Consider the following 60948-nt stretch of genomic DNA (forward strand, 5'->3'; position numbering starts at 1 on the left):
GTGTGAGGTTGTAATCTTCCTGGCCCAGTACACTGCATGAATTTGAACTCCCTCCCTTGTGTGTAACTCCTAGCTGATGCATCAGATGGCGTGTACGCCTCCATCCCTGGATTTCCGCATGACCAGCCAAGCAACTTAGAGAAAACTGAGGAGTACCAGGCTCTGTATGACTATATGGCTCAGGTTAGAAATATTTCTCTGTCTGCTTATTCCCAATATAACCTACAGCATATGAAAGGGGATTGATTGCAAAATGACAACAGATTATGAAGTGTTATGTAGTATACAAATGTCATGCATATTCCCCATCACAAGCTACAGTAAGCCCACATCCATCTCAATTTTTAGGGTGACGATGAGCTCACACTCTCTGCAGGGGAGACAGTAATGGTTCTGGACCAGGGTGTTGATGGCTGGTGGACAGTGAAGAGGAATGACCAGTCTGGATTCGTGCCTGGGTCCTACCTGGCCAGACACTGAACACATGACTGAAATGCGTAGCACCATGCTCTCTACTTACTGTCCAACCTCTCGCTATTATTTGGTTTGTCCATGCTCCTGCTTATTAATGCCTCATAGTTACTTCGGATTTCATCCTACTGTTTATGCTTAGCAATCTGGAATACTTTTAACAAAGCTTTATCTAAGGATAGACACATTCATTATTTATTTTTGAGGAAAAAGGCATGCACTTCACTTTCCCTTCAAGTCTAAGTTAGGCACTACATGTTTGTATGGAGGGATCATTGAAGATGCTGAATAAAATAGTTTCACACATGGCTCTTGAGACTATTCAAGTGCAGTAATATTGAATTACCTTGTTTGCTCAAGCTACTCATGAATACAAACTGTAACTTTTAGTTTTGAATTTGCTTGATGAAGTAAAACAACTATTCAATTTATGATTAATTGTGTTACCTACTTACTGTAGAATATCTCCAAGGGGTACACTGTAGTAACCTCAGAACGAGACAGCTGTCTCCACACACAGTAGTTGATCTCTGTGCACAGTAAGCAGTCACCTAATTGTTTGGAAGGGTAGACTGATCTATTCAGGTCCTGCCAGAGTATGTGGTTACACTGCAGCAGAAAATGGTGCCATCCAGTAGCCCAACCTAATGAATGGAAATGTGTTGCACTAAATTATTATACAGTAGTGTGTGTAATATATAATACTGTAATATCTGAGTGTGTAATACATATAACTTAATCTGACCTTCCACTTCTCTCCTTGGAAAGTCAAACTTTAACACACACAGCAGCTTGACCCTGACAAAAGCACTTGGACAGCAATTGTTTGAGCGTAAACATACAGTTTGTGTCAAAGACCATACAAACAAAATAGTAATTGCTACACTCCTCGGTGTCTGCATAGTGCAAAAAATGACAATACACCATAAGTACTGTATGAAAGACTTTGAAACATTTCTCCAGTCTATTCACATTATTAAGCAATGTTTGCCTCTTCAAAATGTACATGTTGAAATGTCTAAATTCTTAACAGGCTAATAACTTTAGACTGATGTTTCTTACACTGTTTCTTAATAGGGACATTGCTAGTTAAGGGTATGGATATAAATAAGTTTGGGAAGTGTATGGCAACTTTTCACACAGAATCTATAACTACAGAATACAGATAGGTTTTAAGTATAAATAACTGCAAAGCCATAGATATATTACATACATGATAAATCCAAGAATACCATCATGATCAGCCCCCCCCCCCAGCAACTTATAAAGCATGTTAATACATGATCAAGTTTTCACCCACCATTAGTGTAACAATGGCTTCTTACACAATATGAGCTGTGTAAGCAGCTTCTCAATATATAATGAAAGCATGTTACAGTAGATAACATGCTGCCTCTCCCAACAAGGTTTGGAGTTGCAGCTTGGTATATGAAGAAAACAAGATGTGTCATTTCTATGCATAGGTCCCCCCCGTAATGAGCAGTTCATAGACGGGATCATGGCCCCTACGACACAGGACCACACACGAACAGAGCATCCCCAGCATCTAGGATAGGAGAACATCAAAGGGAACAAACCATGAATATGCAGGGGTCACCACATCGCAGGTGAATCATCAAAAGTACACCTGGGCATCTAAAAAGCTGCCTTCCTGCAGAAATCTGCTAGGCACTCTCACTGTTTTGGTCTGAACACAGAGCAATGACAACATGGAAATGATAATGAATAGTACAGTTTCCAAGTTTCAAATGTTCTGTTAACAGAATTACTACAAACTAGCTATTACAATCCAGACTGGTGCTTCAGCATGACCAAATATACCAAAATGACACAGCAATTTAATATACTAATGTCTTCATACAGCAGTGACACAGATCTTTTTATTATTATGTAAAATAACACTGGATAGAGATTAAAGAGGATTAAATATGATAGTACCTGAATGGCAGCAAACATCAATGCAGCCAAGATGACATACATCATGATCTCCTTCAATTTGTCCGTAACCAAGGCTTCACATCCCTGCAGAAACAAGATAAACACAACGTTGATCGCAGTTGTGTGAGAAAACATCTTCTATGTCATGCAGAAGAGCATATGCCAGTATTAGATCAGGTGGAACCTCCTGGTAAAGATCCCCGGGATGTGTGAGGGAGCCTGTGCAGTTCTTGATGTTAGGTTGACAGCAGCTCACTGGCACACTGTTGTTTCTGGACTCATTGAACCAGCGTGTATCCCTCCAATCTGAGTAACTGTGAATCCCACAGCAGTGGAGCTGAAATGCCCCCACACACCCCCAAACATAACATTTGTTACAACAAAGGTATGTTTACAAGACAAGGGTGGGAAATTTGCCTGCCACCCAACGCTTTTTGCAGTACCGTATTTCTTCAAATAAACGCTGTGGCGTTTATTAAATAACGTAAATTTTTGGTGCGGCGTTTATTCGAGGGCGGCGTTTAATTAGTAAGGGTGATCTCGTGAATTGTAGCTGCAGTGCAGCCATAGACAACTTTGTTGCTGGCATTGTGACAAATGAATCATGCTGCTAAAAACGCAGGTTTCATTTACTACCGCTGACCTCCTTGTCTATTCTTTGTTTGTCTATGAGTGCGGCAACTCCCTTTCTCATTGGCTATCAATCAGGTGTGCGTTGGTAGTACAACTGTCTCAAATACAGGTGTTCTACATTGTGTAGAAATCTGAAGCAGCATGCCTAAATGTTCATACACGTTAGCTTTCAAACTGAAAGTTATGTACATGTGTAATAAATACTGGGGTTGAATTTAACCAAATAAATAAACGTTTTCAGATTTTTTTGGTGCTGCATTTATTCGAGGGCGGCGTTTATTCGAAGACATACGGTATCTTACTTGTTTGTTGAAGTGAATTAATACATGTTTTAAAAGTTTTTAAGTTACAATGAATCACTTAAACACTGTAAAACGGTTAGACAACTGTGCCAGTGGTGTAATTAAGAAAAACAAATTAAGAAATTTAAAATGCTTAAAATGTATACAAAATTGGTAGAAAACGACAATTTGTCCTAATTCTCCACATTCCTCCTACCTGTCTTTGCACATAGTCAATTGCACGACTTGGGGCATCAGAGTTTGTACCATTGTATTCACTATATACCTTCTTGATGGAGGTATTGACTTCATCTTCAACCTGGAATGAAGAGTGCAGTGTTAAATCTAAGTCAAACTTTAATTTCACATTTTTTTTCTTCTTCCTCATAGTAAATACACATTTTAGTAGGTCAAGTGGGCCTGTGTTTGATTGGCTCACCTTTGCTCTGTAAATATAACCAAGCACCACCACAGCCACTTCTGTCACAAACACCAACATGAGAATGATGACAAACTGTGGAATAAAACTAAATCATTAATAATCTGGAAGAAAATTGGATACAAAAGTCAATCAAGTTGTCAAACCCTGTTCTTATCAATTGCGAGCCTTGGTGAAAATGAAGTATTTTCTTTCTTTTGAGGACTTCAAAATGGTGATCCATGCCTGTACTTTCACCATGCTTGACTACTGTAACTCTGTACCTGGGGGTTAGCCATACTTGAGCTCGCCTTCAGATGGTTCAGAATGTGGCTGCTAGAGTTTTAACAGGGACCTGAAAGTGTGAGCATATCACCCGTCCTACAGTATCTACACTGACTCCTAGGTCGCTATAGATTTTTTTTGAAGTGCTCTTACTGGTTTTTGAATCACAAAACCGCTTAGCACCATCATACCTCTCTGACCTGCTGATAGAGCACCACCCCATGAGAGCTCTTAAATCTGCCGATCAAAGCCCTTTAGATGTTCCTAAGTCTAGGGAGTCTAGGGGTGATTGGGTTTTTGCAGGTGCTCCTAAAATCTGGAACAGCCTGCCTATCCAAATTAGAACTGCCCTCACACTACCCATTTTAAACTAAGCTAAAACATTTCTATTTGATCTGGCCTACAATATGTGATGTACAGTTAGGTCCATAAGTATTTGGACATTGACACAATTTTCATCATTTTGGCTCTGTATACCACCACAATGGATTTGAAATGAAACAATCAAGATGTGCTTTAAGTGCAGACTTTCAGCTTTAATTTCAGGGTATTTACATCCAAATCAGGTGAACGGTGTAGGAATTACAACACATTTTATATGTGCCACCCCCCTTTTTAACCCTCGTGCTGCCTTCGGGTCACATGACCCAAAGGTTCATAACGAACCATCGTTGTGTTTACCCAATTTTACCCAATACAAAAACAAATAAAAATAATTTTATTTTAACCTTCGCAATGTGGGGGGTCTGAGACAGCCCAACGGTTAAAAGAAAATGCTTCACTTTGTTTTTGTATGCGGTAAAGTTGTCGCAATACGACGGTGGGTCACAATGACTGATGGGTCAGAACGACCCGAAGATAACACAAGGGTTAAGGGACCAAAAATAATTGGACAAACTAACATAATCATAAATCTAATTGTCACTTTTAATACTTGGTTGCAAATCCTTTGCAGTCAATGACAGCCTGAAGTCTGGAACCCATAGACATCACCAGACGCTGGGTTTCGTCCCTGGTGATGCTCTGCCAGGCCTCTACTGCAACTGTCTTCAGTTCCTGCTTGTTCTTGGGGCATTTTCCCTTCAGTTTTGTCTTTAGCAAGTGAAATGCATGCTCAATTGGATTTAGGTCAGGTGATTGACTTGGCCATTGCAGAACATTCCACTTCTTTGCCTTAAAAAACTCTTTGGTTGCTTTCGCAGTATGCTTCGGGTCATTGTCCATCTGCACTGTGAAGCGCCGTCCTATGAGTTCTGAAGCATTTGGCTGAATCTGAGCAGATAATATTGCCTGAAACACTTCAGAATTCATCCTACTGCTTTTGTCAGCAGTCACATCATCGATAAATACAAGGGAACCAGTTCCATTGGCAGCCATACATGCCCACGCCATAACACTACCTCCACCATGCTTCACTGATGAGGTGGTATGCTTTGGATCATGAGCAGTTCCTTCCCTTCTCCATACTCTTCTCTTCCCATCATTCTGGTACAAGTTGATCTTGGTCTCATCTGTCCATAGGATGTTGTTCCAGAACTGTACAGGCTCTTTTAGATGTTTTTTGGCAAACTCTAATCTGGTCTTCCTGTTTTTGAGACTCACCAATGGTTTACATCTTGTGGTGAACCCTTTGTATTTACTCTGGTGAAGTCTTCTCTTAATTTTTGACTTTGACACAGATACGCCTACCTCCTGGAGAGTGTTCTTGATCTGGCCAACTGTTGTGAAGGGGTTTTTCTTCACCAGGGAAAGAATTCTTCTGTCATCCACCACAGTTGTTTTCCGTGGTCTTCCGGGTCTTTTGGTGTTGCTGAGCTCACTAGTGCGTTCTTTTTAAGAATGTACCAAACAGTTGATTTGGCCACACCTAATGTTTTTGCTATCTCTCTGATAGGTTTGTTTTGATTTTTCAGCCTAACGATGGCTTGCTTCACTGATGGTGACAGCTCTTTGGACTTCATATTGAGAGTTGACAGCAACAGATTCCAAACACAAATACCATACTTGAAATGAACTCTAGACCTTTTATCTGCTCCTTGTCAATGAAATAACGAACTCCCATGAGGGAATAACATACACCTGACCATGGAACAGCTGAGCAGCCAATTGTCCAATTACTTTTGGTCCCTTAAAAAGGGGGGGGCCACATATAAAATGTATTGTAATTCCTACACCGTTCACCTGATTTGGATGTAAATACCCTGAAATTAAAGCTGAAAGTCTGCACTTAAAGCACATCTTGATTGTTTCATTTCAAATCCATTGTGGTGGTATACAGAGCCAAAATGATGAAAATTGTGTCAATGTCCAAATACTTATGGACCTAACTGTATATGTTTTCTCATGTGTCACCTGTGCTTGTCTATGTGCATTTGATGACAACCGATGTTTTAACCCTTGTGCTGCCTTCGGGTCACAATGACCCGAAGATTCACAACGACCCATCGTTGTGCTGCGACAACTTTACCCAATACAAAAACAAATAAAAAGCATTTTCTTTTAACCTTCACGCTGTGGGGGGTGTGAGACAGCCCGACGGTTAAAAGAAAATGCCTCACTTTATTTTTGTATGAGGTAAAATTGTCGCAACACGTGGGGGGGTCACAATGACTGAAGGGTCACAATGACCCGAAGATACCGCACATTGGTCAATTATAGTTGTTTTTAATAATGCTCTATAAATAAGACATTTGTTGATTGATTGAAGGTGTTCAGTAGGGAAAAGTCGAGCATTCCCTGCACAAATCCAAGCAATAGTCTTTTTTTCTAGAAGGATTCAAATTGTTCATTTCAAATCAACCTAATTAGTATTTTCCATCAAGAAGGGCTAGAGTATTGAAGATGAATTTATAGTACATAACGTGGGGCAATAATCTACTGACCGTAGCTAGCCCACAGCGACTCTCTCGTACGGTGGCACAGCAACCTATAAGGCCGATGATGAAAAGGAGAGCTCCAACTGCAATTATAACCACAGCCGGAATAAGGGTATACACGTCCTCGAAGAAATGGTCGTAGTCATCGTATGTGATAAACACATAGGCCCCAATATAGCACAGGATTCCAGCAGCAGCCTATGGGGAGAAATGAAACAGCAGTGTTGGAACATAAAGCACATTCTGAAAAATGAAATTTACCACTGCACATTTGATTAAAGAGTTGGTGGACACATAACTACACAATAATAATAACAATGTATTTAAATATGGTTAAGATCACGAACTGGCAAATACTACAACCACCCAATTAAAGTGAACTACCCTGAATTGAATCTCGTTTACTTTTTTAGTCAAGGCAATGTGATATATTTAGATATAGGTCATGCCATGGCTTACTGGAAGATCTTCGGACAGCATTCTTAAGACCAGGCTCAAATGTGACAAAGCATGGGTTATAGTGAGGTTTGAGTTTAAATAGATCAAATCGTTCCCCAGGAGCTCAACATTTTCTAATCTGTTTGCTTTGACGTTTATAAACTAAACCGCGATACGGTCAACAGTGCAACTGCAAGGTGGCCTTAAATCTCAGGGGATCTCTTTCATTAACCTAACTCAACCCCACTCAGCTCAAGTAACTGAACTTATTTATCAATTTATACAACACCAATACTATGATGTGGAATGTAGCTAGCATAATACAGTATGTTGAGTTGCGGTTAGGGTTAAAAACGATACGACATAGAGAGCTAGCTAGCTAGCTAGCGTACATCTGGTGCGATTCATGACATGACGTGGGAACTCGTATAGCCTGCCTAGCCTTCATAGTCCACTCGGCCCAGTTGCGCACTCGGCAGAGATCCCTTTTAAGCTTACCCAAAATATAAGATTGAGAAAGACCAGCACCGTCTTCGATGAGGTGATTCCACACTGTCCCATGATTAAGACAGATATTATTTCGAATCAGTAATATGTGATTTGGTAAATGTCCGGCTATAGTCTACCTGTCGTAACCCATGCCTCACTGTTGTTGAAACGCCACCGCAACATCACAGCAGCAACAGAGCCGGAGAAAGTCAGGTGACCTGGTTTTGAGCGCATCGTCCCCTGCGCACCAACTAAAATATTTTTTTTGTTTTGTTTTTTTATTGCATAAAGGCAGAAATACAATCAATTAGAGAGTATACAAACACACATAAGAATGCAGCTTTGACAGCTTTGACAGCTTTCTCATTAAAGGAGTACAATATGGTTTGAATGTATAACTCAAATTCTTTGTAAAAGATCAGAAAGAGAGGTTTTCTATCAGTAGCCTATATTTGCATCGATTAATGTGATATTTGGCCATCAATAACACAAAATTAACAAGATAAATTTGTTTTTCCTTATTTTTATAAGCATGGAAACCAAACAACACATTCTCCCATAACAATACAAAATGAGCAAGAATATGGTCCACCACAAATCTGCAAGTATCTTGCCAACATTTCTTTACACTTCAGTACCAAAACAAATGTGAGACAGTTTCTGGATGCTCACCACAGAAGCTACAGTTGGAATCGATGTCCTTTTTATATTTCTTTACATTGAATCACTTGAAGTTAAGCATTCAACAGATATTAAAGATGCTGTAAAGCAAATTCCATGATTTCTTTCTCAGTAGCCTACATAATATGTGTGAAATTAGTTCCTGAAAGCATGTGCAAAGAAGAAGAAAAAACTTTGCCGCACTGAAATGTGGAGTAACGGTGCGTTAGACTGTTTAACAGTTTATCTTCCGTTTTCAGCTCAGGTTTTGTATAGGCGGAGCCAAAACCCGACCGATCAACATCACAGCGACCGATCTACGTCAGATCACAGACGGTTACAAAAGGGGCGTTCAACATGGACTGACTTCATGCAGCGCTGCAGCCGGCTGCAGGCGGCTGACTTAACAGTGAATTCTGGTTAGACTTTTTGTCCGACTTGAGATGGCGCCGAGGCTAGGTCACTGTGATGTAGCCATCAAAGTACCGTGAGATCGATTCGAGAACTGCCAGCTGTGTAGCCGAGCGCATAGATATATATAAAGGGTAGATGTCTCGTCCGCGTTGCCGGACAACGGAGTCGAACGTCCGCACATGGCGGCCATTTTGCTACAGTCAACTCGCTCACCCATAACATTAGGTGCGTTCGACATGAACTGACTTCATGCAGCGCTGCAGCCGGCTGACTTGAAACAGTGAATTCTGGTTAGACTTTTTGTCCGACTTGAGACGGCGCCGAGGCTAGGTCACTGTGACGTAGCCATCAAAGGACCGTGAGATCGATTCGAGAACTGCCGGCTGTGTAGCCGAGCGCATTTTCTCAAGAGCAACTGCAAGGGTTCTAATGACGACACAGCTATTTCATGATTGGCCAGACTCACACACGACAACTGTAATTATAGCCTTTAATAAATGATATCGTGGCATGTTAAGGCGTCAATATAGATTGTTGACGTCTTCTGGAGCAAAGACGAAGATGAATAAATCATGTCTGATAAACACAATATTGTTATGGTCTATGTAACGTTATGCCAGTTAAAACCACAATGATGGCATTAACAATAACTGTAAGCTAGTAATAGTAAAGCAACACTCATCATCATTATAATAGTAACATTGGCTTATTCAATTTAGCTAGCTTTGCCGATCGAGCTAGAACAACGACTAAAAATGACTTGCGCTCCACAATGAGCCAGGAGAGGCTCAATCACCATTGAGTGTGAAATGGCTAAACAAATTGACTTCAAATACTTTATAAAAGACTTTGCATCCAGAAAGACAAGGAAGATGGCTGTATAATAGGCAAAGATGAAGGCAGGTAAATTGCATTTTATACTAGAAAATGTGGTGTGAGTGTAGCAGATCTCAGTGTGTCAAATTGTCTTTCCGTTAGTGAAGAGGCGGACTAAAACCCTTTCTTCAACACATTTTTAATTCAATTAAACTGTTTGGTCCGGATTTGAGCGTTGGCAAAACTGACGGTGTCAGAATAATTACAAAACACGTGTCAAAGTTGTCGTGTGTGAGTCTGGCCAATCATGAAATAGCTGTGTCGTCATTAGAACCCTTGCAGTTGCTCTTGAGAAAATGCGCTCGGCTACACAGCCGGCAGTTCTCAAATCGATCTCACGGTACTTTGATGGCTACGTCACAGTGACCTAGTCTCGGCGCCGTCTCAAGTCGGACAAAAAGTATAACCAGAATTCACTGTTTCAAGTCAGCCGGCTGCAGCGCTGCATGAAGTCAGTCCATGTCAAACACACCTAATAACGTTCATTCCAAAATGGTTACATCTGCTTTAAAATACCGTAAATAATGTTTTTGATGATGTACAGCATCTATATTGACTTAAAAAAAATGTATAAAAGAATTTGTAAGAAAATATATTTTTATTTAGTTGGTAACAAGTAATACTTAGAACATTTTGAAATAATGCATTATTTACAGTCGTTACATTAATACATTACATTTGGAACAATATTTACTTGAGTTTTTTCTGAGTTTCCCTTCCTGGGAGTATGGCTGTCCCAAACAATTTGTCCCAATGGCTGAAGAAAGGTGCAAAGTTACTGTTTGGCTTTTGGTGATGCATGTCATGAGCAGGTGCACCTCCGAACAAACCAAATGGCACCAGGTGGTGAAGGCTCCATGGTAAGTCATAACCTATGTGGTCTTCCACTGACAACCAGATGCTGAAGACAGTGACAATCCAGCTGGTAAGAGGGTGGCATTTAAGCAGGATTGGGTCTAGGTTGCTCCAGAATCCGACAGCCATCAGTTCGGCAGCACTAAGCTGCTGAGTGGACCAGGCGAAGGGGGCCATATACTCATGGTGGATGGCATGAACCCAGCGATACAGGTGAGGATTCTTATGATGTACGACATGCCAGATGAAGTACTGTGTGTCAAACAAAAGAAGTGCACCAAGTCCATCAACGAAGAGCTCCAATACAGTTGGAGCATCAATTGGCAGCAGGGGTGGAGGCATAATGCATTGGTTAATCAGCACCGCAGGGAGGACAAACACCAGGTGGTTGTACACACACCTCAGGAGGCTCTTAGCCATCATTCTCGTTGTTGGAGTTCGCTCTTGCTGGATCTTGTAGCTGTGAAAAAAGGGTACCTTTTCTCCAAGGAGGTCCAGCATAGCAAATGGAACACTGAAGAAGAGGTAGCTGGAGAAGGCAATCATGACCACAAAGAAAGGAGAGGAGATGACAGGAAAGTGATGGAGGAGTAAGTAGTCCCAAACAGGCTGCAGAAGCCTGTCTGTGGACCTAAAGGTAGGAAACTGTAGTGGCATCTCACTGCTGTTCCTCATCTTGTTGGTTCTGGATGCATCTGAATGCCGTGGTTAAAAGTCCTTCCCTTATATAGTGCTGAGTAAAGGACTTTGGTCAAACAGAGCAATGAGACAGCCGTAGTGTTTTCCTCAGCCAGACCTACTTTCAACAATAAGTCTTTTCTAAAAGATTAACCAAATCCATACAAGTATACACCCAAAAGATTTATCAAACAGCCCCAATAGGCTCCGGTCGCACAGTCCCCATACTTGGCCAGAGTAAGTACTAGGTGATTAGTAGACAAATGAAATACAATGTGTACAGAGAAACAAAGTAGATGAAAAAAAGAAATTGGGTGAGGTCAAATCTGGTTGTCTCAGCTACCTATATATATTGCATCCTGTCTGTGGAGATGATCACTTTTCATCATTCATTTATGCACTTTCAAAAGTTTTTCTCAATTTCATTACCATGTTTCTGTAGGAAGTGCATGCTCACAAAACAGAGACTTCTGCTTTGTGTATTTATCTTAACAATCATACTTGCTCAATAACATAATGTCTGTGTAAACTGATTTGAGAGCATGAGTTTTGGAATAAAGGAATGTGCAACATTTTATGTTTTTCTGAAAACTTTTGTGAGCCCCACCGCCTTTAGGACCTACTGTTAGGGTGGAGTACTGTACATTCTTATCATTGAACTTCTGGCCAACCAGGGCAATTGCTAGTCCTGCAAGAGGACTGAATGTGTATATGTTAATTAACTCCTCCCTCACCACTGGTACTGTACCCCCCACTCTCAAACTGGCTGCCATCACACCCATCCTGAAAAAACCTGGCGCTGACCCAGCTGTCCTTAACCATTACCGGCCCATCTCCAACCTTCCCTTCATTTCCAAAACACTTGAAAGAGTGGTTGCCGCACAATTACAGTCCCACCTTGACACAAACAACCTCCATGAACCCTTCCAATCCGGCTTCCGTCCAAAACATAGCACTGAAACAGCCCTGGTCAAAATCACCAACGACCTCCTCCGTGCAGCTGACTCCGGACTCCTTACCATTCTCATCGTCCTCGACCTCAGCGCAGCATTTGATACCATCTCGCACCTCTCTTCCTGGACCGCCTGGCTGGCATTGGAATCACTGGTGCTGCACTCTCCTGGTTCACATCATACCTCACTGACCGCCAACAATTCGTGCAACTAAGGAACCACAAGTCTGGGTGTTCGGGTGTTTCACTGGGAGTGCCCCAGGGGTCAGTCTTGGGTCCCCTTCTTTTCACCATTTACCTCCTCCCCCTGGGTACACTCCTCCGTCACCATGGGGTCCATTTTCATTGCTACGCCGACGAGGTCTACATCTCCTCTAAACCGACCGCTGCCATCCCTCCTTCTTCCCTCATCACCTGCCTTGATGACATCCAGAGCTGGATGAGCAGGAACTTCCAAAAGCTAAACGGCAATAAAACTGAGGCCCTACTCATCGGCTCCAAATCCATCATCACCAAATCGCAACACACCCCAGCTCCACCCATCATCGTCGACGGATTCCCTGTACCCTTCTCCGCCCAAATCAAGAGCCTCGGCGTCATTCTGGACAGCACCCTTTCATTTGCACCCCATATTCAAAACATCACCCGGACTGCATTCTTCCACCTCCGCAACATCTCCAGACTGCGCCCATCACTGACCCAGTCCAACACCGAAATCCTGGTCCACTCATTTGTCACATCCTGCATCGACTACTGCAATGCCCTCCTCACCGGACTCCCCACCAAACTCATCAACAGACTGCAAATCATTCAGAACTCGGCCGCCCGGATCATCACCTGTACCAAATCATCGGACCACATTACTCCTGTACTCATCCAACTTCACTGGCTCCCTGTACAATACCGCATTGACTACAAAAACCTTCTCCTCACCTATAAAGCTCTCCACAATCTAGCCCCCACTTACCTCTGCGACCTCCTTCACAAATATACTCCCTCCCACACCTTCCGCTCATCGTTTTCTGGACTGCTAACCATTCCCACGTCACGTCTCAGTACTATGGGTGCCCGAGCCTTCACCTGCTCAGCACCCAAGCTCTGGAACTCCCTCCCCCCACACATAAGACAATCAGACTCCATCACATCATTCAAATCTCAACTCAAAACTCACCTGTTCAAACTGGCATACTCTCTATAACTGGACCCTGTGCACTTCACTTGTTTTTATGTTTATGTTCTGTTTTAATGTTGTTTCTATCTTTCATGCTTTTATCCTGTATTCTTCTATTGTAAGGTGACCTTGGGTGACTTGAAAGGCGCCTCCAAATAAAATGTATTATTATTATTATGTACTTGAAAAAGAGATAAAGCTGAGATTGCAGAAGTCAAAGGTATTTCACATGAAGTACAAGTTACAGGTACCTAATTCATGTAAGTTTGATCTATAACCATTTATGTCTTTAGCCATGTCCTTGAACTTTACACTTTCCAAATATATCAAAACAACATGTGATGTGTTTCATGATTAATCCCAATATTGGAGTCTAATTTATTTCAACAGATGACATCAGAAGAATTGTTGCATGTTTAATTTGTTGTTGTGTATATTAGAAACAAAATAGTCAAAGCTCTTATATATTATATGATTACATCTTTGGGGTATTCTCCACAGTGTAGTTTATAGTTTAGCATATTCAATTTATATATGTATTTTTCTTTGATTTGATAATCATTTATTTGTTGAGTTATTTGTCCAAAAACAATTACTCCAAAACCTTTAAACAAATCGTTACCATCATTTAAGAGACTTAAGACAAGGGGCCTTGCTTGGAACCCTAATAATCCTATGGAATTTAATAGCAGAAGCCTTCAAATGTTTGTATGTACTGTAGCTCTTGAGTCAAATCAACTGAATTTAATTGTACAGTTTTGCAATGACTATAAAATGTATTGATTGATTGGAGAATCTCTGCCTTCATTTGAACTACTGTTACTTCTTCTCACTTGCTGCTTTCCGTGACACCGTTTTGCTTATGTTTGCGTATTTATGCCGATCATTCCTGTGAATAAAAAAATGGGACAGTTCAAATTCTTAACATTTAGATTGTGTAAACGTGCCAAGCTTGTGCGTGGAAGCCTTGCATGTGTGCTTGTCCGTTTATGACACAGTACCTGTTCATCTTAATTTTGTTCCTGCAGCCCAGTCCTCCCTCCCAGTAGCTGGTGCAGGCCCCTCTGGTCATCATGCCTCCACAGCACACACAGGGCTTCCCATTGCTGTATGGCTGCAAAGGACAGATTCAAGGAAGTTCAAACTCAGGCTATCTCTGCCCATAGGCAGCTCATAGGGCAGATCCAGTACATTACACAAGTTCATGAATGAGAACATAATGGGAGTGGTTAGAGACCTTGACAGTAACATGACCCCTTACAACACTGCTTTATTTGCCTAACCTGTTCTTTGGCACAGTGGCCACAGATCATCCTGCTAGCCAGCTCCATGAGGTGATCCTGGTCTTCATCATGGCACACATCACAGGGGTAGGCCCGACCGCAGCATGGGAACCTGGCAACCCACGCAGAAGTGTCAGCTGGAACCCATTTCCCTTTAAAAACGCAAAGAATCCTTCAAACACAACCAGTGCTGCAATAGAAAACAGCAGCCCGGACCTTAGCCATCGATGACTCTGTTTGTAGTGTTTGCAGGATCCCTTTCCAGGCAGTGGTTTTCCCAGCTGTACTGCAGGATCTCTTATACTCTGCCGATAGTTCAGTGAAGTGTTGCCCTGCCCTGCGAACAGCAGACAACAAGCATACCAGCCTTCTGATACCATATATTTGGACAGAGGAGATAAACCAGAATACTCTCAGGTTAACCATCAATGGGCCACTATCAAGTGTGCTCTGACCTAATTTGTCCTTAGAACATGGTGGAATGTACTGGAACCTTGTACTGTCAACTAAGATGCTCAGTTTGCTGTGGCAGTGCTGGCAGTTGATGGCCATACTCTGACCATACGAAAGGTTCTGAGAAGATAAAATATTTCAACACATTAAGGTCCTTCAAAAATGCATGTTTTTCAGTTGATCTCACATAAACAATTAGTATTGTAATTAGTATTTGTAATTTGTAACATGTAAGCTAGCTCACCTCCAGAGGGCCCTCCTGGGAGCAGCTAAGGCAGCCCACGATGAGTGCACAGTCCTGGAGGATCAGGTCCACAGGAACAGCGTTGCTCAGGTCCAGGTATCCTAGCACGTCACTGTAATGGTGCAGCATGCTGGGTCTGAACGCAGCGCTGATCCCCGAGCTGCATCTCTCACACTGGGCCGTGCAGGGGCTCTTTGCACTCAAGGTTAGATCTGCCATTACCTTACACCTGACAATAACACAGACCAGGGTAGTCAGATATGCTTGTACACATACGCCAGTGGATAAAATCATCAGGTAAGAGGATGAATGTGCACTGTTGCATCAGTGGGGAAAGGCTGGTCTCACCTGTTGCACTGCAGACACAAGGTGATCTGTCTGGCAACCACAGTGGCTGTCTGCTCCCCCAGCGTCAGACCCAGCAGCTTGACCTCAGTGCCTCTCCGAGGATTACTGGTTTTGATGTTCTCCACTGGGCCACCACCTTCCTCCTCCTCCTCCTGGTCATCACATCCAGGGTCATCTTGGACCCCCTCTTCCTCAGTCCCCTCCTTCTCCTCTCCCTCCTCAGCAGTTACAGTACAAGTGACAGGGTCAGCAGTGTCACTGCCGCCCTGCTCCTTGCACACCGCTGCCTGAAGCTGCTGGAAGGGCACAAACTCCAGGCCTGCTCTTGCAACATCAAGGTTTTTTTTCAGCTACAGAGATTCAAAGAAGACAAATGTTCGAAATCACCCTTGAGTATAAAAATGACAGATGGTAGTGCAAAGAATCCATGAGGTCATCATAAACATAAATCCATCATGGAAAGTATTGGGAGTGAAGCACAAGCCAGCCACTTGCTGCGTACAATGTTACTACATTTGCTCCATTAGAGCACACTACACTTAAAGATCCCATGACATGCTGTTTTTGGATGCTTTTATATAGGCCTTAGTGGTACCCTAATACTGTATCTGAAGTCTCTTTCCCGAAATTCAGGATTGGTGCAAAATTACAGCCACTACGAGCAGTCCCACAATGAGCTTTCCTCAGGACGTGCCGTTTCTGTGTCTGTAGCTTTAAATGCTCTGAGGAAGAAAGAGGCAGGGCTAACTGCCATGCTTCGGTCTTTGCAAGCCATGATGTCTTGAGGAAAAACCAATATCGCGATCGCACGGTCGTAGGTCATTTTCTCATTGGTGGGCCAAATTCTCTGTGCGGGCAAAGCAGAGAAAGGGGAGGTAACCTTCCTCCTTATGACGACATAAGGAGACGATTTTCAAAACCGAGTTTCAGCTTTCATTTTCTCAAAGGCGGAGAAGAATACACAGGGCTTGGTTTACACCTATCGAATTTCTAGCCACTGGGGGACCAAAGGCAGGCTAGGGGAACTCATATTAATGTTAAATAACCTCCTAAAGTGAACATTTCATCTCATGGGACCTTTAAAGGCAAGGTAGGTAATGTTGTTGAGAAGCACTTTGTGTCATATTTACCTAAATAAACTTCACATCCAATCAATACATTTAAAGGTTTGACAGTCAAATTAAATCAATTCAATATCAGTGGGCATCGCAGGACTGTAATCAACAAGACTAATAATTAAAGTCAGACCAAAACTAATGATTGGACGGCATTCAGACCGAATGCAATAATTGGACGGGCTACTTGTCTGTCTACCTACCTACCTCCTGGCAGTAGTCAGGCAGGCGTTCATGTGTTTTGGGGGTGTGGCTTTCAAGGAGGGGGTGGGATATGTATCCTTTCAAATTCGAGCTAAAATGGCTACGTCTGAAAGAACTTGCCTATCCTGCCTTTAAGTAATACTTTATGTTTGCTAGAGTAGAGGTGTCTCACCAGCCTGGCTCCCTCTGTAAACAGTCTCTCTAAGCTCCGGTCCAACCAACGAAGGAACGGCCGGAAGAGCAGCTCCACTTTCCCCATCAGCTGATTGGTGGCCTGCTTAGCCTGCAGCCACTCCAGGGAGGCCCGCTGCACATGCCTGTATGGACACAAAACAAATGTAACAGAACTGACATCAAAGTTGTGTGTAATAACAGTGTTCCTGCATTAGTTCCACCTACTGTCCCATAATTGAAGGCAAATCCTGGTCCTGGGGTATATCTATGGTGAAAATCTATGAAAAGATTATCAAATCTGTCTTTAATTGACTTTTGCACAAGATTATGACAAGTAATGATGAGGTAGAAATGTGTGTATACCTCTTGAGGATATTTCTCTGGGAAGCTGACCATAACATCAACTTCTTTGAGGTCAAAAGGCTGTGAAACATAGTTCGACAGTTTGACAAAGGCCGAAACTTGGTCAGCCAAGTTTTACAAAAGGGTTAAAAAGAAAGAACATTTAAGTTTAAGTTGCTTTGGGAAGCATTAGGGAAATTCCATTATTACCCAGTCTGGATCTGTGGCCTCAATTGAAAACCTGTAGAAAGTAACTTGGCCGTCGCCCCGTTCCTGGACAATGAGCTGTTCTTTGGGAAAACGCTTCGTCATCTGCTTAATCTCAGTGTCCCGCAGTTGTTTGGAAAGATGGTCTGTCAGATCACTGAGTCTGACTTCATGAGGGGTACAAGGAGAAGGTAGGCTTGGCCTGGCTCTGGCTACATATCCTTGTACAGACTGGATCTCAAACTGTGAGAAATGCTCCGGATGCCAGAAACGGCACTTATCCTCCATGGAACAGAAGCCAGAGAGGAAATATCGACAGGGCCGGCGGTTAGCTCTATCATGTTTGGCTGACCCAGGCCTGTGACCTACTTCTCCAGAGCTAGACCCCTTGGCCTGGGTGACCTCCACAATCGGGCTTCCCTGATCTGTTTGTCTATTTGTACCGTTTTCTAATTCACCCTTGGCAGATCTAACATCTCTCTTTTGATGGAGGAAGCGACACTTACTCCCAAAATTACAGTGCCGTCCCTGTGCAAAGAACCTGCAAGCCGGTTGAGGGCCACCACGGGCTGGGTCTGTCTGACCCTGGTTCTCTTTCTCCTTATGAGACAAGGAAGCCGATAACCCATGGTTGTCCAATGCCGATGCCTGTGTACAATGTACAAATAACAACGTTTCCAACTATATATTTTACAAATAACATCCACAATTACGTTACCGGTATTTGAACATGAAGTGTGTTATCTTTTTGCTACACAGCAAGCTGACTTTTCATGTGGTTGGTTTCTATACCAATGGCCTAAGCCATTGGTATAGAAACATCACTTCACGTCGACACTTTAGTAGGACGCAGCTATAAGACTGCTGCTTTGACACAATGGCCGTTGAAAGCAACATCAGTGGCACACGTAGCCTACCTCAAAGTTGCTCATGGTGGACTGTTCCTAATAATTTCGTATAAAGTCGCATGCGAAAACGATTAAAATGTGTTACACGTTGTGAAATATAGTAATAGCCTAGAAGGCTAAAGTACGATAAAACACCTGACTGATTACGTGCGTGGTGAAACTGTGGTGTTTGTTTATTGGTTTCAGACCGGGAAAGTTTGTGCGTACGCCCCCTGTTGCTGTGGAGGAAAAGGACACTGCAAGGATCTACTACATTATGTCTAAAACAACCTTTTTCCTCCTCAGAGACGCTTCAGATCATCCCTCTTGGCCATAATGGAAATTATTAGCCTACTACAAAACAATAAATGGATCAACTGCTATGGAATCAACTGTTCCTTTACTTACTTTTATTCGCAGCAGGAAACAATGCGAAAGAAAAATTCACAATGGTTTAAAGCATTTGGCTTATCAGACAAATGTCTCATTGGAAACACAAATCTAATAGCTGTGCATATGCAATAGAGAAGCATAGTGTGTACACTGTATAATTCATTGCACAAAGTTAATTGATAGCCTATATTATGCATTCTTACAGTTTCTTATGCAACAGTCTGTTCATACGGCTCAAAGGGTCTTTTCTTGTTTTGAAATCAAGATTAAAAGCTTAAAGTAAAATTCTGAAGGAATTACTTAACAAATTAACTTGCAGGCTCTTGTCAAACTTCCAACTTCATTGGTAATGAAGAGGTCTGTCATTAACCACTGTAGCACTGATTAACAATAATAAAGATTACAAATAATAATGATTATATTACTTTTATACTGTTTTGAATGTTCTGAATATAATAAACAATGTTTGATGTCCAGGAGAGAATTATGCCTATCTATGAATTATGTTGCTGGAAGCATTGATAAACTGTCATTATGCTGTTTGCTAAAGCTTGCTTTTGCCTGCATAGCCATAATATCGTTCTTTGTAAGATGCAAATATGAAATCTGCGACACTAGATTGTAGGTCAGAGATCACAATTTTACCAAAGTGTATAATGCCATGCAACCTTTAACGAGGAAAATAGGAAGAACGTCAAGGCCATATCTAGGAGCCCTATCTAAAGACTAAACAAAAGCTATCGAGCACCATGAATGCGCCGCGTCTTCTTTCTGTGCTTGCAAAGTTATGTTGATCGTCACCCCCCTCCCATATTGTGATACTATTTAACCGCCCTTTATTCCTGTATTCTTTGTCCAGTCCTTTGAGATGCTCAGCTTGAGTGTCAGACACCTGCACTTTACATATGTAAAAAATATTTTGATTTGGTCTTGTACTTGGCAACTGACTTCATTGACTTGGTACTTTCACAGCAATAGGGTAGAATAAGAGACTTCTTCAATAATAAACACCTAAAATATATCCAAGTTAATTTAGACATACTATAAGGGCAACCAGCCACTCTGTTGTCTTGTCTATACTTCACATTCAGATACCCTTGCTTTTAGTAAAGGATTTATTGAACAGGAAATGGAAAACCCCTACAAGTGTCAGCGCACTCAGAAAGACATTTCCATCATCATCTGTTTCGTCGGAAAGGTTGATGGAGCATAAAGGTTGATTCCTTCAAGCCTTAAGGACATCCAAAGACAAAAGAAACTACTGACAGTTGACAATAAGTACAGGATTCCATGAGTAACAACTGCACTCATACAGAAGCTCAATGGGTCTTGCAGTTCTGGTGCATTTGAACAGAAAACCTAGGCACTGAATTCACAAGCCGTAACAAATCCTTCTTATTACAATGTTAAATATTTTGAACTGAGGTTTAACACATGAAAAGCTGATATTGCTTTTTGAAGTCAGGACAGGGGCCTGTGGAAAAAAACTGCCATTCAACACATGGACTGAAAGGAGCAGAATAAAGCCAATTTAAATGTAAACGTGCGCACTGGATGTACTGGAGCTGAAGCTTCTTAGTTCAGAGGCTCCAAAACCATTGTTCAAATATCTATATAAATAAGGAAAGAAACAAAAGAACTACAGAGCAATATTGAATCATGCAACAGTATCGATGAAGATATGTGCCTAAAAAACAAATGTATTTGTCTCAGACAGTATAAAGAAAAACACAGACAGAAGCTATATGTCTCACTCTGAACAAAAGGCTTTTCTGTTGAGACATCAATGAATACTTTTGTTTAGATACTGTACAAACATGTTAGCAATGTGTCCAATGTTCTCTGTCGGGTGTGTTTTGGTGTAACTGATGAACTGGCGACGTAGCTTCCGAAGTTCCACCATGTTGAGACTTCGAGTGAGTTCTATGTTTGAAATCAAGTTAAAGGAAACACCAGAGAAAATCATTCTGAGCTGAAAAATACAGTATGTGATCATTATAATGACATGTTGCTACATCAAACAACAATATCAAAAAGGGAAGTTTAAAGTGAGCCAGAGGAACAAAGCATCCGGTTCCATTGGTTGTCTCCTGCCAAGCCAGTCAAACTAAATTCTCCTTTCCAACATCCCACACGCTTGAAGGCAAGCCCTTTCAGACGATTCCATTGATCTGCTGCTATCTGGAATGAACTTAATGATGGTCTTTGACATAGCCACGCGAACATATTTTATCAGGGGGGTGCTTAATGTTGCGGGGCCGCGTGGTGGATCGTGCTGTCAGCAGGGGGTGCTGCAGCACCCTCAGCAGGGGGTGCTGCAGCACCCTCAGCACCCCTAGTTCCCACGGCCATGGTCTTTGATGCACATACATTCATCCACTACCCATGGCAAAGTATTCTAAGAAGTTTGGTCATTTAATGTAGGCTGGCTAACTCAAGTCAGTTTCAGACATAGGGTTAGTCAAATGGTGGCAATACATTTAAACATGGCCAATAACTGAACAGTTATATTTGGTTGGCTTTTCTATCTATAGCCTTGTAGGTGAACAACTATAAATGGATTACATCAATTACTGGAATGCCATCAGTAAAGGATATCTTTTCTGTAGCACCTGGTACTGCAATGACATCCCCAGGAACACTTGTCTTCTGTGAGTTCAGAATAGCCTGAAAAACAGAAATATGTCATCAGATTGCTGGGGTTAAAAGAGCAATTCAAGACTACACAGAAATTCTGAACAAATGGATTCAAAAGGAAAATCAGGGACACTTTTGGATAGAAATCCTCACCATCAATACATCTTGTGTGACCTTGTCCAGCTCATACAAAAAGTTTGTTGATGACAGTGGTTGCTGTAATTTACAGACAAAATAAATATATAATTGAATATAAAAGGGGCCATATTAAGCCATGTGCATCATACATCAACCATAGTTAACAATCAGCACAGATGATTTGACCCAGTTGAAATTGAATATGAAAAGATATATAGTCGCCTATTGTTTTTTATTTGATTGCGAGTGAGAATGAAAAAGACAGAAAGAGAAGAGAAAGAGTGATCGAGAATACCAAAGTGATCCATTTCTCACACTCTGTGTCGACTGGTTAGGGGGCGGGGGTTTTCTTTTGAGGATGGCATCTGAGATGGCTTCAAACTGAAGTGTGTCTTCTTTCTGAATAGTGAAAAGTGGGCTGTCCCATCTGTTTCTGGAGTCTGGTGCTTCAAACCTCAAAACTAATGCATCCAAGCTGCAAAAACAAAAGATAAATCTACATCATACATACACTACATCATAACTCTGAGTGAGACAAATGAACCACAACATACTTACATCTCCTGAGTGTACTGCTCATCAACATCCCTGTGTGTATTCCATGCCGAACTCACTTCCGCTGATGTCAAACAGTACACCTACGATGCATAAAATGAATCACTAATAATCTACAGTACACAACATTTTGAATAGGCTATATGTGTTGTGCAAACACTGATTGGAAATATTAATAATACAATGCTTTAAAAGGGGTTTACTTCTGCAAGACCCTGTAACTACTATACCCCTTTTTGTAAATATCATAATGCTGTAGGAATGCATCTGTACTCACCAGACAGTGAGGCGTCTGTGTGTGTTTAATAAGACAGAAAAGTTCATATCTGTAACCTAAAGGATGAACAGGTGGAACAGTACATTTGAACTAAAGTACTGTCAAAGTGAAACACATTTCACACTTAAAGTGTGTTTTAACTATGAAATATGTTGTTACCTTTTATGTAATTCAATGAATCCAGAATGACAATATCATCCTTACTGACCTTCCTATTAACATAAATGAACACGATGACATTAACAAGCCTGTCAAGAAAACTAATTCAGAAACAACTTTGTAATGCCATAAATCTCATACATCTCATACATAGTTTGTGTAGCAGAATTTTAAACTAATTAACTCACCGCTCCACCTCAGCTCTTAAAGCTCCTCTCACACTTTTCTCACTCTGTGAATCTGTTAAACGTGTCAACCAGGGGTATGATGACTGCACAAGCATATCAGACTAATGCTACAAAATATTAACTGCCCCATATGGAAGCTCATTGGTATCAAAACATTACCTGCATACATGGCATTTCTCTCGATGCCCAACGTTCCATCTCCTACAACATGAACTTTTCTTTCTGTGTTCTTTTCAAAATATTCTTTTAATTCTACTGCCCTTCGTGTTTTCCCACTACAAGGGAAACCACACAGTATGATAAGTGGCATGTTGTCTCATGTAGGCTAATTTGTGTAGTATTGAGTGTGAAACAACATGCAGCTAGCAGTCTGACTCTGACCTAAAACGGAAGAAGTGTGATCGGAAGTAGGAAGTGTTTTTGAATCACGTGAAATGTAGCCTGAAACCAGAGAATAGGTGCGTTCGACATGGACGTACTTCATGCAGTGGTGCAGCCGGCTGACTTGAAACATTGAATTCTGGTTAAGGCCGCCCAGTTTACGGATGGGCGGGCGCACGGATACGCACGGATAGACTGCGTTTATGGTTCTCCGTAGGCTGTGGGTGCTGAAAACAATTCACCGCCAGAAGATTAGGTGGCGCAACGGTTTTTTGTAAATCGTCGTGGAGTGTTTATTTACCTAGGTTATCGAGAAGTCGGAGCAAATTTACAAATTAGCCGTTTCATCAATAAAATACTCACATTTTCAGCAACTACACTGCCCATTTCTCGTCATATTTTAATTCAGATGCTGATTTGGGGGCGCCGTGATAAACAGGACGAACAGAATCCTTTGACCGCCATTGCTGTAAGTTTTTACAATTCATATTTCAGCTAAACAGTAACATGTAAATCAGCGTCTGAGTTAAATACTTTTGCCTCCCTTCCCGATCCAGCCGATTCGCCAGTTGGAAAAGCGTGTTTCTCTCAACATCCTCACAGTAGTAAGGACATGCTTTGTTTCAGAAAAACATTGTGTCTGTTCCACATGTCATCTCATATTGGAACCAATTGGTTGATAATGTTGATTGGAGAAAAGTCTGGATGGTTCCTCACAAGTACCTTATTCTGAACAAGGTGAAGGAGGTTTCATTTAGAATTTTACACAGATACTACCCTGCTAATCATTATATGGTTAAGTATAAAAGAGACATAAATGTGAAATGTTGCTTCTGCGATGATCACTCTGAGACTGTCCTGCACCTCTTCTGGCACTGCTTACACACCCAAGCATTCTGGCAAAACTTCAGCAGATTTATAGTTGATCATATCTGTAATGATGTAGGAAAATTTGATATTTTGTTTCCACAAAAATCTGAAAGAAAAATATTAACACTTTGTAATAAATGTATTGATCTTAATGGCAAAATTTCACATTCACAAATGTAAATTCAGCAATAAGAAACCGTATATTATACCTTTCCTTTGTGAGTTTGCAAATTACATGTCTTTACTTTCTAAATCCCACTTAAGAACGTTAAATATATGGACCTCATTTAATATTTTGTAATACCCCTGGCAATCTTTTTTATTTTTCTTATTTCAGTTGTTTATACAGTTGTATACTGACCTATGTACCATTATCTGTATACTTTGTACTTTGAGCAATATATATATTTTTTTATAAAATAAAAATTCAGTTTCGCCAACGCTCAAATCCGGACCAACCTGTTTAATTGAATTACAAATTTGTTGTAGAAACGGTTTTAGTCCGCCTCTTCACTAACGGAAAGACTAAGTTTAATTATAAACTAGAGAGGATACAATTTATGGAGAAATTGTAGGGTGTGCTTGCTTGGGTCGGTTGCACAGGGGTCCGTTTTTTAATTACATTTTTACAACTGATATTTCTGTATATTTTATATAAAAATGCATACTTATTATTTATAAAGATTTATATATGGAAGCAAATTGTTACCAAAATTCAAATGAAAATGCATTTCCAGAAATGCATTTGCATTTTAAGAATGTGGCTGCATTATTTGCTTCATAAATGAAATTAGTAATCAATCATCCTATTTGCATTTTAATTTTCTTCTTCAAGAGTGCTCAATCTTTCACTTAATTAAAATGAAAAAGAAATAGACATTTGAGATTTAATTTTCAAAACATGCCCCAGCAAATAGATACCAAAATTCAATTTGAAATGTAAAATTTGAAAATTAAAATGCATTTCCAGAAATGCATTTTAATTTTAAGAACGTGGCTGCAAAATCGTGACCACAATTCAAATTCAAATGCATTTCCAGAAATTCATTTTCAAGAACATGGCTGCAAAATCGTGACCACAATTCAAATTCAAATGCATTTCCAGAAATGCATTTTCATTTTAAGAACGTGGCTGCAAAATCGTGACCACAATTCAAATTCAAATGCATTTCCAGAAATGCATTTTCATTTTAAGAACGTGGCTGTAAAATCGTGACCACAATTCAAATTCAAATGCATTTGCAGAATGCAAAATGAACGAAAAAGCATTCTGAGCGGCGCAGCAGAGTGACGTCAGTAGCCGCTCTTCTTCAGCTCCCTGCTGACCGAGCTACCCATCTTGTTCGGTAGGGAGCGGTGTGCACATCTGCATTGCATTACATTGCAAATGTGCCGGGAAATTGATTGAATTGCCGGGTCTTTAGAGGACGCATCACAGACTGAGCAACTTGATGTCAAACAATGAATAAAACAGTGGCAGAGCTACTATTAATGTGTAAATCTGTGACGGCAGAGTATGCAGCCAAGCTCTCTATGACTTGTTCTACTCGGTCACGGGCATCAGACTCAGATATATTATTAGATTCTACCTGTTCAGCTAATTCTAACAGTGTTTGCACAATTTGAGGGAGCGCCATGGTCTGTGATGCGTCCTCTAAAGCAGCGGTCCCCAACCTTTTTTTGCGCCACGGACCGCTTTCATGTAAGACATATTTTCACGGACCGGCAGAACGGACTGGGAGGAAAGATAGGCCCTGGACAGCTGCGCTGCTAATGCATGTACATTCTGGGTTTGATGTGATCCTAGTTAGTGACTTCCACACCTAGTTTAGCTGATTTGAGCGAAAAATAGTTTTGGGAGTTTTATGTAAAATAAACAGCCGTTTTTTCAATTGACCCATCTTTAAGTTTCTTAGCCTGGTTTTCCATCGTTATATTGTTACTAGCTAGCTTTCGATGTGTCAGTCCCACTGTTGTGTGTGACTATAAGCTACGACAGTGACACCCGAAGTGCGTTCCTTATATCCAGTTCAGGCCTATTCCAAAAATGTGTTTGATTGCTGTCACGGCAGAAAATCCCGCTTGATGTTGGAAATTGAAGCAGGGTTTTCAGTGCTTTAGTGGCGATCTCAGGATAGCCTTCATCCAAAACACCGATAGAGTTGTTGTCTCAAACAGGCTTCATTGAGTGGTAACTATCACTTGTCATGTGTCAAGAGGAAGAGACGCGCATGATACCGTTCAATAAAGCCCACAAACTTGCTAAAAAATGAGTAAACACACGTCTTTGCAGAGCTTTTTTGCTCAGGGGAAAAGGCCCGCGGAGGAGAGAATCAGGTCATTTTTCAGAATAAAACGTCTTTCAGACTCTGATAATCAAGTAAAAGGAAATAATGTTATTAATTCTTTTTTGTGCGGCCCGGTACGAAATGACTCACGGACCGGTACCGGTCCGCGGACCGGTGGGCACCGGTTGGGGAACGCTGCTCTAAAGACCCGGCAATTTCCCGGCACATTTGCAATGTAATGCAATGCAGATGTGCACACCGCCCCCTACCGAACAAGATGGATAGCTCGGTCAGCAGGGAGCTGAAGAAGAGCGGCTACTGACGTCACTCTGCTGCGCCGCTCAGAATGCTTTTTCGTTCATTTTGCATTTCTGCAAATGCATTTGAATTTGAATTGTGGTCACGATTTTACAGCCACGTTCTTAAAATGAAAATGCATTTCTGGAAATGCATTTGAATTTGAATTGTGGTCACGATTTTACAGCCACGTTCTTAAAATGAAAATGCATTTCTGGAAATGCATTTTAATTTGAATTGTGGTCACGATTTTGCAGCCACGTTCTTAAAATGAAAATGCATTTCTGGAAATGCATTTTAATTTTCAAATTTTACATTTCAAATTGAATTTTGGTATCTATTTGCTGGGGCATGTTTTGAAAATTAAATCTCAAATGTCTATTTCTTTTTCATTTTAATTAAGTGAAAGATTGAGCACTCTTGAAGAAGAAAATTAAAATGCAAATAGGATGATTGATTACTAATTTCATTTATGAGTCAAATAACACAGCCACATTCTTAAAATGCAAATGCATTTCTGGAAATGTATTTGCATTTGAATTTTGGTAACGATTTGCTTCCATATTTATAAAGATTTTGCTGCTCATTTACAACTCAAAATACGAGTGAAGTGTAGAATGAAATATGATGTCTTCTTATTTCCCCTGCAAGAGGCAGCCTCATAGCTGAATCAATACGAATACATTTGGCAGACCGGTGTAAAAATTGACCTAATCTCTATGACTTAAACGTCCTTTTAAGTTTTTCCCTTCTCGTGATATTTTCAGGCATTTAGCCTACTCATGTTGCATTCATTCATTAATAAAGAACCCCCTTTGAAGACTATTCAACGACGTTACCGGCAGTAGAAGATGGAATCGCGATTCAAACAGTACCATCTGCTAACTGAAAATATGCCCCCAAAAACGTAAATAAGCTTGACATTTATTTAGTGGAGAATCGCTCATTCATAAAAAGCTCACTGGTAGCGATCATTGTCAGTAACAACGCAAAATGCGATATAGCCCTGTGCGTAGAAGCTGCCCCGGTAAATTGTACTACTACGGTACAGTACTAGACTACTGCTGTGTTCGTCTTGGTAGCGATTGCGTTGGTTGAATTTGATTTAACGTTCCGTTGTACGGTTTAGGCTGAAATTAATTATTTTCATGAACAGATTGACAACGTTTAGGCTGTGGCAATGAAGTTCAGGTTAGTAGTTAGATAGACTTTTGATTTAAGTAAGGAGAGTGCCGAACATGTTCTGTCGCCGTTTGACTTCCTAAACAGCTGTGTACTGTAGATGTTTTTGTAGTGTGTCTCACGTAAGCTACAGCGTTGCAGTTAGCTACACTGGTTTGAAACCACAGGTAATGGTAATTTCACCAACAAATCGTTTACTAATGTCAGAATAAATCCTACAACGAAAATGTATATGTGAGGAATGTGTATTTTAACGATTGAAAACAGATACATCATAGACCACTGTAGTATGTGTTGCCCGGGCAACACAGGCTATAATGTCATGATGCTAATACTTCAGTGAAATAGTAGACTACTGTTTCCGAAAGTAGATGTACTTCCTTAATAATATCAGCTTATATTGTAGTTACATTACACATCACAATTGTGTGTCGTATCACAAAGTAAAATGAGTAAATAGTTATCACCCTGGCCTCTTTGCTTGTGGCGTTTCTGCAGCTGCCTTGCAGTAAAGCTATAGTTAGCCTAGCTATCCCTGAACAGATGCGAAACGAATGTTCTGCCAAAGGTAGTCAGGCGTGTTTTCGTGACGTTAGTGACGTAGTGACGTTAGTAACGTCAGTGACTGTGGCTAGCAAATTAGCTGCCTTGCAGTAAAGCTATAGTTAGCCTAGCTATCCCCCAAGTTAACAGATACGAAACGAATGTTCTGCCAAAGGTAGTCACGCGTGTTTTCGTGACGTTAGTGGCGTAGTGACGTTAGTAACGTCAGTGACTGTGGCTAGCAAATTAGCCACCGTTAGCTTCACTTTTCGCCACAAAAACTTAACTTCAGCCTAAACCATGCAACGGAACGTAAATCCCAATAGAAGCAACTCAATCGCTACCAAGACGAAACTTTTGACACCTAGGTTGTATAGGTAGGCCAAATATTGACTGAGTTTTAGGGGGGCAAAAAGAAATAAAAATAATAATAATAATAATATATATGTGAGAGAACAAAGGTTGTGCTCTCGCCGAAGGCTTGAGCACACCCAATAAAGTAAAGTAAGCAAACAGCGCTTGATCGGCCATGACTGACGTCAACGCAGCAAACCACGAGAAGCTGGAATGTCCGACTGCAAGCGGCTACTCTCGCCGGTCGTTTCATGCAGCCATAGTCCATGTCGAATGCACTTGTTTTCAACTCCTCCCCGACTGCAAGCGGCTACTCTCGCCGGTCGTTTCATGCAGCCGCAGTACATGTCGAACGCACCTATTGTCTAATATAGCGTGCCTACGTTGTCCCATAAATCTAGCAAATTTTCTTTTTTTACGATTTTAGCAATCGCTTCCCGTTTTAAAGAAGCATCTGAAGCAGACAGAAGACGAATTGATGTTGTTGTTTTTTTTGTTTTGTTTTTTTATGCAAGAAAAAATACAACAAATAAGTAGCCACATACATAACAAAGAAGATATATAAAAAATAAATAAAAAATAAAAAGCCAGATAATGCATAATTAAGTCAAAGTAAGTTATATTTCTTTAGGATAGCACATGTTTTCCCTGCTTTTGTATTTAAAATGTTGCATAAAGACAGTGTACATGTTAAAGTCATTAATAAAGTGTGTGAAATTTGGCTTGGACAATGACCACTTACATTTATGAATATGAAATGTACCCATCAGAATCAGTAGTTGGATAAAATAAATACAATCCAAATCAACATCTGGATTGATAAAATAAAAAATTATATCAAAGCTATTAATTGTTATAACATGACCTGTTATGTTATGAATATGACGAACCAAAGCAGACCAGAAGGATTTAGTATAAATACAATTGCAAAACAAATGAATGATAGTTTCATAATCAGTAACACAAAAAACACATTTGGGATCAATATTCAGTTTAAATCTCTTATTCAAAAGGTGTGTCACTGGATATAGCTTGTGTACAATTTTAAAGGACACTTCTTTAACTTTGTTGGTAATGCAAAATTTGTTAGAAATCTTCCAAACTTTTGTCCAGTCTATATCTTCAAAAACAGAAGCCCAATAAAATCTTGAATTCGGAAGGGATGATGCACACACTAAATTCCGAATATATTTATTACAACACCTTTCTTTCATAATATTAAACTTACCTAAAAATATGTCAGATGTCGCATACGTGGAGTATTGTGTAGGTGAAAAATTTCTGAGAAGCGCTAAAACCCCAAGTGGTATCGCATCAAACAGTAGCATTATCTTTAGGAGTTACAGGTAAGTTGAATTTTTCCAGAAAATCTTTATAAGAAAGTAATATGTTATTGGCATCTAACAGTTGAAAAACATAAATTATATTGTTATCAAACCATTTGGGTAAAAATAATGATTTATTTTTGTATTTAATATCCTTATTATTCCAAATCATATATTTGTGTGGTGAAAAGTTATGTTTGTAGGCCAGAGACCAAGCCAACAGTGCTTGTTTATGAAAGTTGGATAGTTTAACCCTTGTGTTCTCCTCGGGTCGTTCTGACCCATCAGTCATTGTGACCCACCGTCGTATTGCGACAACTTTACCGCATACAAAAACAAAGTGAAGCATTTTCTTTTAACCGTCGGGCTGTCTCAGACCCCCCACATTGCGAAGGTTAAAAGAAAAGTATTTTTATTTGTTTTTGTATTGGGTAAAATTGGGTAAACACAATGATGGTTCGTTATGAACCTTTGGGTCATGTGACCCGAAGGCAGCACGAGGGTTAATGGGGATTTTAGTAGTATCAAAGTTACATTTTAAAAGGAATTTCAGACCACCGATTGTTTTAAATATATATTTTGGGAAGATGTGCCATATGCTGTTTTGATTCTTAAGGTATCTAATAATCCACATTATTTTAAAAGTATTATTTAGCGTATTCATATCTAAGACAGCTAATCCACCTTGCTCAATAGTGTTTCTTATAACTGCTTTACTGAGGTAATGTGTTTTATTTCTCCATACAAAGTTATACAGTAACTTGTCAATTTCTTTAATGATTGTTTGAGGCATATCTAGAGAAAGTGAAACGTACAGATCTCGAGATACCTTCAGCTTTTGACAATAACACTCTACCATACAATGACAAGTCTCTTAACAACCATAGATTAAATCTTTTCTTAATTTTTTCTATTTTATAATCAAAATTTAAATGGCATCTTTGTTTCTCATCCTTACATATGTTAACCCCCAAATATGTGACCTCTGTTTTGACAGGAATGTTTGCTATCTGTAAATGATTGCATTCTTTAATTGGGAATAGTACCGATTTATTAACATTCATAACCAGACCAGATACAGCAGAGAATTCCTCAACACATTCAATAGCCTTAGTAATCTCTTCCTCACAACTAATGAATAACGCAGTGTCATCTGCCAATTGACACAGTTTCAGTTCCTTATCGCTAAATTTTATACCGACAAAGTTGGAGTTCTTAACGTGAAGAGCCATAATCTGCATCGCCAGTAAAAACAAACATGGAGAGATTGGACAACCTTGTCTAATGCCACGATGTATATAAAATCTCTGTGACGTTCCATTAGAGAGTTTGACCGAGCTAGAGCAATTTTTATAAAGGGTTTGAATTGCATTCTGAAAGTATGTACCAAAACCAAAAAAAGACAAGCTTTTCATAATAAATTGGTGTTCTATCGTGTCAAAAGCTTTAAAAAAATCAATAAAAAAGATAAAGCTATCAACCGGTATTAGATCACTATAATCTATAATATCTAGAATAAGTCTGATATTATTACAAATATGACGCCCCTGCATGAACCCAGATTGTTCCTCAACAATAATAGAATCTAACCCTGTTTTTAGTCTTTTAGCAAATATATGAGCAAATAATTTAGCATCATTATTTAAAAGGCTAATTGGTCTCCAGTTATCTATATACAAGTTGTCCTTATTTGGTTTCGGAATTTATACAATTAAACTCTGTTTCATTGAGGTAGTAAGTTCCCCTTTAATCATCGATTCTTTAACCCTCGTGCTGCCTTCGGGTCACATGACCCAAAGGTTCATAACGAACCATCGTTGTGTTTACCCAATTTTACCCAATACAAAAACAAATACAAATAATTTTCTTTTAACCATTCCAATGTGGGGGGTCTGAGACAGCCCGACAGTTAAAAGAAAATGCTTCACTTTGTTTTTGTATGAGGTAAATTTGTCGCAATACGACGGTGGGTCACAATGACTGATGGGTCAGAATGACCCGAAGATAACACAAGGGTTAAACACCTGCAGAATGAAGGGTGCTAAAAGCTCACTAAAAGATTTATAGAATTCACAAGTTAGACCATCATTACCAGGAGATTTATTCTCTTTTAGATTCTTAATACAGTCTTGTACCTCTTTTAGTGTAATATCCTTTTCACATATATTTTTAAAGCCATCATCTATCCTTCTGGCATTTTTTATTTTGCTAATAAAAGGATCCATATTAGATAGGAGTTGGGAAGATGTATATAACTTTTCATAAAAAATCCCAACAAAGTCAGAGATTTTCTTTGGGTCATCACAGAAGGTATCATCAATCATGAGTTTAGAGATAGACGCCAACTCGCCAGTTCTCTTTTCTAAATTGAAAAAGTATCTGGTATTTTTTTCACCTGCCTCCATCCATTTACGCCTAGATCTAATAAAGGCTCCTTTAGCTTTGTCTTCATAAATGTCATTTAGTTGAGTTTGTAAAGATGATAGGTGCACAGATTCCTGATGTAATAGATTAGTCTTTTTGGGAATAATCCATAATATTTTTTACGGTTTCAAATTATTTTTTCCTTTTATTTTCTGCCAACCTTTTCCGAGTTACAATGGCTAATTTTCTAATTTCATATTTCATAAGTTCCCAATGATTTCCAAATGACTGAACTGTTTCTGATAGCTTCCAATATTTATCAATTATTTCTATTACCTGGGTCCTGAAAATATTATATCCTAACATGGCTTTGTTAAATTTCCAATAACTGTTCCTAATTGGAATATTTAAATGACTCTGCAAGTTAACGTGAAGAAAGATCCCTTTATGATCAGTAAGAACTACAGGTTCAATTGAGACATCAACAACTGAGTCTATCAAAACATCAGAAACCAACCAGTAGTCGATACGAGATTGGTTAGAAAGATTTTTGTTACTCCAGGTAAAGTCTTTTTTACTAGGGTTTTTATGTCTCCAAATGTCTACAAAACCCAATCTTAAGCAAATATTCTTAATTGTAGTACCCGAATTATCCACTCTTGGAGGCCATCTATCAGTATGACTATCCAAAACCGTGTTAAAGTCTCCACCCCAAATAGTTTTGGTATTTGGAAATTTTGATGTCATAATATTAATTTGGTATTCTATGTCTGAGAACAGAATGTTATTATTTATGTTATTATTACTGGCATATACATTAACCAAAATAAAATTAGATTGGTCAACAGTTACTACTAATATAATCCACCTTCCAGCATTATCCTTCGTGTGTGTCAGTATTTTACCTCTGAAGTTACCATTCAGAATAGCAACCCCTGCTGACCGAGTACTGCCATGTGAAAACCATACATCATTCCCCCATTGATTTCTCCAAAAAACCTTATCATCAGTGCAACTATGAGTTTCTTGAATAAAAATAAAATCAGTGTGCTTACCTTTACAATATAAAAAAAAACATTTCCTTTTCAGCATATTTTTTAAACCTCTGGCATTAACAGAAAATAGAGAAATAGACATAAATAAAACTTTACAGAAAACAACTACAAAAAGTAGTGACTATTTAGAACTTGCTTACCTTTTAAGTAGGAGGAAAGCGGATGTAACGTAGTACACAAAACCTTAACTTAATGCATATTCTAAGTTAGCATGTGAAAGTCATCGCATAGAAATTATACATCCTATCATGTCCATGTTCTGACCCATCAGTCATTGTGACCCACCGTCGTATTGCGACAACTTTACCGCATACAAAAACAAAGTGAAGCATTTTCTTTTAACCGTCGGGCTGTCTCAGACCCCCCACATTGCGAAGGTTAAAAGAAAAGTATTTTTATTTGTTTTTGTATTGGGTAAAATTGGGTAAACACAATGATGGTTCGTTATGAACCTTTGGGTCATGTGACCCGAAGGCAGCACGAGGGTTAAACTTATCAACGTGTGCAACCGTATAGAAAAAAGAACTTGAGAACCCAACTCGCAAAGACCTATCATACTGATTATTTATGGCGTATTTCTTTTCTACCTTCTTTCCCATCTATGAAGGCTTTGGTGCCTACGAAGTACGCTTTGAGACCCTGTTCGCGTGCCGCCTTGACTGCTGGCCATAGCTGATTCCTTGATTCTTTGTCGGAGGACGTGAGATCTTCCTTGAATTGCAGACCATTCTTCAGGAGGTAGTTATTTTTCTTAGAACCTTTCCATATTGAATCCCTTGCCGTTCTGGAGGTGAAACGTATGATGACCAGGGTTCTAAATTAACACCCGCCAACCCGCCAAATGCGGGTTAAAATTCATTTTGGCGGGTGTTAATAAAAACTCACTAGCCAGTTTGGCCGGTGATACATGAGGCATTACATGAATGATACATAAGGCTCTGTTCTCTGCATGGTTCTCGGTAATTTATCCCCCTGGCCTGGCAGTACTTCCTAAGTTTCCCATGAACACTGTGCCGTAATGCTACGTGATAACATTTTATACGCCCATTGGCTGCGCGCAGTTGAAGTGAAACCGGCGCGAGAAACCGTGGAAACGAACTGAGCGTCCACCAGAAAACACAAGGAGTAAAACGAAGTATAGCGGATCATAGGAGGTATTAAGAGCTAGCTAGAGTAGTAAAGTAAAAAGTTAACTTAATGCGGCTGTGGTTAGGACAAACTTCTGGGGGCGAGAAGAGGAACGAGGCAGGGGATGAGGATATTGATAGCACTAGAGAAACGAAGAAAAGAAAATGTAATGCCAAATGGCTGATGGGTCGGGAATGGCTTGTGTTTGACAATGAAAATGTTGTCATGTTTTGTAAGGATTGCCGCATGTAGTCTACGCCGTCTTCTGTAATGTAAATACACTGTTCTTAATAAAGAGTATATTAGGTCAGTTTAATTAATGCCTGCTTAGGACAAAACGTTACTGTAAATGCATGGGCAGGAGTCAATCTCATGACGCGAATGGACGTTTTAGCCATTTACAATAAATCGTGTCCTTACTTAGTCACGTGTTGGTGATTTCACATACCCTCACATACTTCTGTGCTTCATTTTACTTAATTTTCTGTGTTTTTCATGCCAACAATGTTAATAAAATGATCAAATGCATTCAGTGAAACTCATTGTTCTTATTTTCACCGGAAATAATTTGGCTAGTGGAAATTCTGATTGAAATTCACATTGGCTGGTGATCAAAAAAGTTCATTTAGAACCCTGATGATGACAGGACGTGGTAGTTGTCTGCGATTGCCATCTTCGAGCTTTCTGCCTATACGATGGACTACATCAATGTCCCTCACAATGGTATTTCCATCATCTTCCGGCAGTACCTTTCTGCAGATCTCTTTCGTTTTTTCTTTAACCCTTGTGCTGCCTTCGGGTCACATGACCCAAAGGTTCATAACGAACTATCGTTGTGTTTACCCAGTTTTACCCAATACAAAAACAAATAAAAATAATTTTCTTTTAACCTTTGCAATGTGGGGGGTCTGCAACAGCCCAACGGTTAAAAGAAAATGCTTCACTTTGTTTTTGTATGAGGTAAATTTGTCGCAATACGACGGTGGGTCACACGGCTGATGGGTCAGAATGACCCGAAGATAACACAAGGGTTAACATTCTCTTCTGGCCCTTCGACCATACCGAGAAGTCTGAGGCACCATCTACGGCTATAGCGTTCAGCCTCATTAGACTTATTTACTAAATCGGCGATTGTCTTCTCGTGTTGTTCTACCTTCTCTTGTAGATGGCTGTTCTCTTCTTTAACCCTCGTGCTGCCTTCGGGTCACATGACCCAAAGGTTCATAACGAACCATCGTTGTGTTTACCCAATTTTAATCAATACAAAAAAAATAATTATTTTAACCTTCGCAATGTGGGGGGTCTGAGACAGCCCAACGGTTAAAAGAAAATGCTTCACTTTGTTTTTGTATGCGGTAAAGTTGTCGCAATACGACGGTGGGTCACAATGACTGATGGGTCAGAATGACCCGAAGATAACACAAGGGTTAAGAGTCTTAACCTCTTCTATCGTGAAGTCAATGGTTTTTTGAAGATTGACAATGCTAACTGCGTTTCTTTTCACCATGTCTTCAATATGGTCAGCTCTTTCATTGATTTTGGCCATGAGGATGCTGATAATGTTATCCTGTACATCACTCAGAGAGGGTTCACTTCTCTTCTTCTTTGGAGCATTCTGTTTGATTGGAGTGACTGGGGAAGAGTCACAAACGCCACCATCTTCAGCACTACAAGCATAAGAGTGGATATCCTTGACCTTTCTTTTTTCCAAAGCGATAGCGGTCTCCATATCTTCAATCCCGTCGGGGCGTTCCATTACTGTATAGAGACTTGGATTAGCCAAATATGCTAGCAACAAACACGTTGATATCAAAAGCTATCTTAAAAGATGTATAGGCTGTTTTAATGTATCAGAAAGTGGCCATTTATGACTTACAGATGAGTATTTTATGCAAACATCAATTTACAAAAAATTACTACGGTACATCCAAGGAAAAAAGTTTCATCTCGACATAACACAACTTCTCATACCGACGCCATCTTGGCCCCCCCCCCGAATTGATGTTCTTGATATGTTGCGTTGGAGATGTAGTGACGTCACCAGTGCAAGTGCAGCTGATTGCTCTGACAACATGGCGTCTGCTCCAGATTCGACGTGTTTGATTTGGGATCTTCCCACGTATTGTTGTAGTATATAAGACACCAAATGTTTACTCCTCGACAGGTCTGCAAACGCTTTGTCGCCTCGATTTGTTAAAACGATTTTAGATTTTAACAAATCTCGGTTTACAAAGGCGTTTGCAGACCTGTCGAGGAGTAAACATTTGCTGTTTATTCCCGTTATTTTAAAACAGATGAGATTTTTCGTAAAAACGTTCATGACATGATGGCAAATATTATATTATGTTAAGCGTGAGCATTGTTGACATGTCTATCTGGATCAAAGACGAAGATTAATACTTTAACTGATAACCACAATAGGAAATTATATATATTTAAATAATATAGTCTTGCCTTCAGAAGCTTTTGTTAAACACACTCATTATTCTTTTTTTGATCGTGTCATCAAGCCAGAAATGTTTTGGGACAATGAAGGTCCTCAGTGACTCTGTTTCACCCCCACTTATATCTGATGGAAACGTCTTGTATATAGTTCTGCTAATATGCCCCTTTCAAAGGCACATGTTCAATAAAGTAGACTATATTTTAGACACACTTCTCCTACATTATTACATTGAGTCTTGTTAGATCACGTTATATCCATTAATAGGCGTTTGGTTTTGTAGGTTGAACATATAAAACACAGGCCACATTTCTACACTGATGTTAAATTGAAGGCAGTGTGAATTTCGTGGCATTTCGTTTGAATATAAAGTTGACAGTAAGCTATGGTAAGTCTGCATTATGGAAGATTTCTGTTACAAAAATAACTATTAAGCTTTCTTTGCCTGGCGAGAACAACGACGGAGTTAAGTGTTCATGTTAACAGTTTATTTAATCCGATACAATGCGTTGTAAATCATACTCATATCACAAAGAAAAAAAGCAACATATGTGATGAGTTCCATCTAGAATAGCCCTATAGCCTATTTCTAAAAACCAAGTGAAAGGAATACTATACTGACAGCATACATTTCCGTAAAGTTTGCATCATGTCTCTGATTCTTATCGGACTTGTACTCCATTCTGCCACTGCAATGCCTTAGCTCACACGCTCGCAACCATATAAATCTATGCTCGCGACTGGTTGTCGCAAAGTATGACGTGTACAGCTAGTTGCAAGCGTGCACGAGGTCTTGGAGCTAGGGGGAAAAAGAGCCACTGTTTAAAGCTAGACCGGAAGAGTCGGAAGTGGAAAGATGGCGCGGTCCGGTTTCGTGCTCTCGCTTGCCTCACTGCGCCACTGAGCACTTTTCATAGAAATGAATGGGGACGCCATCTTGGAAGACAAAAGTTGCTTCCTCTAATAATATTAACTCTATGGCATAACCCCTATTATTCGTACCAGAGCCCTACCAGAGAATGTCTAATATAGGCGGAGATACGGACATCTCTACTACGGAGAGCCTGTTCACTCCCTATTAAGCCACATTGTACCGAATTTGGTTGCAGTTCCACCAGAGTTCCACTGGGGGTGATCGCGGGCAAGTGCAAAATGAATGGGAGTCTATGGAGATAGACTGCTAAATTTGTCTTTCGCCTGATTGTCATTGAGTAATTTCAGATTTGATTGTAGTTTTTGCAAGTTAAACATGGATTATAGGTCGAAAGTTGAATGAACGAGTACTTATGTCCTTTCGATTTCTTACAGGGTGAGTCGTTGTTGCCCATAACACGCTAGCATTCTGCTAATGAATGCTGATTGGTTAGTGAAGGACTGATTACGACGAGAGATCCTACTTGATGGCATCGGAAGCAGAACCAGAATGTCTGAGCCCATAGACATGTATATATGTCTGTCTGAGCCCATCCATCCCATTTTGGCGTGGTCTTTAGAACATTAGGGACTTTAAGCAGTGACGTTAGAGGGACGGCTACGGCGTCCGCTAAACATTCCATGGGTTTGCCGTAGTAGTGGTATTCGATTATCACTAAGCAACATTGTAACTCTCAACGGCTACTTAATGCGCAACCAACGTTGGTCTGCACATTATTTAGGCTACAATGTCTCTTAAAATGGCCCGGGAGCACTTGTTATATTCTTTAGATGATAATTTAATAACAGAGGAGGAGTTTACATTACTGCATGACATGAACAGGTCCAGCAATTTAGATTTGCCGTATAAACAGTATACACCTTTTAATTTGGATGATATGGAGGACGATGAATGCCTTGCTGAGTTTCGGGTGAGAAAAACTGACATACCACTGCTGGTGGAGGCTCTTGGCATACCCGACGAGTTCGTCTGCGAGCAGAGAAGTGTGGTGGCTGGCACAGAGGCGCTCTGCATGCTACTAAAGAGGCTCACATACCCATGCCGTTATAGCGACATGATGCAGCGATTTGGGCAGCGACCAGTACCAGTCTTGTGCATGGCAACAAATTGCGTGCTAGATTTCATTTACGATGTTCACCATCGCAGAATTACCGAGTGGAACAACACAATTTTAAACCCAGTTGCTTTGCAAACATATGCTGACTGCATACAACAAATGGGCACACCACTGGACAACTGCTTTGGCTTCATAGACGGCACAGTACGACCTATCGCCAGACCAGGAATGAACCAGCGGGTGATGTACAATGGCCACAAAAGAGTGCATAGCTTGAAGTTCCAGGCAGTTGCCATCCCAAATGGCTTAATTGCCCACCTACATGGTCCAGTAGGTAAGTTCCCTGACTTATGTGACAAAGTGTTACAGAAAAAATAACACATTTAGGCCTACTCCTAATGCTGAGTTTGATGTAATAAATAATACCTATTTTGTTTTGCAGAGGGAAGGAAACATGATTCAGGGCTTTTAGCAGACTCTGGTTTACTACCTGTAATGGAACAGCATGCAGTGTCCCCAGCCGGCCATCCAATGTGCCTATATGGAGATCCTGCATATCCACTGCGTGTCCACCTCCAGGCCCCATTCAGAAATGTCAATCTCACTCCCCAGATGATGGCATTCAACAAATGCATGAGTGAAGTGAGAGTGTCTGTAGAGTGGATGTTTGGAGACATCGCCAATTATTTTAAGTTCATGGACTTTAAGAAAAATTTAAAAATTGGGTTGAGTAGCGTAGGCAAACTGTACATTGTATCTGCTTTATTAAGAAATGCACTCACTTGCCTGTATGGTAATCAGACATCCACATTTTTTAAATTGGATCCTCCACACATTCTGGACTATTTTTCATTAGTTATTTACTCTCTGTCGAGTGCATATGTTAACTAAGGCTAAAGCCTTAACCCACAAATCCATTGAAATAAATTACTAAATTCTATACACCTTTGACATTTTTATGGTATTAGTGTGAATATATATATAATGATAATATTGTAGTATAAAATTGTATTTAATTGTTAATCAAGACATGTTATAGTAGCAAGACTATAAGATCTCACCTTAACCCTCGTGCTGCCTTCGGGTCACATGACCCAAAGGTTCATAACGAACCATCGTTGTGTTTACCCAATTTTACCCAATACAAAAACAAATTAAAATAATTTTCTTTTAACCTTTGCAATGTGGGGGGTCTGAGACAGCCTAGCTGTTAAAAGAAAATGCTTCACTTTGTCTTTGTATGCGGTAAATCTGTCGCAATACGACGGTGGGTCACAATGACTGATGGGTCAGAATGACCCGAAGATAACACAAGGGTTAATAAAGAGCAATGTCCCGACATGCATGTATAATATTTTGTTTTATTATTAAACATCGGTCATCTCAAAATGATTTGTTTATATTATTATTTATTTATTTTATTTTGTGATTTTTTAATTAGAGCAGGATGGCCAGACACTGAATATGCTCCAGTCCAGTTTCACTGCAAGAGAAAAAAAGAAAACACAAGTTGCCTGACATGTTTCTAAAAGTAACCAACATGATATCAAATGTCAACAAGATTTGTAAGACACCAGCCAGTGTTCACAAGTAGAATTTACAGTATACATAAAGTGTAATAACATTGCTTTCATCAAAAGCACAGCTTACAGATGCTACATATCTAGTGCTTCAGACATTACCTCTTAAATTGAATCACTGAATCACTATTTGGTTAATCTTTCAATTACAGCAAACAATGCTTGCCCTTGCTGCTGCTGAAGGAGCATGGCCTGGGTAGCCTGAATTTGGGCCTGCTGTTGTTGCATCATTTGTATCTATCATCTGCTGCTGCGACTGTTGTGCCCTCCTAGCTTGCTCCTCCATCTCTTGCTTTTTATATTCTAGCTCTTTCTCTCTCAGCTCTCTGTCAATTTGACTTCTCTCTCTCAAAAATGCAATTGTATCATTGCCACTTCTCCTATGCTTGTTGCTTAACTCCTCTCCATCCTCACTCAGCCTTCGTTTTGTCTGGCCTATCCTCTCCATGGCCCTCTTCCTAGCCTCCTCTGCTTTGGCCCTGTCTGCATCGATCTTCCCTCTGTCACTACATCCTCTCATTTCTTCAACTGCCTTCTCCTTTTCTGTTATTTCCTCAATTAATTGATCTAATTCTGTGATTTCAAGTGATGTCCCGCTACTCCTCTCATCTTTACTATTTTTCTTCTTATATTTGTCCTGGATCAGGGCAAACCTCTCTCTCACAGACCTTTGTGAAACTTTAAATTGAAGGTCCAGGGAACTATTCAGGGCGTCTGCTATAGTAGACCAAGTCTTCCCCTTGTCCACACTCCCCTTCTTGAATCGGAAAGGCTCCGAAACTAGAATTTCTCTTGCGAGTATCACATCATGCCTCTCTGTCCACTCCATGGGGGCACTAGATACATTTGGGCAACTAGTTAACCAAGCTTCAAAATATGACCTGCTACATAGTTTTGGATATAAAGTATGCTATAGTTAAGATACCTGTCTTGATAAATAATTATAATCAAAACTGTTGAGAATAGCCCATTTGTTAGCTACAACGTTAGCCTGGCTAACTAACGGTAATGTTACTTACCAGTACTGTGGTCTAGCATCCTCTTGAGTTTTGGCAAATGATGACATGTCTATGAACAAACAGGAAAATTGGTCAAATTAGCCAGTATTTTTAACAAATATACTAATAATCCATAAAGCTACTAACGGTAGAATGGAATGTAAACGAAATGACAGTGTCAAATACGATAAAAACGTATAATCACCTGCTTGAAATCCGACGTTTTTCAGAGTACGGCAAACCAGTCGCTCTCACGTAGTAGACAGTTGGGCTACAACGGCAGGAAATTTCGAGATAGAATCGCGCATGCGCAAAGTGGATTTTAGTTTTCTCGAACGCCGTAGCCGTCCCTTCAACCGTCGCTGCTTAAAGTCCCTATTAGCAAACCAAAACTCTTTCTAGCACGTGTATTGACAGGGAGAGCCTAGGCCTAACCTGTCAGCTGTGTTGTCGATGCCTCGAGAGAAAAAAGGAAGTGCTTGCCTTGCCGTAAAGCAGTATCTCTGGTCGTACGAAAAAAAATCTAACACCCAGCAGTGTGTATTTTCTTTGCCTCCCCTTTCGAATGCAATATTCAAATTACTAGACAAAAAATATATCCTGTGAAAAATGGCTTTTGAAGGGTATAGCCAGAGAATGTCTAGAGAATATAGAGAGAACTGCCACTCTCGGGAAACTTCCGGGTTCTGAATTGGTTGCAGTTCCACTCTAGTTCCATATGAGGGCGCTAACGGTCGAGTGCAGAATGAATGGAGGTCTATGGAGCTATACCCCTCAAAATCCACTTTTCTCAGGATATAATTTTTTGTCTAGTAATTTGAATTCGAAAGGGGAGGGGAAAAAATACACACCGCTGGGTGATAGATTTTTTAAAAGTCGCCTTTCTGTTCTAAAAAGCCTTTTAAAATGTAATTGACGTCATACACATTGTACGACCTGAGATACTGCTTGACGGCCAGCTCTGGTTACTTCCACTTTTATCTCGAGGCATCGACAACACAGCTGATAGGTTAGGCTCTCCCTGTCAATACACATGCTAGAAAGAGTTTTGGTTTGCTAATGTTGTTGCTAATGTTTCTAATGCTCTGACATTCTGGTTCTGCTTCGGATGCCATCAAGCGGGATCTCTGGTCGTAGTCAGTCCTTCACTAACCAATCAGCATTCGTTAGCAGAATGCTAGCGTGTTATGGGTAATAACGACTTACCCTGTAAGAAATTGAAAGGACATAAGTACTCGTTCATTCAACTTTCGACCTGTAATCCATGTTGAACATGCAAAAACTACAATCAAATCTGAGATTTCTCAAGACAATCAGGTGAAAGACACAAATTTATCCGTTTAGCTCCATAGACTCCCATTCATTCTGCACTCGACCGCGATCACTCCCAGTGGAACTGCAACAAAATTCGGTACAATGGGGCTTAATAGGGAGTGGCCAGGCTCTGCTTAAAGATCCTGTAAAGTGGAATTGAAAACGAGTTATAAGTTCACCACACCACAGAATAATGTGTTATTAACTACCCATCCAAATTTGAATGAAAAAAAACACAGACAAGTATGTTAAATTAGGCTTTGAAATCGTGACAAAATCAGCACTTTTCTCTGCTTGAGACTGGGGGGGGCGTGTCGCCTGAAGGAGCTGAAGCTCCGCCCCTCGCTGCCTACCTACGACCCAGAGCCATAGAAAAAGAGAGTTGCGACACTTCCATAGACTCCCATTGTTATCGAGGAATGCGGAACTAAAGCGTGTCACATGCGACCTGTAGTTCCAAACATTGCATTTTCCACCGTTCAACCCCATTCATTTTCAGTGTCTCCGAAGCAAGTTAGCTGGTAAATTGATGAAAATCCTTCATTTTTTCATATTTTTACCACCACATATCAATTGTTATTAGTAGTATTTCATATAGCTAGCTTTAGATAAAGTTTATCGTAAGATTATAGCTTGTTTGATTCGAAACGCAGTTAGAGCTAGACTGTAGGTCTAGCTAGTATCTAACATAAGCAACACTTTTACTGAAGCTAGCTAGAGAGCATGTGTATCATAACCAGGAGTCAGTTGGCTGTCAAATTAGTTCTAATTATTGGTGTTCGTTGGCATACTAAGTAAGTCTTCTATATATAGCTCTTATTAGCCTAGTTAGTAGAGCTAACAACAATGAATTGCAGATTAAGGGGTCCAAAGCAAGTTAGCTGGTAAATTCACGAAAATCCTGCATTTTTTCATATTTCGACCACCACATATCAATTGTTATTAGTAGTACTTTATATAGCCAGCTTTAGTTAAAGTTTATCGTAAGCTTGTTAGATTCTAAATGCAGTTGGAGCTAGACTGTAGGTCTACCTAAGCAACACTTTCACTCTAGCTAGCTGTAGGCCTACATGTATCATAGCCAGAAGATCACCACAAACAAAAGGAGTGGAAGAACACTGGACATATTGTACAATAACATGTTTTATTGAATGCAGTTGGTTGCCTTGTTTATTCTGTTCTATTTACCAAACTCCTTTCTTGTCTTAACCCTTTCACACGTAGGTTCTAAATTCCTTGACTGGTCCCCCAGAGTGAGTTTTTTATGCGCGTGAGTTTGGATCAATCTCAACGTTCCAGAAATTGATTATGACGCATTAAAATCGAATTGCTATACAATTTAAGTATTTCTCGGTTCGCATTTTCCATTGACCTAGTTTGCACCCCGTATTAGTGACGAATACTCCATTCATTGGTTGTTTTGTTTATCCACCTTCTCGTTACGTATTTCTTCCGCTTCAGGGGACTGGCGGAAACCTTCAAAGTAGATATTTTGGCTATTATTCTGGTGACTGAAGTATTTGTATAACTCAAATTATACCACCCATATAGTTTGCACGATACTGAGATGAAAGCATGAACTGTTGTATTTCACGAGGTGATGTTTTTGCCAAACTAGCTAGCTCGTAGTGTAGTAAAGAGTCAATCAACAAGTTAGCTGTTGCTAATTTACTAGGCTATGTTACGTTGTTTGTGTGGTCGGATTATAACGAATACAAAATAATTTGGATACATCCAGTCAGTCTAATTTGATTTATATTCATCGTTTTGTTTTCTCTAGCTGGCTTCCATCTCGTAAACCTTCTGAGTTGGCAACGCAGCCAGTGTTCACAAAATAAGTTACTGGATGGAAGCCAGCTAAACGAAAACAAAACGATACATTACAATCCTAGTAATACGCTAGACTGACTAGATGCACTTGCATTACTTTGTTATAATCCTACTACACAAACTACGTAACATAGCCAAGTAAATTAGCAGCAACTGTTGATCGTCAACCAAATTGAGCTATAGGCGAGACTGGAACATGACTCCCACACACCTCGGCGAAAGGCGATCAAGCAAGCTCATGCTGCTTGGATACCTTCAAACCTTTTTGGTTGGCATCTTTATCTGGGAAACTTTTCTGGTGAGTAGATTATTTATACCCACAAAATATACACATACCTGTGGCATGATATTGAGACGAAAGCATGACCTGTGGTTGTTTTCCACTATCTGATGTTTTTACTAGCTAGCTCGTAGTAAAGGGTATTATTCAGGTAACTAGCGATTACTAACTTGCCATGTTTAGTCAAATTAAAGCAAACACAATAATTCAGACATCCATTCTATATTGATGGCTATGTTTTGTGATCTCTTGCTACCATCTACTGTCATTAATTTCCGTGTTGATAGAAAATGTATTCCTCATTTATTGTCAGGCCACAGTTCAAGCAAAAATGAGAGGCAAGTGTAATTTGTTTGGAAAATCTGGGCTAGGGCTAGTTGATGGACGACATGTAGAATAAACCAGACTTTATGCTTATTCAATCTAACAACCTATTGAAATGACAAGACGGCAATGTATGACTGTAATGTTTCATAGGGTAATGAAACGCACCACTTGTCATACCACTTGATTGCCTGCTGTTGACCGTTTTCTATATCTTGAACATCTCCCTATAATTTTACAGGTGAATGTTGGCCTGCACAGGCCCCGTTCCAAGAAACAGAACATGACAGCACTGCTGTACAAATTGTCCATGTATAGTACATGGCCTTCTCTCAGGTGTCGAGCAAGTACGGTCAGCACAAAGTGACCATTCCTTGCTGAACATCAACGAGACCGTCAAACACCTAATTCCTTGATGTACCAGCAGCATGTTTATTTTTTTGCAAAGGCTGAAAGCCCATCTCCCATCCCACACCATCACCACATTGCATAGAGGGACTGTAGAGAGCATCCCAAGGAGCTGCATCACGGCCTGCAGAGGACAGTGAGGACAGCTGAGAAGATAGTCAGGATCTCTCTGCCCTCCCTCACAAACATCTATACCAAATGCTGCATCCCCAAACCCACACGCATTGTGGACAAACCCATGCACCCCACACGCTCCTGTACATCATCAAACTCAATATTTTTGCATATTGCTGCTACCTCAATAACTGATGTCCATGTATTATGGTATTAGTATGTTATGTTTACATTCAGTTTCCCTTGCACTAGCTTACTTGTTTACATTCACAGTATCCCCACTTCTTGGTGTTTTGAGGCATTTGTCACAAATTTCTTGTCTTATTGGACCAATTTTATTGACCTAATTCCACACAGTTGTTGTAGTTGTCTAGGTTATGTCTAGGTCCTGGAAGAACGTTGTTTTGTTTCATTGTGTACTGTAAGTATATGATGACAATAAATACCAGTTGACTTGTCATGACAACAGATCCAGAAATCCCAAGCCCTTCATGATCCTGGATGTCCATAGTGGATCCTGTGTAAAGGATCATGTCCTAAACATAGCCAGTACATCACACAACTCAAACATGCTGTACCTTTTTGCCGATATGTTGACGGAAGCTTTGCCTACCCCTACACAGTAAGGTTTTAAATAATTTTGATGTGATATTTTTTATAGCTGTGTGCTAATGATATTCATTGATATGTAACGTGACAATGACGAGATTGTACCCTTTCCTGGACATGTAATTAGCTACCTGAAATGAGTAAAAGGATACGTGTTAAAAATTAAGAAACGTGTTGGTGTGGGCTTTTTAACTTATTAAAATATTTATTAAAATAACTTAGTACTGTCATTACTGTTCCGATTTTTAAATATTCACACAGGTGAATCCACAGTGAATTGATATGATATATTATCGTAGTGTAGCTTTCGAGAAGCTAACTTGGCTAATGACGATAATGTAGGCTGCCATGTTTTTTGTTTTGATCAGTACTCTGCATTGTGGGTGTCAAATGGTCAACGAGATGACCTAATCTTCTCACGAGAAAATACTGAGGTGTACGGGGTCAAGGGGTACATCATCAAGGGTCATATTTGTTGCCGGAAGACAAAAAAATCAAAGATGGCCTCTAGTGGCTCAAAACGAGACGAAAGACAGACGAATGTCAGATGTTTTAGATGCATATTTGTGAACGTATATCTATTATTTCGATCTCTGGTTGGTTGTACAATAGTAAAATCTGTTGAAAGCGATAGCCAAGTCAAGGAAAACGGATAATATTATGGTTTACTAGGTGGCGTGAGTAAAGCGTGAGTTATTTTTGGTTAGCTGTTAGCTAACATTAGCTAAACTAAATTGTTTGAACGTTTTCTTATGGATAATAAAGGTAAACTTTCTCAAAATATACAGTAAATTGAGATTCATGTTTATAACATACGCGTAGGCTAATGCTGAAGAGTTTATTGTTACGTAATAAGCCAAACTGGACATTCTAAAGGACGCGTTCCAACACACCGGTGTGTTGGTACGCTCCAGGGACCAGCCAGGACTCAACACACCGTTGTGTTCATACGCGTCATTGAGCAGTTGCTGGTGATAATGGTTAGATTCAACTTGCACCAAGTACTACAAATATAAGTGTTGTTAATGTGGTAAATTGTAAGTGGGCTGATGAATAAAAAAACGTTTAACAAGTCCCATTTACTTCAACAGTCGAAGGTTAAACGTTAAGTGGAACAATATAGTCCTCATAAGACTACTGTTTGGTATGTACAGTATGGTACAGTACAGTTGGTACAGTATGGTAACTAGCATAGCCATTTCTAGCTCTGCTTCACAATATTGCGTTATGTATTATAAGTTCATGTAATACATACATGTTAATAAAGTATCAGACATACATGATACAACACACCAGTACCCAATTGACATTATGTGTTAATATACCGAAAATGTCCGTGAATCGAGATGGTGCTGCTGTCTGTCCCGCCGAAAACCATTCAAACAGGTTGACAGCAGTGGGGGTTTTGTTTAACCCTCGTGCTGCCTTCGGGTCACATGACCCAAAGGTTCATAACGAACCATCGTTGTGTTTACCCAATTTTACCCAATACAAAAACAAATTAAAATAATTTTCTTTTAACCTTTGCAATGTGGGGGGTCTGAGACAGCCCAACGGTTAAAAGAAAATGCTTCACTTTGTCTTTGTATGCGGTAAATCTGTCGCAATACGACGGTGGGTCACAATGACTGATGGGTCAGAATGACCCGAAGATAACACAAGGGTTAACTACAGCGAGCTACCGGAACCACGTGACAAAAAAGCTCTAGCTTTTTTCCTGTGTTTCACTGGCAGTGAGTGTTCACTATGTTGTATTTCACTCCATTCTACACCAAACACGTCAGGGAGGACTACCTTTTGTAGATACGAGTCTGCTGAAGATAGCTAGAATATCGGATTTTTTTAACCGAGCCTGTTTCATTCATCATTTGCCTGAGAAAGCGACTTCCGTTGGCCAGCTTAATTGAAAACCATTCAAACCGGTTGACAGCAGTTTTTTGGAACTACAGCGAGCTACATGAACCACGTGATCACGTATCGGCGAGATCAAAGCGTGTCACAACTCTCTTTTTCTATGGCTCTGCTACGACCCAGATAATGGACGCTACGTCAAGCCGAACAAAACAGTATATAATTTGAATTTATTTGTTCAATGAGTAAAACATACAGATGCATATAAATGAAATGTTCCCCTGAGCTGTAACACAGAAGTAAAAATGGACACCAGAGACAGCAGACAGTGAGCTCTCCAACTACTTCTAGCACATTAGCTACCATTTCACCAAAATACTACACTGAGTAGCCTAATATCAAGTTAGCGGTTTGCACTAACACATAGCAGAGATACCTCTGGAAAAGTTATCTAGTATAATTATAACAAGCACACAGAACTGAGTGATGAACTGCTGGCGGCGGTGGATGGTCCAGGTGCGACCGGAGGAGGAACGGACGGGAGGGCGATGCTCGTACGGCTCAGCGCTGCAAGAGAAGCCGTGTGTCCACGAACCCCGTCTGTCTCTGGTCCATGTTAAAACTATCCGCCGTGAAATGGTCACTGCAGAGGCGGCTGTTGGAGTTTATCCGAAGCTTTCCATGAGCGTCGCTCTTCATAAAATCTATCCACCTATTTTTCCTTTCATTATCAACAGGGAACTTAACCCTCGTGCTGCCTTCGGGTCACATGACCCAAAGGTTCATAACGAACCATCGTTGTGTTTACCCAATTTTACCCAATACAAAAACAAATACAAATAATTTTCCTTTAACCATTCCAATGTGGGGGGTCTGAGACAGCCCGACAGTTAAAAGAAAATGCTTCACTTTGTTTTTGTATGAGGTAAATTTGTCGCAATACGACGGTGGGTCACAATGACTGATGGGTCAGAATGACCCGAAGATAACACAAGGGTTAAATGGCGTTGCAGCGCAGCTGGAGTTCTTGCATCTAGGGAAGATGCAGTTGCAGGTGGTGGGAGACATCCTGAAGCTAGCTAGCTAGCTGATGTAAGCTACAATAACAGTACAGCAGGAGGAGCCATTCAGTGATCTGACGTAGATGGGGCGAAATGACGTAGATACAGCATTTTTTGGCTCCGCCCATTAAAACCTGATCTGAAAACGGAAGAGAAACTGTTCTTCGGTCTAACTCCACATTTCAGTGCGACAAAGTTTTAGCGCTTTGCACATGTTTTCAGGAACTCATTTCACACGTATATAATGTACTTAGAAGCAAAACATGGAATTTACTTTACAGGATCTTTAAACAGGCTCTGGTATAGCTCCATAGACCTCCATTCATTCTGCACTTGCCCGTGAGCACCCTCATATGGAACCAGAGTGGAACTGCAACCAGTTCAGAAGCTGGAAGTTTTCCCGAGAGTGGAAGTTCTCCCGTTATTAGACATTCAGTGTTCGTACACACACTTCCTCCACACAGATTCCTGACATTATTAGAGAGATAAAGCGGTCCCAGGGTCCACCTAAACTCAAGAGCATGTGACATATGCATTGGAATCAGAATTCGTTTTTTTCGCCATGTATGTTATACAAACACGGAATTTACTGTGGCAGGGAGGTGCAAAACACTAAACATATACAGATCTTAAATTAAGTAAAAGTACAAAAGTTTAACTATTTCTAAGAACTAAACAATCTAAGAATACAATTTAAATATAAAATAATATATATATAAAAATAAGAATAGAATGAGCAGCGTGAATGGTCAACATAGTGCAATCGGATATTGAGATAAAGTGGCTTATGCATACTGAATTGCCATTAGATGGACTTATAATAGTTAAATAAGTGAATGAATGTCAGTGGGAGTCCTTGGCCTTGTTGAAGAGGCCAGTAGCAGATGGAAAGAAACTGTTCTTATGGCGTGAGGTTTTGGTCCTGATGGACCGCAGCCTTCTGCCAAAGGGGAGTAGCTGGAACAGGGAGTGACCAGGGTGGGAGGGGTCGGCCACAATCTTCCTCGCACGCCTCAGGGTCCTCGAGGTGTGCAGGTCCTCGAGGGCAGGCAGATTGCAGACGATCACCTTCTCAGCAGTGCGGATGATACGCTGCAGTCTGCTCTTGTCCTTGGCAGTGGCAGCAGCGTACCAGATGGTGATGGAAGAGGTGAGGATGGACTCAATGATGGCTGTGTAGAAGTGCACCATCATTGTCTCTGGCAGGTTGAATTTCTTCAGCTGCCGTAGGAAGTACATCCTCTGTTGTGCTTTTTTGGTGAGGGAGCTGATGTTCAGTTCCCACTTGAGGTCCTGGGAGAGGATGGTGCCCAGGAAGCGGAAGGACTCCACAGTGTTGACTGGGGAGTCGCACAGGGTGATGGGGGTGAGTGGGGCTGTATTCTTCCTGAAGTCCACAACCATCTCCACTGTCTTAAGAGCATTGAGCTCTAAGTTGTTCTGGCTACACCAGGTCACCAGGTTGTCAGCTTCCCACCTATAGTCAGACTCATCCCCGTCAGAGATGAGCCCAATGAGGGTGGTGTCGTCTGCAAACTTCAGAAGTTTGACAGACGGATGACTGGAGGTGCAGCTGTTGGTGTACAGGGAGAAGAGCACATTGGAATGATCCAATGGTCCATATTGATCCCCAAAGCAATGCCACAAAGTGAAATCCAATTCACAAATCAGTGACCAATTTTATTGCAGTAAACATACCAGTAAGGCACAACGTCCTATACTGTACTAAGTTAAACATATGTGATGACTAAATATGTGTTGCTAATATAGGGTTCATTAGCTATTGAGGTAAGTTAACTATGGTTACTGTATAGAAAATCAAAAGTACAAAGTTATTTCTACAGGCAATACAAAAACAGTCAGATGTGAAAAGTATACATTTCATGAGGTTTAATAGCGTATGTGATGTTTAAATGACAAACACTGTTGTAACTTGAAATATAACAGTTCATACAATTGAATAGAAAATTCATAGCTAGATAGGTCAATGTGACCATTAATATATAAATCCCCAATATCATTCATAAAATTCAATGAAGTGGGAGAATAATTTGTACATAACTAAGACACTGAAAAACTCTCCGAAGCTATGTCATGTTGAACGTCACTGGCATAGCTTTAGAGGTAGGAATATCCACACCGGTCATTTTGCAGCTTCTGATATTTCACACGCACTAAAAAACTTTCCCCATTTCAACAACATACCTGTGCAATTTATCCTGGTTTCTGCTCTTTCAATTGCCTCAAATAAATATCAGACAAATGTTTAGTTCATTAGCAACACTGCCATTCCATGTTATCGTTGACTCTAAATACAAAATGCACAAATGAAGAAAACATCACCTTACATGCAACAACTACTTATTTACAATACTTGTGAGATTAAATCATGCTTAAAACACTTGGAAAATGAGATATTCATGGTATAATGTATTACTTTTTTCCATAAACTCCTTTTTGATTTTGGGTAAATAACTCACTTGTAGACGACAAAATAAAAGTATTTTAGTCTGCTTGGTACAGCATTGCCACAACCTACAAGAAACTGAATCATCTGTGGTGTAAAGCCTTTGGTGAGATACTGCATGGAAAGTCAGCATAGAATGGCTGCACATACCTAAAGCATGGCCCATTTCCTTTTTTTGTTCTGATAGATTTGACACAGCCTGAGAGACAAATCAACATCCCTGAGTCGGAGGAGTTGGGGTGTGTAGGGCCATTCAGGGAAGAATTCTAAACAATACTGTTACATTGATGTTTACTGCATGCACCAGGACCTGATAAAGCAGATACTACTATGCTAAGGCTATAATGCAAACATGCTGCTAATTTAAAATAACAGATTTAAAATGTTGGGCTACATGTTTGTTCACACACGTTAATTGAATTCTCCTAACTGTAACTAACCCGTCTCCTAGACTGAATAAATAGATGGAACAACTTGGAATTGTAAGTGAAGCATTTGTTTGAGATGCATGCCTTCAAAAGACCAAAGTTAAGATACCTATTACTAAAAACAATTGATACACTAGCAGCTTTCAAGAGGTTCAAAGTCATATCTCATCTTATATCTGTTGTTGCTGGGAAACTGTTTCTGCTGACTCGAGGTGAGAGCTGTATGTGGAATTAGAGTCATTGGTGTTCTCCAAGTGCAACCTTGTAGTGTCTCTGCTCTGTGAAAGGACAGTTTCAACAGTCAGTGGCAGCAAGTTCTTCGTTTCATTCCCCATTGCCGATTTCAGCTTCTCTCCTCGTTTCTCCTCTTCTTGCTCCTCCTCTCTGACCTCTGGCCTGTTCACCTTCTCTCTCCACACCTCCTCAGACTCTTTCACTTTGTGCACGATGAAAAGGTGTCGGTTGAGAGACAGCTGAGATGCAAAACACAGTCCACAGTGAAGGCACTGAGGAGTGTTATCGTCCAGTTTGTGCTGAGGTATGTGCTGCAGGAATTGTGTCCCGTCTTCTGTGACGAAGCCACACTTGGAGCAACGAAATTGCTTTTTCAGACGCTTGGCTGAGAAGCTTCCTGGACAAGTAACACAGTCTTGTTGCTCTCTATGGGTGTCCATGGCAGGCCTTTTGGAGATAAGCTCCTGCAAGTCAAACAGGACCCATAATTATTACTGGAACAACCTGGTTCAAAGTACAGTCTAACCCGTTACTATGAATCAGACCTTTTTAAAATGACAATTAACAGTAGCGGAGATAGCGTGGGTGCGGCCGCCCCAGGGCCCTGTGTCAATTAGGGGCCCCTCAAACGGCGCCGATCTTGCGTCACTTGTCAAGAACAGGGGCCCTCGCCAAGTGACATTGCAGAGTATTAGCTGAAAGAAGCTAATTACTGCATATGAACAAACGTTCTAAAAATCCAGCTCTTCTTATCAAACGTAACAGTCATTTGACTCATGGTTACAATGGTAAACCAGCACAACAAAACACTACATTCTAAGCAGACATGGAAAGAAAATATAAATCGGGCGCATTAAAAAGAACGAGATAGTAGGAGAAGTGTGGTAGCATCGTGTGCTCACATCGTCCTTCTCATCATCTGATTGACCGCACTTTGCCTGTTCAGCACCATTGCTGTTAATCAGCTGTCGCTGTCTGTGGTGTTGAAACATTTTTACTTGACGGGCAAACTGTTTTCTTTGTTCGTCAATAACAACTTGTCAAAAAATGTGGCTTTTCTTTGTGTTTTATTTGACATATAGGCTTACTTGGCTCAACAAGTGACACATAACATATGCATTCATCCGATATTTTACAGTTTTTTATTTACAGTTTTAATTTTAAAATTACTTGCTAACAGAGGTCCCCGTGATGAAGCTCCGCCCCACTGTACTGAGAGTCTAGCTCCGCCCCTGACAATTAATATTCTTTTCTGCAAAGTTTATAATTAACATGTTTATGAACTCACCTCTCCCAATGTCTTACACTGTGTAGCTGTGTCTGGCATTAGGCTAAAGTCAGGGTTTTTGATACCATGCATCAAACTGATGTGGTTTCTCAACATCACATTTGAGTTGAATATTGTCTTCTCATTTGTGCAATACCTTTAAAACAGAGCACAACAGTGAAAAATAACATCTTCATACAAAAAAAAACTACACAGTAAGCACCAAATGTTTACACACCAGCCTGATGAGATGCAGCTGTGTGGTGTCAATATAAGAAATAATTGTGCCCTAAAAGAGGCTAAAGTTCTAAATAAATCATCTGAAACTGAATAGAAATACACTAGAATGAAAGTAAACTATCAGCACTTTGACTTTACAGTCCAATATACTGGGGAGAAAAGAAGATATTTTGGTGCTCACTGTATATAGGCTATGCAGATGCTTGAAGCAGGATATGGTTAGGGGGTGTCCGACCACTGTGCAACACAACTACTTAAGCAGTCCCTACACATCAGCTACAACGCTGGGGTAATTGGAGGCTACAGTACTTCACCTACTATTAATGAGTCATGCCCACCTGGGTACTGCTTGACTGCTAATATTCCCTTAGGATAAGGGACATGCCAGTAAAAAAGGGTTTCTCATTCTGAATTCTTTGATCAATAACACAGAGCAGTTTGTACATAAGGATAATTCATATTTACCAGCAGATGTAAGTTTTCTTCTGTACATCATGGTCATTGCGTATGTGTCTTCTCAAACTTGTTGAAGAATTGAAAGATCTATCACACTTTCGACATGGATACCTCTTCAATGACTGTAAAAAAAGACAACAATCTAAAGCTGCACAAAAAATATTAGAGCTGATCATGGACTTGGCCAGCTATTGTCATTTATCACAGGCTTTTTTTTATTATTACTACTATTTCAGGCTAATAATACATCTGCTGTGTACAATAAAGATGTGGAAATTAGTATTACTAATTTATTATTGCATGAAAAAGCTTACTGTAAGCTTTTTCATGCAATAATACTTATAAGATTATACTTCTAACAATTAATTAAATGCAGTGATTGTAACGCCTCACCCTTCCATGGCTGTTCTTCATGTGGGATAGATATGCGTCACGGTCAGGTAGCCAGAGCAGGCACTCTCCACACGTCCAACCAGCACTCTTCACACTAGGCTTACTAACCCGAGCTGTCAAGTTGGCCTTCTTTCTGGTCACATCAGAGGGAACCTTCTGCTGACTGGGTGCTAAAGTAACATCTGGGTGTTTAGACGTCCTTTCAGTTGGTTTGGTACTTTTTTCAGGTTCCTCCCTGAAGATTCCACCATGTACACTCTAGAGAACAGAGAGAGACAACAGCTCTCAAAGCAAAATCACGCTTTTGTACTTTAATGCACAAGGATTTCATGTCATTTGTCTAGTGAAACTAAAGCTAAATGTTAAGTTAATTGCATCGTGAGAGTACAAATTATTCATAAAATAATGCCAACCTTAAAATGATGCATTAACAGTAGCTTGTGGGTGAATACTGATGTGCACTCAGGACACTTAAATACACAAGTGGCAAACATTTTGGCATTTTGATGGAAGTGCTGAAACAACAACTGTTTCTTCTTGAAAACCTTTTCACAACAACACTTAAAGATTGACCTGTAACAGAAAAAACAAAATTAGAACACTCATTTTTTGTAAAAAGTGTTGTCACGGGCTCCATCAGGAAATTGCTAACACTTACTGAGGAGACAATTTGCTGGCACTGTGCTTATTTTTCATATGCATTTGACAACCTTCAGAAGACTTGAAAGCAACTGGACAGATGGAGCACTTGTGGAAAACTTCACAGTGTTTCTCTTCTATGTGCCTCTTGTGCACATTAAATGATGTGAAAACCCTCTCACAGTGAAGACACCTGGAAGACAAGTTTACATGTGAATGTAACAAATCCAATTGTTACACAATTGTATGACTGAAACTGACACACGATATTTAGACTATACAGTATGTAATGAAATACAAGGCCAGATATAGAATCAGAATCAAGTATAACCGCCAAGTAGTTTACACAAGGAATTTACTTTGGTAGGCAGGTACATACAGTAAACATAGAGGAGTCTTAAAATATTAAAAAGTGGTCCTTAAATATATATAAAAGTAAGAAATTATATAATATATATAAAGTATTACAAAATACTAACAATACTGTACAATATAAAATAAAATATGAAGTGAAAGAGTGCATTAAGGCTGTGTGCCAGAGGAGCATTAATATACCTGCGCTCTTAGTTAAAGGGGAGAGGGGGTTCACTCACTTGTAGCCAGCCTTGCGTGCATAGTGTAGGCAGTTCTCCTTCACATGCTTCTGTATGTCCACAGAGCGACTGAGGGCACCACACTCGGGGCAGCAGTAAGGAGACTTGTGTGCATGGATGCGTTGGTGAGCTTTGTAGCTACACTTGTTGGGCAACAGCATTGAGCACACCTTGCACATCTATAAGACAGTGATTTCTTCATGATTATACACAGAGCATTTGAGCTAAATTCATATTTACTATATTTGTTATATCCTTTCCTGTCCTAAATGAAAATTGTGTTTGTTCAAGCACAATCAAATGGGTGCATGCATTGATCAAGTGTTGATCAGATGTCAGACAGCTTTTTGGCTTTTCAACACCTGAAATGGAATTGGACTTCAGTGAAGCAAGTATTGGATCATGTAATTTGAATGAGAATTTCTATCACCATACACTAAATTATTTTTATTTTTTTCTTTGGTTTCTAGACTGTTTTACCAACTAAAGGAAGCCTCTTGATGCATAATGGCAGTATTAAAGGATGGAACACACCAATGCTATTTCAGTAGGATAGTTACAGTATGGAGTATGCAGCCCACTCCATTGCATCATTATAAACACCATGAATTATGAAGGAAAAATAAAAATCTTCCTACTCACCAGTCCGTCCTTCTCATCTGAAAGCCTCTGGTAATGGCCTGCCAATGCTCTGTAGTCAGACAACTGTTGGTTACACTCCAGGCAACGCAGTCTGTGTCTGATGACTTTATCAGGATATAAGGGCATGACCGGTTGCCCTTTAGCTGAGCAAGACAGGGGCATGTGAGAACCCACATATAGTGACGACTCAGTCCTCAAGGGCACGAACATCTGTCGTTCAGCGATAGGCTTCATAACAAGCTGAGAGCACTGCATCACCATCCCTTTGTTTTTGTGTTCCCGTGCGTGTGCCAGCAGGGCACACTTGTTGAAGAACACCAGCGACTTTGCACAGTGGGTGCAGGCAACCTCAATGTGAACACTTCTCCTGCTATAGTGATAGGCAAGACTCTTCTCCACGCCAAACGAGTCGCCGCACTCGAGGCAGCAATATCCACGGGGCGGCAAGCTAATGTTGCTCTCAGGTGGAGGATTCAGGTTGGGCACGTACGTCGGCACAGGGTTGGTATTGTTCAAGAGCCTGTTGAGGGTTCCTGCTGCCGAGCTGGGGATTGCAGTGCGTGGAATAGGGGTCGCTTTCTTCACTTGGTGCACAAGAGGGACAGTGTTGCACACCACAGAAGAGATTGCATGTTGTTGGTTTTGTTGATGTGTGGACCGTGCAGTGACTGAGGCTGCGACACTGTGAGGGACCAGGTTAAGATTAGCTAAGTGCATTGCTTTGGGAAGGAAATTTGTGTTGGTAGCATTCCCTGCTTGACAGGATGTACTTCTCTTCTGTTTCTGCCCCTGTTGAGAACCAGGTACAGATCTCATTGCAGGGCCACCTACATTATGGAAAATTGTTGGGGATGGCGTTATTCCTGTCTTCTTAGAGTTCCCCTCTGATTTCACAGGGGAAACTGCTGCTGATGGGGTAACCACCAACGCACCTCTGATCGGGACACCAATAGGATCATCGCTCACATTGTGAGACTGACAGGGAGATATACTAGAGTAGGTCTCGGTAATCATACTCTGGGACGGAGAGGAATCACAGGCTGACTGGACTTCCTCTGTTTCCGAATCAGGCAGCACACTGGTAACTGTGCGTTTGATTTGCCCTGTGGTGGTTTTGATGGTCTTAATTCTGACCCTTGGTATGGCTGGTGGTGAGCCAGACACCAGTGCTGGTGGAGAGGCTTTGTCACTGCAGTCACTACCAAGGCTTACAGGGCTTTCGGATTGTCTCATCATTCGCTTCACTGCCTCCAGAGGACTGCGGGGGCTCAGTGGAGAGAGAGTTACCTTTTGACTAAAGGTAGTGGCATTACGAGCCAATGGTGAATCTCTCGGGTTTGTTTGCTCACTGGAATCCTTCCTGGCATTCAGAGCCACTAGTGCCTCTAGACATGAGGACAGTTTGGATGATTTGACAGACGGATTAGGGGAGGAAACTACTGGCTCTGCTCTTGTATTACAGTTAATCCCAACGCTATGTTGATTATTTATGGCATTTACAGAACTGCTTTGACAATCTGTCTTATCTTGATGTTCTCTGACATGGTTGTCAGGCTTCTTTTCTGCTTTGGTGGATTTTCCACTACATTCCATATTGTCCCCATGTGCATCACAGTCTTCTTTATGCCAGCTGTCAAACATGTACTGCTGTTTTTTCTGATTATCAGACGATGGTGGTTTGATAGATGTAGAGACAGAAACATCTGGGAAGAAAGGTTGCTCTTGTTTTGGACATACATCCAGACAATTGCTTTGTGTGTCTTCCGATTCAGGACTAGAAATGGGACTGAACTGGTTACAGGACTGGGAAAAGGATGGTGTTCCTTCTGGCTTGTTCTGGATGGGGGCCTTTCCTAAAAGTCCCCCAGAACTGTCACCATTTAATGTGGACATGAACGACTTTGAGGAGCCACAATGAGATAACTGATGAGACTCCATGAAGGTGCCTGGTCCTTTGAAACCATTTTGTAGTGGGGGTCCCAAGTGTTGTCCTTCTCTCTCTGCAACACTTTCTAGTGACTCCTGGCGACTTGTGTTTTTCACAATAACACTAACAGCAGGAACATCCGATGTACCCACCGTTTGGTGAAAACGTAATCCATTGTCCACACACATCCCTGTATGTTTCAGCTGGCCCTCCGCCTCGTCTTGACTATGCGGAAGGGTCTCTTTGGCATCCAAACTGGTGGCATCAGGGATGTCAAATGCAGCCAAAAGATCATCAAAATCTGGTGTCTTCATGTCACCCATGTTTGGCTGCTTCCAAATACCTGAGGATGCATGAAAAATATAAACATGATTTGCTGGCATAAATGCTGACATGTTAGTCAGTCCATAATGTAAAGAATAATATCAATGAACTACGATGGCATGTCTAACCAAGAAAGACAAGAATGGTTTGCTGGATGATACACTATGACTCCATTTTATTTATCAACTAGCACTATAAAACTATCACAATCTTACAACCGAAGTTACTGACTCAGCCTAATGTGTTAATTGAAGCATATTTTGAGGGCTTATTTGCGTATGGAATGTTAGACCAATTTACAAGATAACTGTCTAATTGCTGTAATTTCTGACAGCTGGCTACGTCGCTAGCAAACTAACGTAGGGTAAACAGCTAGGTATGCCCTAGCTAAGCTTTAGTTAGTGACATTATGGGGAATTCGGAAGGTTAGCTAGGCTAATAACATGCAGTTAAACAAACGTCACCTATTTCATGACACCCGCTTTGAAACCATTATGCTCCCACTCCAACCTAGTCTCCTTCTCGGTTAGCCCTAGCTCTACGTTTGAAGCAGCACTGGCAACAAAACAGACTAGCCTAGCTACTACTAGCTAACGTAACGTTAGCCTAAAGTAGTTACCAATAATCGCAGGTCAGGTGACAACCAACAGCTATTTTAGCTAACTAGATTGTACTAGGTAACAGGGGATAGCTAGCTAGATAGCATACGAACGTTAAGCTAATACGACTGATACATGACTAAGCAACCAGAACACTATACACCTACTAGTGCGTAATACGGCATGAGTGTAAAATTCGTAGCCAGCTAAGGTAGCTTAGCTATGCTAATCATTTTCAATACGTAGCTAGGTAGCTAGCCTCTGTGGTGTTTCGTGACAGTGTGCTTCTAGTCCAACTAGTTTAGCTCCTCCTTCCTCAAATCTAATACAGTAGAGCCCGTTTACGGTAGACATAGTACGGTAGAGATTTGTGCACAGGTCCGCCCCCACCCATGAGAGAAGTTCTTGAATATGTTGTGTACAAGTACATAATAAGTTGTGTACCTACTTTACTCATTGTTTGTTGTAGATAGTGGAACTGACTTCATTGGGGTACAGGGGTCTGTGTATAATCCGATCATTCAATTATTCCATTTAATCTGGCAGACCAAAAACGAAATAACGAATCATTTTGTTTTTCTGTTTTTCTGTATTTACAAAAAAATGAAAACTGACGTTTGTTTCATTGCTTTCAGCTCGAAACGGGAAATATAATAAACAAGGAAAACAAAACGAAAATATAGCTGCAAGCAGCGATGCGGGTTCCTCCGCAAAATATTATAAACATGTACACTGTAGGAGATCGAGAGTTGGACAACAAGGGAGCAAAACTACTTCATGATTGGCCAACAACAGGCTGAATGGGGATTTGAACTCATGAGCATAAGGTTACAAGTCAGTCTCTCTATCCTCTCTGCTACACACCAACTGTTGAGATTGTACGAATAGAAATGGCAGAGTATTAGCTTTGGTCAGCTTTTGGACAAAAGTTAAGAAACGGTTGACATTTCAAGGTGAAATTGCATGAAATTGTGCATGGTACTTCAGAAAGATGTCATCCTGTTGAACTAAACAGATAATCAAAATTATGACAGGCCAAAAGACTATGGCTGTATCCAACCTACAACCTTATACTTTACAGGTCACCATCCCAGCCCATTGAGCTATTCT

General features: G+C 40.5%; 8 protein-coding genes across 10 annotated transcripts in view; 2 read left to right on the plus strand and 6 right to left on the minus strand.

Annotated features, from left to right (window-relative positions):
* Positions 1-779, plus strand: part of pstpip1a (proline-serine-threonine phosphatase interacting protein 1a) — a 5160-nt gene extending 4381 nt beyond the window's left edge. Inside the window, exons 14-15 of the mRNA XM_062461600.1 lie at positions 74-183; positions 349-779. Of these exons, the coding sequence (XP_062317584.1) occupies positions 74-183; positions 349-480 (242 nt within the window). The 3' untranslated portion in view covers positions 481-779. The remainder of the gene's footprint in view (positions 1-73; positions 184-348) is intronic.
* A 622-nt stretch (positions 780-1401) lies between these two features.
* On the minus strand, positions 1402-8021 carry tspan3a (tetraspanin 3a). The gene is made up of 7 exons (XM_062461602.1): positions 7839-8021; positions 6909-7100; positions 3763-3837; positions 3541-3642; positions 2594-2746; positions 2410-2493; positions 1402-2017 (listed from the first exon to the last, which is right to left on the minus strand). The coding sequence occupies exons 1-7, from the start codon at positions 7899-7901 to the stop codon at positions 1925-1927; spliced, it is 762 nt and encodes a 253-aa protein (XP_062317586.1). The 5' UTR covers positions 7902-8021; the 3' UTR covers positions 1402-1924.
* A 2290-nt stretch (positions 8022-10311) lies between these two features.
* Positions 10312-12631, minus strand: ch25hl1.1 (cholesterol 25-hydroxylase like 1, tandem duplicate 1). The gene has a single exon (XM_062461604.1). The coding sequence runs from the start codon at positions 11307-11309 to the stop codon at positions 10470-10472; it is 840 nt and encodes a 279-aa protein (XP_062317588.1). The 5' UTR covers positions 11310-12631; the 3' UTR covers positions 10312-10469.
* An 899-nt stretch (positions 12632-13530) lies between these two features.
* On the minus strand, positions 13531-18907 carry si:dkey-24l11.2 (uncharacterized protein LOC100034462 homolog). The gene is made up of 12 exons (XM_062461603.1): positions 18723-18907; positions 17809-18453; positions 17620-17679; positions 17482-17534; positions 17255-17399; positions 15764-16113; positions 15416-15644; positions 15174-15291; positions 14935-15055; positions 14719-14830; positions 14437-14549; positions 13531-14324 (listed from the first exon to the last, which is right to left on the minus strand). Exons 1-12 carry the CDS (start codon positions 18735-18737, stop codon positions 14255-14257), a joined length of 2031 nt encoding a protein of 676 aa, XP_062317587.1. The 5' UTR covers positions 18738-18907; the 3' UTR covers positions 13531-14254.
* A 1279-nt stretch (positions 18908-20186) lies between these two features.
* On the minus strand, positions 20187-23455 carry kti12 (KTI12 chromatin associated homolog). Its single transcript, XM_062461606.1, has 9 exons — positions 23199-23455; positions 23040-23091; positions 22852-22904; positions 22693-22748; positions 22419-22498; positions 22176-22335; positions 21876-21938; positions 21681-21752; positions 20187-21009 (listed from the first exon to the last, which is right to left on the minus strand). Exons 1-9 carry the CDS (start codon positions 23347-23349, stop codon positions 20869-20871), a joined length of 828 nt encoding a protein of 275 aa, XP_062317590.1. The 5' UTR covers positions 23350-23455; the 3' UTR covers positions 20187-20868.
* A 15454-nt stretch (positions 23456-38909) lies between these two features.
* LOC134020514 (uncharacterized) lies at positions 38910-40642 on the plus strand. The gene is made up of 2 exons (XM_062460657.1): positions 38910-39594; positions 39703-40642. Exons 1-2 carry the CDS (start codon positions 38931-38933, stop codon positions 40149-40151), a joined length of 1113 nt encoding a protein of 370 aa, XP_062316641.1. The 5' UTR covers positions 38910-38930; the 3' UTR covers positions 40152-40642.
* A 340-nt stretch (positions 40643-40982) lies between these two features.
* Positions 40983-42513, minus strand: LOC134020636 (uncharacterized). The gene is made up of 3 exons (XM_062460795.1): positions 42044-42513; positions 41860-41908; positions 40983-41676 (listed from the first exon to the last, which is right to left on the minus strand). The coding sequence occupies exons 2-3, from the start codon at positions 41904-41906 to the stop codon at positions 40983-40985; spliced, it is 741 nt and encodes a 246-aa protein (XP_062316779.1). The 5' UTR covers positions 41907-41908; positions 42044-42513.
* Positions 42514-51268: 8755 nt separating this feature from the next.
* On the minus strand, positions 51269-60373 carry znf592 (zinc finger protein 592). Of its 3 annotated transcripts, none has more exons than XM_062461608.1 (9): positions 60287-60373; positions 56989-59258; positions 56347-56525; positions 55773-55946; positions 55528-55687; positions 55115-55372; positions 54731-54843; positions 54047-54182; positions 51269-53222 (listed from the first exon to the last, which is right to left on the minus strand). In XM_062461608.1, exons 2-9 carry the CDS (start codon positions 59236-59238, stop codon positions 52695-52697), a joined length of 3798 nt encoding a protein of 1265 aa, XP_062317592.1. In that variant the 5' UTR covers positions 59239-59258; positions 60287-60373; the 3' UTR covers positions 51269-52694. The 3 variants fall into 3 exon arrangements, with proteins under 3 accessions (XP_062317592.1, XP_062317591.1, XP_062317593.1); XM_062461607.1 differs by lacking the exon at positions 60287-60373 and adding an exon at positions 59704-60144; XM_062461609.1 differs by lacking the exon at positions 60287-60373 and adding an exon at positions 60006-60117.
* Between the last annotated feature and the right edge of the window lie 575 nt (positions 60374-60948).

The sequence above is a fragment of the Osmerus eperlanus genome, chromosome 5 (assembly GCF_963692335.1).
Source record: "Osmerus eperlanus chromosome 5, fOsmEpe2.1, whole genome shotgun sequence".
Taxonomy (NCBI): domain Eukaryota; kingdom Metazoa; phylum Chordata; class Actinopteri; order Osmeriformes; family Osmeridae; genus Osmerus; species Osmerus eperlanus.

Excerpts from the sequence above, each read along its gene's own strand:
- tspan3a (XM_062461602.1), bottom strand. The coding sequence starts at position 7,901 with ATGGGACAGTGTGGAATCACCTCATCGAAGACGGTGCTGGTCTTTCTC. Across the intron at positions 2,747-3,540 it reads TTGACTATGTGCAAAGACAG|CTCCACTGCTGTGGGATTCA; the intron begins GTAGGAGGAATG and ends GGGGCATTTCAG. Across the intron at positions 2,018-2,409 it reads TGATGTTTGCTGCCATTCAG|ATGCTGGGGATGCTCTGTTC; the intron begins GTACTATCATAT and ends CTCCTATCCTAG.
- ch25hl1.1 (XM_062461604.1), bottom strand. The coding sequence starts at position 11,309 with ATGAGGAACAGCAGTGAGATGCCACTACAGTTTCCTACCTTTAGGTCC.
- si:dkey-24l11.2 (XM_062461603.1), bottom strand. Across the intron at positions 17,680-17,808 it reads AGGCCACAGATCCAGACTGG|CCTTTTGACCTCAAAGAAGT; the intron begins GTAATAATGGAA and ends TATGTTTCACAG. Across the intron at positions 15,292-15,415 it reads CCCAGGAGGGCCCTCTGGAG|AACCTTTCGTATGGTCAGAG; the intron begins GTGAGCTAGCTT and ends TTATCTTCTCAG.
- kti12 (XM_062461606.1), bottom strand. The coding sequence starts at position 23,349 with ATGCCACTTATCATACTGTGTGGTTTCCCTTGTAGTGGGAAAACACGA. Across the intron at positions 22,336-22,418 it reads GAGCAGTACACTCAGGAGAT|CTTGGATGCATTAGTTTTGA; the intron begins GTAAGTATGTTG and ends TTGTTTTTGCAG. Across the intron at positions 21,753-21,875 it reads TCACACAAGATGTATTGATG|GCTATTCTGAACTCACAGAA; the intron begins GTGAGGATTTCT and ends TCTGTTTTTCAG.
- LOC134020514 (XM_062460657.1), top strand. The coding sequence starts at position 38,931 with ATGTCTCTTAAAATGGCCCGGGAGCACTTGTTATATTCTTTAGATGAT. Across the intron at positions 39,595-39,702 it reads CCACCTACATGGTCCAGTAG|AGGGAAGGAAACATGATTCA; the intron begins GTAAGTTCCCTG and ends TTTGTTTTGCAG.
- LOC134020636 (XM_062460795.1), bottom strand. The coding sequence starts at position 41,906 with ATGTCATCATTTGCCAAAACTCAAGAGGATGCTAGACCACAGTACTG. Across the intron at positions 41,677-41,859 it reads GATGCTAGACCACAGTACTG|TGCCCCCATGGAGTGGACAG; the intron begins GTAAGTAACATT and ends AAATGTATCTAG.
- znf592 (XM_062461608.1), bottom strand. The coding sequence starts at position 59,238 with ATGGGTGACATGAAGACACCAGATTTTGATGATCTTTTGGCTGCATTT. Across the intron at positions 55,947-56,346 it reads GCACGCAAGGCTGGCTACAA|GTGTCTTCACTGTGAGAGGG; the intron begins GTGAGTGAACCC and ends CTTGTCTTCCAG. Across the intron at positions 54,183-54,730 it reads AAGAAAACTTACATCTGCTG|GTATTGCACAAATGAGAAGA; the intron begins GTAAATATGAAT and ends TCTGTTTTAAAG.